The following is a 68,000-nucleotide window of genomic DNA, read 5'->3' as shown; positions in this document are numbered from 1 at the left end:
ATATCAATCTCTCTATAATATGTGCGTGTGTGTATGCATATTGTGTATTGAGGTCGGAACCCCCATTTATTACACTACTTAATATGATTTGGGAGCATATATTTAATGTATGATTCAGTATTCAATGTCTACTGTAACTTATGCTAAATAATGAATGTACTGTGTAACAAGATTTTTGTATAAAGTATCTTTATACCAATCCACAACAAAATGTACTACTGTCTACTTTGTTATTTGTATGGTATTAAATGAGATAACGGTTGAAGAAACGTTAATGGCTCTTCGGTAATTTTGTGTGTACTTGACTGATTAATATAAAGAACAATTAAGATGTATATGAGAGGGATGTGTTTAGGGATTTGACAACACCCATCACTTTTAGAAATAAACACATGCCCCTGTGTAAAACTAGGGACATGAGGTCCTGTTGTTAGTAAGCAGTTCACACGGACTATACATGTAGATTGGATAACAGAGATCCAGGATAAACTTACCTATAATCTTGTGTCACAGCATACATGTTGCACTGTCCTGACTAGGGACCAGGAGCGTTGAGTTATCTTCCATAGGCTAAATTTTACTGAGCCAGCAGGTCGATAAATATAACTTTTCTAACTGTTCAAACCCATGGCCAGTGCCATTCAAATCGAGAAAAACGGAACAGTTCTTTGAATTCCCACCAATCATGACTGGATGCTTGATGTATTCCAGTTCTAATAGTTCTAATTAGATGTGCGTTTTTCAAAAGTCAGAAAGCTCCGCCACTCAAGAGTATAATATTTCCCAGCGCAGGTTCTGAGATCTGGTTTCGCGTTTCAGTTTGGCCACAGCGCTGGCAATCAACTTATCAAGGGCCCGGAGTCATTATATTCAGTGCGAAATAAAATAACCTGTTTAGATATAAGATAAATTAACACCCCGTAGTCTCTAACTAAAACTAGTTTAGACGTAGGTTGACGGGGATTTAAATATAGCGATGTATATCAAAACAGGGGATCGGAGAGAAGCGCGCTCCGTAGAACACACGTAGCTGGCCGGCGCGCCAGGGATGCGCGTTCTATTTGGTGTAAATTTCTGCCTACTCCCGTGACATGGCCTCAACGAATTAGGGGGGAAACCCGTTTCGCCCTCGAAATCGAATATAAGTCAAATACTACCAGAAAGCTTACGATTTGCTCTTTCATACCCAACAAATTTCCTGTTGGTGCGAAGTCTGCATCAAGGCGAAACTACACGGGGAAATTGCACTAAAATTGCCTAATTTCAGGTCATGATATCGAAAGGGGAAAGGTACATTCTCGGCTCAAAAATTAATTGGGAGCAAATTAGCAAGTCTAAATATTATAAATAAGTTACAACAAGGAAGATATGTGGTTGCATAAGCCCGCGGTAAACTTTCTTGTGAGGCGTGTTGACGCCCGGAGCCGTGGAACGGACTACTTTCTCTCGCGGAAGGAAAAGAGAAACGCATAGAACTCTCGACGTGGCTTTCCGGCTGTCTTGCTGTTAGGGCTAGCCCTTTATAATAGTCTCTGGCTAGTTGGGCACTCCTGGCTGTATACACGTATCTTTATTTATACAGTCCGATAATTAAAATCAAGTTCAATCATCTTGGAACTAGAGTTCCACGATATCATTTCTCCATCTAAGGTTGCTAAACTTTATGACTGACTAGTCGTTTCTCATTGGTTATGCAAACAAGTCTCTTATTTGCATAAAGTAATTGGTAAGTCCTGATTTCCATATAAAGGCCTGGTTTGCACAAATTCATTTTCATTGGACCGGTGTAACGTTTACTATTTTGTAGCTGAAGAACACCCTCAGGTCGTAACATCTCTGGTAAGAACTCCGGAAAATCTCAAGTGAAAAGAATGCAGTTCCCTAGAGGATGACAGGTGGCGTGACTGAGCTGTAAACCATACTATGGTATGGTATGGTATGGTATGGTATGGTATGGTATGGTATGGTATGGTATGGTACTATGGTATACCTCGGGGAATGGTTTAGTACCATACTAGGGTCATTATATTACCAGCACGGATCTGCCCAATGGAAACCAACGTCGTTGCAACGTCGCCATGCGACAGTACATTATTCTCTCTATTTGCCGAAATTTCTGCTAAATATTTGCCTGTTACTCTTTTTTAGCGTCTGATAAATACTAGCTTCCTATGAATATGAAGACCGAACCATGTTGTTTTTAGCCAACTTGGATGCAAAAATAGGTATAAAGTAAATCAATGTTTTACATGTATTACCATCAGTGACGACCTATCAGGGACCAATATGTTGTCTCAATGGTAGCCTAGCAACGAGTATAACGTTACCCTGTGCCCATATATGGCATATACCAGATCATGACGTCAGGCCATATGTGATGTCCGCTGTCAGGGCCACAGCTCCATCTTTAAGACCTTCAGTTCACTAGGAGGATCCTCATGGGGGTTCCCGACAGCACTTATCGGTTAATTTAGAAGAACCGATAACGCTTAACGGTCAAACGCTGGCAATGCTTAACGGTAAATTAAGTTGTTTTAGTATAAGGCTTTGAAAATGACTTATTTTGGAATGTTTCTGTACTAATGGTGTGTCTAGCAAAACGAATGTGTGGACGGTATGATTTTGGGACAATCCAGTGTTAGATTACGGAATACCTGGCGTCGGATTGCGTAGAGGTAGAGCGTTCGACTATGAAACTGGGAGACCCGGGTTCGATCCCGAATTGTATCCGGGACATGACTGGACATGTGCCCTGACGTTGTGCCTTTGGAAAAGGCACTTTACACGACTTTCCCTACTCCACCCAGGTGTGAATGGTACCTAACTTTGGTTGGAGAAAGTCGTCACCTTGCGACAATTCCACAAAAAAGTGTGTAGAGAAAATATTTTACATGTATATGTATCATCTGTATTATGTTATTATGATTATTGACTGAATCTAATATGATTGTAAACCGATTGTAAACCCTGTATCAATTCAGAGCTATAAAAGGCTGCGATTGCACGGTTACTGTTCGACCAATGATATAAATATTTATTTCAATAATGCTAAACGATGAATTTTAGACATTAAATGACGTTTGACTTCGAACTTCAATTGCCCTTTGTGTGATAGCAATTTAATTAGTCTTTTCAGTTAGGTAAATTCTCCCGGTTTTGTAAATTTAAATGGTACAAGGAAATTATAATTTGTATAGCCTTTGACAATGAAACTCTAACTAATCATACAGCCTACTATATTCCATCATTACTAAGAAGCAAGAGAGAAAGTCAAATGTACTGGAGTATACTACAAGTTTATTGACTTCATTCGCAAAATCATGCCCGAAGGCTAGTTGCTTTTACAGTCAAAGATATTATTAGGTACAATACAATAATAATAAACTTCTCATTAAAATATTGGAAGTCAGACAACTATGTCTGAAAAAAACTTCCACTATACTACGCTTGCTATTATGAGGTTTGACTTCTTTAAAGGCAATGAATAATGAATAGTCCCACGTTTTGCATAATGAGTGGGTTTTGTGATCTTAGTAGAAACGTAGTCTTTTGGTGATATTCTAAATGATGAAAGGATGGAGAAATTGTTGTAACTGTCTGAAATAACCTGTTTCTGTCGGTCTCCTATAATGAGGTCACTGGATAACATAATGTGTTTCATTTTCCACTGCATTCATTGGGAAATATTTACATAATCTCTTGTAAACAGGTTGTTTTCTAAATAGTTTTCAGGTAGGTTTATATATAAACCCCGATAAATAAATTCTAAATTAAGACTAGTGCTAAAACAGAATGAACATGTTTGAAAGCGTCAATTTTTTTTTCTTATGACTTTCTTTCAGTTACTTATTCTTTCAGCAGTGACAAGTTTTTAAAAGGTAAGACACTAACCTCCAAATTTTCGATGAGGATAAGTCCATCTTGTTCACGGAGTGGCCTAGTCTCGCGAGAACGCGAGACTAGGCCCGAGACTTGCATCAGTCTGCTGGGCCCTAGACTAGGCCACTCCGTGAACAAGATGGACTGATAGTCATTAAAATTTGGATGTTAGTACTCCTAGAGAAGACGTCGTTTCGACTTGGTTCGCATTTGCCGCACAGTAATATTGAGTTGGGTTACTCTGATTTAGGTTTGTATTTTCAAGTTGCTGTCCATACAAACTATTTCTTGAAACAGAAGGGTTTGTTTCGACTTGGTTCGAATCTACCGCACAGTAAGGTGGAGTTGGGTTACTCTGACTTAGATTTGTATCTTCATACACTGGATTTTCTGTTGCCATTCCGTACGGCCTTTCTTCCTCATCGGACTCGATTTCATCGATTTGACTGTCAGTTTGTCCAGATTCGGATTGTAGCGGGTACGGAACTGTAGCTTCAGGACTTTTGTTGTCTTCAGAGGTGTAGAGGTGATCCTGACCTTCCTCAGAGTCCCAAGAATGTGCTGCTTGTAGCGGGCACGGACCTGTAGCCCCAGGACTTAGGTTGTCTTCATCGTCACACACAGGCAGAGGGGGCGGTGCCGCAGAGGCGTAGATGTGATCTTGTCCCTCCTCAGTGTCTCCAGAATGTCCGGGTGTATCATCGTTACTGTACTGATGGATGTCTGCTTGTGTAGTAAGGGTCGTGTTTGCAATATGGTCTGGAGTCATGCACTGGGAACAAGATGGTGCCTCCCTTGTAACTGACGGAGTTTGGACCAGTTGGGAACGTCGTTGGGAGAAAGTGTTCGATTCGAGTTTTTCCTCTATGTGATATACATTGGGTACGGCAGGAACACAGGCAACCATAGCTTGCAATCCCGCATGGAATGTTGCAGTAGACGGGTTATTGTTTTTTCGGTTACCACTCGAACGCTTTCTACAACACAACACCACAGTGGGAATGAGTACCGTAAGGAAACAGGGAACGGTGATGGCAACGATCAACAAAACGTTAGGTCCACGTACATTTGGGGTTTCTGAAGTTATGTTGCCAGGAGCACAGGGCTGATCAATTGACCCTAAACGAAACTCAGGTGAACAACAGGACTTGTTTGTTAAAGTGGGACAGTTGTCTAGTTTGTTTTTCACTGTTGTCGTCTGGTGTTGTATTTTCTCATTGTTTTTCTTAACCACACACAAAACAAGATCAAATTTGGCTTTTAAGTCATCTTTTTCCGCTACAAAGGTGTATACACCTGAGCTCTTTACTAGTAAGTTTTTCATCATGCTGACGTCAACAGAACTGGTAAGCTCGATGCGTCCACTCGGGGTGATCAAGTAGTATGAGGTAGCGGAAGGTAACATTATGTCAAACGATGATTCATCTTTTGTTATACCAGGTACAACTTCTTTTATTATTTCTGTTAAAATGGTGGTGTCTTTAAATACCTTGAAGATGAAGGGATGGATGCCGAAGGATTTAAATCGTTTTTTGACAAAGATTACTTTGTTAACGAAGGATCGATTATTTCGTGTTTTGATCATGTAAAAATAGGCCACAAACCTGCTTGCATATTCCGTATTGTTTGATTCTTCTGGACAACGCAAAGGGTTTCCTCGCAAATCGTCTCTTGACGTACTGTTTTTATGTCTCTCGGAATTTTACGGATGTTGTTTAATCGAAGCAAAACCAAATAGAGATATTTAGTAGGGACTAACTTGATGGCCTGCGTTGGAAATACAGAAATGCGGTTTCCTGAGAGTTCGAGGAACTCCAAACTTTCCAAACCGCAAAAAGCATATTCTGATATGTGAGAAATATAGTTATGAGAGAGTATGAGTTCTGACAACGTTGTGAGTGTAGAAAAAGCGAACTGACGAAGAGAAGATATCTCATTTCTGTCCACATCAAGGTAGACTAGCTCATGAAGTCCTTGGAACGTTTGTGGTAAAATGCGATTCACCTTGTTGTTGTCGATAAAAAAGTATCGTATTTCGAGAGTTTTATTAAAAAAGGTTAGGTTGGTTATTTGGTTATTTAACAACTTTAGTGTGTGGGTTTCAGGCGCGATGGAGTCTATCGGGACTTGTGTTAAGTTTTTCCCTGTATAATCAGCGGTATAATCAGCGATTTTTCCCAAACTAGTGGCAAACAAAGCAAAGATGATGACTGTAACGATGGACTCCATGTTGCGTTGCGAAACAGTAATGTGCTGTTAAAACAAAAGGAATGAACGACCAATTACAAGGGAAACACTCAATTTCACATATTTCTTTTTTTAAGAACAAGGAACAAAACAACCATGCTTCATGAACTTAAATAAAAAAAAAACATCGAGATCCAAGAGTTTCTTCATGGATTGTGCAAAATTAAGTATGTGGAAACTCACCTGATATCGACGTTGGAAGGTCCGTGCGTATGAAGGAGGCCCGGCAAGAAATTGTTTTTTATCGAGTGTCAAGTGGTGCATTGCGGCAAAATAACCCTCTGTCATTGGTCCGAACCTGTGTACTTTGCCTTTTACACGTAGCAGTGTGCAAACAGGTCTGCCATACAAATTCAATATTTTCCATTCTGACTACCATGGCCCTGGGTCCACCACCCTTAACACAAATAGTCCGTGAAGTTTGGTAACTAAACAGTTCATTGCTCCCACCCCCCTCGTTGGTTGACTCTCATGTCCAATTATTTCCTTTTTTGCCGTATCATACGATCCGTAACCCCACAGGAAGGCTTGGTAGAGGCTAGTTCTATCACATTATGCTCACAAGGCTAAGGTAATATGTTCATGGCAAAACAATGTGTTTGGTTCCATACGATATGTTCTTGAATCTGAAGGTCTTGAGGAGAAACAATGAATGGAATCTAGCCGCAGCACTCTCCCAGCTTTAATTTTACTTCACGGGTCTTTTTACTTTATGTTCAATTTTTTTTAATGAAATTATGTGTCTCACTCAAGAATTCGTTACTAAAAGTGACCATTTTGGACCATCTTTATTTACAGCACCTAGCATACTGCACTTGAGTCCTTCCTAAAATGCTATGGGGGTGGCTTGAGTGCACCTCCGTCGCTGTCCTGCATTTCCTTTAATGCGCTTCTTTTATAATAAAAAAAAAACATTAGAAAAAAAACACTCTCCCAGAGGCAAGCAATCTGCACCTTTTAGATAATTCATGATGTGTATATCCTTCTTGGTACCCCAAGGTGACAGTTCCATTTCCGACGTCATGACGACAGTGATGGGTTCGAGGAAGTACCAGAGGGTAAAGATTATTGTCTGGGAAACAACCGCACTATCCATAGCAGCCCCGGGCCACTCCATGCATTGTGTATGTTAATGATGAAACATAATAACAGTTACGTCGATGAAGGTTAGACATCCAGGTAATACGATACGCCAAAAAGCCGTTACTCAAGCAACTGGATGATTTTGGAAACGGTCAGACGTTTCAGCTAGTATTCACTAGCTTTCGTCAGTGACTCAGTCACGTCAGTGTCGCTGACGATAGCTAGTGGATACGTCTGACCGTTTCCAAAATCATATCCAGTTACTTGAGTAACTGCTTTTTGGCTTAAACTAACAGTTGTATTCACTGAACGTGGTATAGTTTATTGCCTGAACTCAACTCATTATTGCCGTATCCTACGATCTGTACTCAAATACTCACTATTTCAAAGCTATATCTTTCTGAAACTTAGTGATTTAATAACTCATTTATAGGTATGTATTGATTTATATCTTAATAGTTAAACTCTGTTTTCTTGTTACCTGGACGTTTCCCATGTTTTTTTTGTGATGTAATTTTTTTTTTATTTATGTCAGGTGATGACGTAAATATCTAAGTAAGCACATTGCTTGAGTCCGTCGCCACTATGTATTGTATTGCTTGCACGTTGAAATATAAAAAAAAAAAACAACTAAGAACTGGTAATACTATCGGCAGTTTCGTGTAAACCAATCGATGATTCTACTTGTACCAGCTAGAAGCTAAAAACACTTTAAAGGCAGGAAAAAATCTCTCAAGACAGCTCACAAGTTTGACACCGTTTGTTCTTTAATATCGTTGTATAGAAAACAGACAGTAACGTTTGTCAAAGTAGAAGTTTTCATCAAGGATCTTTAGGATACCAAGGAGGGCGAAGAACATGACGTTGCTCCTTCGAGTCCTAGCCTACAGTTACAAGGGAAGTGGCATGTGTACATCTTATGATTACGGATTTTTATTTTAAATCCAACAGTGTCAGAACGACTTATAAGTATGTTGATTAAGTTACATGCTATATATGCTTCACTATCATATAGTCTAGTTTTTAATAAAGGTTTAAGTGTGATATTTACAAGACTTATTTTCTGGTGAAGGTAATTATCTGTAATTTTATTGATATAATAGAAATTCTCTTAGTGGTCACTCGTCCGTTTCTAGACAACTTCCATCGAGGATGCCCAAGTCCCTTGCAGTATTGTTACGTGTCGCGGTAATGTTTTCGGGTTGCTGTCCATACAGGCTATTTCTTGAAATAAAAGGGATCGTTTCGACTTGGTTCACATTTACCGCTCAGTAATATTGAGTTGGGTTACCCTGATTTAGGTTTGTGTTTTCAGGTTGCCGTCCATACAAACTATTTCTTGAAACAGAAGAGTTCGTTTCGACTTGGTTCGAATCTACCGCACAGTAAGGTGGAGTTGGGTTAATCTGACTTAGGTTTGTGCCATCATACACTGGATTTTCTGTTGCCATTCCGTACGGCGTTTCTTCCTCATCGGACTCAATTTCATCGATTTGACTGTCAATTTGTCCAGATTTTGATTGTAGCGGGTACAGAACTGTAGCTTCAGGACTTAGGTTGTCTTCAGAGGCGTAGAGGTGATCCTGTCCTTCCTCAGTGTCCCCAGAATGTGCTGCTTGTAGCGGGTACGGACCTGTAGCCCCAGGACTTGAGTTGTCTTCATCGTCACACACAGGCAGAGGGGGCGGTGCCGCAGAGGCGTAGTGGTGATCTTGTCCCTCCTCAGTGTCTGCAGAATGTTCGGGTGCATCATAGTTACTGTACTGATGGATTTCTGCTTGTGTAGTAAGGGCCGTGTCCGCAGCAGCGGTTTGAGTCATGCACTGGGAACGACATCGTGCCTCTGTAACTGACGGCGTTTTGACCAGTTGGGAACGTCGTCGGGAGAAAGTGTTCAAATCGAGTTCTTCCTCTATGTGATATACATTGGGTACGGCAGGAACACAAGCAACCATAGCTTGCAATCCCGCATGAAATGTTGCAGTAGACGGGTTAGTGTTTTTTCGGTTACCACTCGAACACTTTCTACAATATAACACCATAGTAGGAATGGGTATCGTGAGTAAACCAGTAACGGTAATGACAACGATCAACAAAACGTTGGGTCCACCTGAATTTGGGGTTTCTGATGTAACGTTGCCAGAAATACAGAACTTCTGATCCATTGACCCCAAACGATACCCAGGTGAACAACAGGACTTGTTTCTAAAAGTGGGACAGTTGTCTAGTTTGTTTTTATTTGTTGTCGCCTGGTGTTGCCGTGTCTCATTGTTTTTCTTAACCACGCACAAAACAATATCAAATTTAGCTTTTAGGTCACCCTTGTCCGCTACAAAGGTGTATACACCTGAATCCTTTACTGGTAAGTTTTTCATCATGCTGACGTCGGCCAAACTGGTAAGCTTGAGGCGTCCATTTGGGGTGCTCCAGTAGTATGAGTTAGCGGAACGAAACATTATATCATAGAGTGAACCAGCCTTGGTTACACTACTAGTAGGTACAACTTCTTTCATTAATTCTGTTAGTATGTTGGTGTCTTCAAATACCTTGAAGATGCAGGGATGGATGCCAAAGTATTTAAATGTTTTTTTTAGAAATATTACTTTATTAGCAAAAGACCGATTATTTCTTGTTTTGATTATATATAGATAGGCCAAAAACACGCTTGCACACTCTGTGTTGTTTGTTTCATCTGGACAACGCAAAGGGTTTCCTCGCAAATCGTAAGAGGTCTCCGGACGCACTGTTTTGATGTCTCTCGGTATGTCACTGATGTTGTTTAATCGAATTGTAATCAAATGAAGGTGTTTACTGGGGATTAACTTGATGGCCGGCATCGGAAATACAGAAAGGCGGTTTCCTGACAGTTCGAGGAAATCCAAACTTTCCAAACCGCAAAAAGCATATTCTGATATGTAAGAAATGTAGTTATGTGAGAGGATGAGTTCTGACAACGTCGCGAGGGTAGAAAAAGCGAACTGACGAAGAAAAACGATCTCATTCCTGTCTACATCAAGGTAGACTAGCTCACAAAGTCCTTGGAACGTTGGTGGTAAAATGCGATTCACCTTGTTATTGTCGATAAAAAGGTATCGTATTTCGGGAGTTTTGTTAAAAAATGCTAGGCTGGTTATTTTGTTATTTGACAACCTTAATGTGTGGGTTTCAGGCGCGATGGAGTCTATCGGGACTTGTGTTAAGTTTTGTCCTGTATAATCAGCGGTATAATCAGTTAGTTTTCCCAAACTAGTGGCAAACAAAGCAAAGATGATGACTGTAGCCACGGACTCCATGTTGCGTCGCGAAACAATGATGCACTGTCAAAACAAAAGGAGTGAACTACTAATTACAATGAAAACACTCAATTTATATGATTCTTTTGTTGTAAAAACAAAAACAACCATGCTACATGAACTTCAGTAAAAAAAGCTTTCGAGAAGTAAGAGTTTCTTCACGGATCGTGCAAAATCAAGTATGTGGAAACTCACCTGATCGTAACGTTGGAAGGCCCGTATCTTTGCGTATGAGAGAGGCCGCGCAAGAAACTGTTTTTTAGCGAGTGTCAAGTGGTGCATTGCGGCAAAATAACCCTCTGTCATTGGTCCGATCCTATGAAAGTCGCCTTTACACGTAACTGTAAACAGTGTGCAGATTGGTCTGCTATACAAATTACACATGCCCCACTATCATGTAATTTCCGACTACCATGGCACCGAGGCCTTCACCCTCAACATAGATAGTCCTTGAAGTTTGGTAACTGTACAGTTCATTACCCCCGCCCCCCTCCTGGGTTGACTCTCTTGTTCAACTATTTCCTTTTTTTGCCACATCCTACGATCCGTACCTCTGCAGCAGGAAGGCTTGGTGGAGGCTAGTTCTGTCACATTATTTTCACAAGGGTAAGGTTATATGTTCATGGTAAAAAAATGTGTTTGGTTCTATACGATATGTCCTTGAATCTGAAGGTCTTGAGGAGAAAAACAATGAATAAAATCTAACCGCAGCACTCACCAGGTCTTTAATTTACCTTTTACTTCTCGGGTCTTCTTATCGTTCAAAATTAACTGTAAAAATTAACTGTAAAAATAATGTGTCTCACTATAGATTTCATTACTAAAAGTCAGCATTTCAGACCATCTTGATTTTCTTGATTTACAACCCCTAGCATAGTGCAGTTGAGTCCTTCCTAAAATGCCATGGGGGTGGGGCTAGCGCTTTTAGTGATATTTATTTTTCCGGGCTCTTATATAAGGATGAAGTTATCCATACATGCATTTAACTTTGTTAGACCTTTCGCTGTAGAATACTATACAAAAGTCCCTATACTTTTTGCTTTGTCAATAAAGAATCAGTAGTAGAGTATTAATAAATTGAGTGCGCCTCCGTCGCTGTCCTGCTTTTCCTTTCATGTGCTTCTTTAATAAAAAAAAAACATTAAAAAAACACTCTCCAAGAGGCAAGCAATCTGCCTCTTGTGGATAATTCATGATGTGTATATCCTTCTTGGTACCCCAAGGTGACAGTCCCATTTCCGAGGACATGACGACAGTGATGGATCCGAGGAAGTACCAGAGGGTAAGGATTATTGTCTGGGAAAACAACCGCACTATCCATAGCAGCCCCGGGCCACTCCATGCATTGTGTATGTTCATGATGAAACATACTAACAGTTACGTCGATGAAGGGTAGACATCCAGGTAATACGATACGCCAAAAAAGCCGTTACTCAAGCAACTGAATATGATTTTGGAAACGGTAAGACGTTTCAGCTAGTATCCACTAGCTGTCGTCAGTGACTCAGTAACTCAGTCACTGACGAAAGGTAGTGGATACTAGCTGAAACGTCTGACCGTTTCCAAAATCATATCCAGTTACTTGAGTAACTGCTTTTTGGCAAATACTAACAGTTGCATTCACTGGACGTGGTATAGTTTATTGCCTTAACTCAACTTATTATTGCCGTATCCTACGATCTATACTCAAATACTCATTATTTCACAGCTATATCTTTCTGAAACTAAGTGATTTAATAACTCATTTATAGGTATGCATTGATTTATATCTTAATAGTTAAACTCTGTTTTCTTGTTACCTAAACGTTTCCCATGTTTTGTTTTGTGATGTAATTTTTATCCACGTCTAGTGGTAACGTGAATATACTAAAGTCAGCATATTGCATATACTCCGATACTCACTGTTGTCTGATTCGTCTGGACAACGCAAAGGGTTTCCCCAAAAATCGTAAGAACTCTCTGAACGCCCCGTTTTAAACATTTTTCTTGGTATTTTACTGATATTGTTTAATCTAAGCATGACCAAATAGAGATGTTTACTGGGGATCAACTTGATTGCCTGCGTTGGTAATACAGAAATGCGGTTTCCTGAGAGTTCGAGGAACTCCAAACTTTCCAAACCGCGAAAAGCATATTCTGATATGTAAGAAATGTAGTTATGTGAGAGAAGGAGATTAGACAACATCGCGAGTGGAGAAAAAGCGAATTGACGAAGCGAAACTATGTCATTTCTGTCCACATCAAGGTAGACTAGCTCACGAAGTCCTTGGAACGTTGGTGGTAAAATGCGATTCACCTTGTTCTTGTCGATAAAAAGGTATCGTATTGTAGGTGTTGTATTGAAAGAGGGGAGGTGGATAATTTGTTATTGGACAACTTTAGTGTGTGGGTGTCAGGCGCGATGGAGTCTATCGGGACGTGTGTTAAGTTTTGTCCTGTATAATCAGCGGTATAATCAGTTAGTTTTCCCAATGTAGTGGCAAACAAAGCAAAGATGATGACGGTAGGCAGAGATTCCATTATACGTCACGGCACAATAAGGCGCTGTCATGACTTCCTGTGATACAAACAGAAGGAACGAACGACCGATTACAACAGAAGCCACTCAATTCACATAAATCAAAGTCCTGGTTTTCTTGTAAAAAGAACAAGGCAAAAAAAAAAAAAACAACCATGGTACATGAACCGAGGAGTTATATATAGACTGCATCGCGGATCTTGCAATGAATGAATAGCTTTATTTTAGGTTATACCCATAGTACAAGCACAAAACCACAGAAACACGGTCAAACATGCAACAATCTATACACATTTTTGAAATACGTATTTCTGAACTGACAATCAGACATCAATAGACAGTATATTATACTATTGTTGGTTGCGTTAAGTCTATTAATGAAGGAATAACACAATTTCCTGCGTCTAGCATCGAATGCATCGGTCGAGAGGTGTACAAACATTGAACTAGCATTAAAACCTCTTGACAACTTAAGGAGCATACGAAAGTAATAATTGTCTACAATATCACCAAATAATGTGGAAACTTACTTGATCGTGACGGTGGAAGTTATAAAATCAGGGAAACCGTATCTCCGAGTCTCTGCATATGAGAGAGTCAGCGCAAGAAGCTGTTGTTTTAATCGAGTGTCAAGTGGTGCATTGCGGCAAAATAACCTACTGTCATTGGTCCGATGCTTTGAACATCTGATTCGCTTTTTACACGTACCTTAGGAAACAGCCAACAAACTAGAAAGGCCGACATTTGCTTGAGAGCAAATGCAGCAGATGGCTTCACCACATCCCCCATACCGAAAATGGATTTTTCCTACGATGGCTGCCAATAGTCTACACCCCCATGCAGCAATGGAACCTTCCAATGCCGGAAATAGCCAAAAAGCCCTATTTTACATAACTTTGAAGTGGTGTATGTCAAAATCGTGAATGACATTCTTTGGACATGTGTCCAAGGTATCCCCATACCAAATTTCAGGTCATTCGGATTTAATATAAGGGCACAGGAGCCCAAAATGTACATTTTTGGTCCGAAAATAGCAAAAAAGCCCTATTTTACACAATTTTAAAGTGGTATATGTCAAATGCGTGAACGGCATTCTTTGGACATGTGTCCAAGGTATCCCCATACCGAATTTCAGGTCATTCAGATTTAATATTAGGGCACAGGAGCCAAAAAAGTACATTTTTGGTCCGAAAATAGCCAAAAAGCCTTATTTTTCCCAAATTTTAAAGTGGTGTATGTCAAAAGCTTGAATGACTTTTTGTAGACATATGTCCAAGGTATCCCCATACCAAATTTCAGGTCATTTGGTTTTAGTACCTGGGAACCAGATCTCAAAATGTATATTTTTTGCCTGAAAATGGCCAAAAAACCCAAATAAAACAATTTTTCAAAAAAATGAAAAAAATGCGTCGGGGTATTTGCCCACTCTACCTTCATGCCAAATTTCGTGTTATTTGGCCTAAAAATGGCAGAGATGAATCACTTTAAAGAAATGGCAGGAGAAGAAGAAGAAACATGAGGGAACACAATATGTCTTCACCACTTTGTGGTGAAGCCATAGTTAGTCTGCCATACAATTTACACATTTACCCATTCCGACTATTATGGCACTAAGACAATCACCGGATAGATGATAAATATAGCTATAGAAAGGGGCACGTTTTTTTAAACAAAAGCATCGCTGCCCTCTCCTGTTTAATCATAGCATCTGCTTGGAGATTTGTTCGTCCTATCGTCAAAATTTCCACCAGACGTAAACTGTACGTGGTTTAAGACCGGTAAAATTTAGCCAAATGGATGTACGGATAATTAGTCTGGGATAATAAGTGAGTCAGGTTTGGTCACTGTACAGTAGTTCATTTGCCCGCCCTCTCGCAAACTTACTACTAGTATCCTGCAATCCGTACCCTCTTAATAAGGCCTAGTGGAGGCTAGTTCTATCGTATTATGTTCACAAGGTTTCATGTTCATGTTATATAAAAAAAAGCATGTTGGTACCATATGCTATGTTCTTGAATGCGAAGGTTTTGAGGAGAAAAAAAAAGTTAGAAAACCTAGCCATGCATGCGGCAGCAAGTATTCTGTACCTGTGCATTAGTTATGATGTGATCCTTCTTGATACCCCAGGGATATCAGTTCCATTTCCGAGGACAAGTCAACAGTGATGAGTCCTAGGAAGTACCCGAGGATAAGGATTATAGTCTGGGAAAACACTGCACCATATCCTACACATAACAGCCCCGGGCCCTCCCCGAATTGTTCATGTTTTTCAATTGCGTGAAGCATGTTGACGGCCTTGGTCACTGGATGCGATATGGTTCATTGACCGAACTAAACCAAGAACTGGTAATATTTTCAGCAGTTTAGTGTAAACCCACCAAAAATTCTACCAGCTAGTAGTTTGAGCCAGCTAATAGTAATTCACACAGCTCAAAAGTTTGCCACCAGCTCTACTTTAATAACTCTACGTATAGAAAACAAGCAGTGCTACAAGTCTAGGTTTTAAAAGTGGAAATTTTACATCAAGGAGCTTTAGAATACGAAGGAGGGTATGGAACAAACGTATAACGTAGCTCCTTGCATACAGTTGTAACGGAAGTGTGATATACTTTATCAAAATATCATCTAGTTCGAATTTAGGTGAGGATTAAGACTTATTTTCCAGGGAAGGTAAATCTGTCAATACGATAGAAATACTGTCAGTAGTCACTCGTCCGTTGCTGGACAATGTCAATACAGGATGCCCAAGTCTTCCGCAGTACTGTTACGTGCCATGGTGCATGGTGATGTTTTCGGGTTGCTGTCCATACAGGCTAGATCTGGAAACAGAAGGAGTCGTTTCGGTTTGGTTCGCATTTACTGCAGAGTAATATGAAGTTGGGCTACCCTGATTTAGGTTTGTGTTTTCGGGTTGCTGGCTATACAAACTATTTCTTGGAAGAGAAGGCGTCGTTTCAACTTGGTTCGTATTTACCGCACAGTAATATTGAGTTGGGTTACTCTGATTTAGGTTTGTGTTTTCATTTTGCTGTCCATAAAAACTATTTCTTGAAACAGAAGGAGTCGTTTCGACTTCGTTCTCATTAAATGCTGGGTCATCACTGCCTGGAACACATTCATTCTGATTCAGGTTTGTGTCTTCATACGCTGAATTTGCTGCTGCTATTCCGTACGGCCTTATTTCCTCATCGGACTCTGTTTCATCGATTTGGGAAGCAGGTTGCTCGAGTACTTGTTGCGGGTCCGGACCTGTAGCCCCCCGGCTGGAGTTGCCTTCAGAGGCGTACTGGTGATCTTGTCCCTCCTCAGTGTCTCCGGAATGTCCGGGTGTATCATCGTTACTGTACTGATGATGGATTTCTGCTTGTGTAGTAAGGGTCGTGTCCGCAACAGCGGTTTGATTTTCGTCTAGTTTGAAACCTCGTTGGGAGAAAGTCTTTAGATCGAGGTCTTCATTTATTGTACCGGTATTGTTTTCTATATTGGGTACGGCAGGAACACAAACAGACATAGCTTGCGCTACCGTATGAGCCGTTGCATTAGACGTGTTAGTGTTATTTAGCTCGGCATTGGAACGTTTTCTACAATATATCAGCACAGCTGCAGTGGGAATGAGTACAGTAAGGAAACTAGAAACGGTGATGGCAGCAATCAACAAAAGATTAGGTTTACGTGCATTTTTGCTTTCTGAAGTTATGTTGCCAGGAGCACCGGACTTATTTGTAAAAGCGGGACAGTTGTCTAGTTTGTTTTTATCGGTTGTCTGGTGTTGCGTTTTCTCGCTGTTTTTCTTAACCACACACAAAACAATTTCGATTTTTACTTTTAGGTCACCTTTGTCCACTACAAAGGTGTATACACCTGATCCCTTTACTGTCACGTTTTCGATCGCGCTGACGTCAACAAAATTGTTACTGAGCCTGAGGCGTCCACTCGGGGTACTTAAGTAGTATGAGTTGGCGGAACGTAACATTTTACTCACGGTTGTACCTATCCTGGCTATATTTTGAACAACATATTTTATAAAGTGTGTTAGAATGTCAGTGTTTTCAAATACCCCGAATATGGGGGGATGGATGCCTAAGTATTGAAATCGTTCTTTGTTAAATATTACTTTGTTAACGAACGATCGATTATTTATGGTATTGATTATGTAAGGATAGAAAACAGTTCTACTCCGATACTCACTGTTGTCTGATTCGTCTGGACAACGCAAAGGGTTTCCCCAAAAATCGTAAGAACTCTCTGAACGCACCGTTTTAAATATGTTTCTTGGTATTTTACTGATATTGTTTAATCTAAGCATGACCAAATAGAGATGTTTACTGGGGATCAACTTGATTGCCTGCGTTGGAAATACAGAAATGCGGTTTCCTGAGAGTTCGAGGAACTCCAAACTTTCCAAACCGTAAAAAGCATATTCTGATATGTGAGAAATGTAGTTATGTGAGAGGACGAGATTGGACAACATCGCGAGTGGAGAAAAAGCGAACTGACGAAGCGAAACTATGTCATTTCTGTCCACATCTAGGTGCACTAGCTCATGAAGTCCTTGGAACGTTTGTGGTAAAATGAGATTCACCTTGTTCTTGTCGATAAAAAGGTATCGTATTGTAGGTGTTGTATTGAAAGAGGGGAGGTGGATAATTTTGTTATTGGACAACTTTAGTGTGTGGGTGTCAGGCGCGATGGAGTCTATCGGGACGTGTGTTAAGTTTTGTCCTGTATAATCAGCGGTATAATCAGTTAGTTTTCCCAAACTAGGGGCAAACAAAGCAAAGATGATGACGGTAGCCAGGGATTCCATTATACGTCACGGCACAATATAATGCGCTGTGAAAACGTCCTGTGGATACAAACAGAAAGAACGAACGACCAATTACAAAAAACACTCAAGTCACATAATTCAAAGTCTTGCTTTTCTTGTAAAAGGAACAAGTCAAAAACACAACCACGGTACATGAACCGATGAGTTAGACTGCATGGTGGATCGTGCAATATACAAATGTGGAAACTTACTTGATTGTGACCTGGAAGGTCCAAAATCAGGGGAAACCGTATCTCTGAGTCTCTGCATATGAGAGAGTCAGCGCAAGAAGCTGTTTTTTTTTTATCGAGTGTCAAGTGGTGCATTGCGGCAAAATAACCTACTGTCATTGGCCCGATGCTTTGAACATCTGATTCACCTTTTACGCACACCTTAGGACACAGTCAACAAATTAGTCTGCCATACAATTTAAACGTTTGCCCATTTTAACAGACACATTTCTCATTCCGACTATTATGGCACTGAGGCCAACACCCTCAACACCTGCAGATGATGCATATAGTAAGAGGCACCTTTAAAAAAAAAGAAAAGCATCTGTGCCCTCCCCTGTCCCATCATAGCATCTGCTTGGAGATTTGTTCGTCCTTTCGTCGAAGTCTCAACCAGAATTAAACTGTACGTGGTTCAAAACCGGCAGAATTAAGCCAAATGATGGGGGTGAGTGGGTGTATAATTAGTCTGGGATAATATGTGGCTGAAAATTGGTCACCGTGCAGTTTATTTGCCAGACCTCCCGCGGACTTACTACTAGTATCCTGCAATCCGTACCTCCGTACGAAGACCTAGTGGAGGCTAGTTCTATCGTATTATGTTCACAATGATATATGTTCATGTTATATAAAAAAAGCGTGTTTGTACCATATAAGGTCGTTGGGAGAAAATAAACATTAAAATCTAGCCATACTGCAGCAAGTATTCTTTACCTGTGCATTAGTTATGATGTGATCCTTCTTGATACCCCAAGGATCTCAGTTCCATTTCCGAAGACGTCGACAGTGAAGAGTCCAAGGAAGTACCCGAGGATAAGGATTATAGTCTGGGAAAACACTGCACCATATCCTACACATAACAGCCCTGGGCCCTCCCCGAATTGTGCATGTTTTTCAATTGCGTGAAGCATGCTGACGGCCTTGGTCACTGGATGCGATATGGTTCATTGACCGAACTAAACCAAGAACTGGTGATATTGTCAGCAGTTTAGTGTCAACAAACCAAAAATTCTACCAGCTAGTAGTTTGAGTCAGCTAATAGTAATTCACATAACTCACACGCTTGACACCGACTCTACTTTAATTAATTCTCATTTCGAAAACAGGCGGTGCTACATGCTAAGTTTTAAAAGTGGAAATTTTACATCACGGAGCTTTAGAATACGAAGGAGGGTATGGAACAAACGTATAACGTAGCTCCTTGCATACAGTTGTAACGGAAGTGTGATATACATATTGATGATTTCAGCTTTCTACGAGTACTGTATATTCATCATACCGCATTGCCTGAACGATTTAAATGACATTATTAAAATATCATCTAGTTCTAATTTAGGTGAGGATTAAGACTTATTTTCCAGTGAAGGTAAATCTGTCAATACAATAGAAATGCTGTCAGTGGTCACCCGTCCATTGCTGGACAATGTCCATAGAGGATGCCCAAGTCTTCCGCAGTACTGTTACGTGCCATGGTGATGTTTTCGGGTTGCTGGCCATACAATTCATTTCTTGAAAGAGAAGACGTCGTTTCAACTTGGTTCGTATTTACCGCACAGTAATATGGAGGTGGGCTCCCCTGATTTAGGTTTTGTGTTTTCGTGTTGCTGACCATACAAACTATTTCTTGAAAGAGAAGATGTCGTTTAAACTTGGTTCGTATTTACCGCACAGTAACATTGAGATGGGTTAATCTGATTTAGGTTTGTGTTTTCATTTTGCTGTCCATACAAATCATTTCTTGAAACAGAAGGAGTCGTTTCGACTTCGTTCTCATTAAATGCTGGGTCATCACTGCCTGGAACACATTCATTCTGATACAGGTTTGTGTCTTCATACGCTGAATTTGCTGCTGCTATTCCGTACGGCCTTATTTCCTCATCGGACTCAATTTCATCGATTTGAGAAGCAGGTTGCTCGGGTGCTGCTTGTAGCGGGTCCGGACCTGTAGCCCCAGGACTTGAGTTGTCTTCATCGTTACACACAGGCAGAGGAGGCGGTGCCGCAGAGGCGTACTGGTGATCCTGCCCCTCCTCAGTGTCTCCGAAATGTCCGGGTGTATCATCGTTACTGTACTGATGATGGATTTCTGCTTGGGTAGTAAGGGACGTGTCCGCAACAGCGGTTTGATTTTCGTCTAGTTTGAAACCTCGTTGGGAGAAAGTCTTCAGATCGAGGTCTTCATTTATGGTATTGTTTTCTATATTGGGTACGGCAGGAACACAAACAGACATAGCTTGCGCTACCGTATGAGCCGTTGCATTAGACGTGTTAGTGTTATTTTGGTCGGCATTGGACAGTTTTCTACAATACATCAGCACAGCTGCAGTGGGAATAAGTACCGTAAGGAAACTAGAAACGGCGATGGCAGCAATCAATAAAAGATTAGGTTTACGTGCACTTTTGCTTTCTGAAGTTATGTTGCCAGGAGCACCGGACTTATTTGTAAAAGCGGGACAGTTACCTAGTTTGTTTTTATCTGTTGTCTGGTGTTGCGTTTTCTCGCTGTTTTTCTTAACCACACACAAAACAATATCAATTTTTACCTTTAGGTCACCTTTGTCCACTACAAAGGTATATACACCTGATCCCTTTACTGTCACATTTTCGATTGCGCTGACGTCAGCAAAATTGTTACTGAGCCTGAGGCGTCCACTCGGGGTACTCAAGTAGTATGAGTTAGCGGAACGTAACATTTTACCCAAGGTTGTACCTATCCTGGCTACTATATTTTGAACAACATATTTGATAAAGTGTGTTAGGATGTCAGTGTTTTCAAATACCTCAAATATGGGGGGATGGATGCCTAAGTATTGAAATCGTTCTTTGGCAAATATTGCTTTGTTAACGAACGATCGATTATTTATGGTTTTGATTATGTAAGGATAGAAAACAGTTCTACTCCGATACTCACTGTTGTCTGATTCAACTGGACAACGCAAAGGGTTTCCCAAAAAATCGTAAGAACTCTCTGAACGCACCGTTTTAAATATGTTTCTTGGTATTTTGCTGATGTTGTTTAATCTAAGCATGACGAAATAGAGATGTTTACTGGGGATCAACTTGATTGCCTGCGTTGGAAATACAGAAATGCGGTTTCCTGAGAGTTCGAGGAACTCCAAACTTTCCAAACCGCAAAAAGCATATTCTGATATGTAAGAAATGTAGTTATGTGAGAGCAGGAGATTAGACAACATCGCGAGTGGAGAAAAAGCGAACTGACGAAGCGAAACTATGTCATTTCTGTCTACATCAAGGTAGACTAGCTCATGAAGTCCTTGAAACGTTTGTGGTAAATTGCGATTCACCTTGTTCTTGTCGAGAAAAAGGTATCGTATTGTAGGAGTTGTATTGAAAGAGGGGAGGTGGGTTATTTTGTTATTAGACAACTTTAGTGTGTGGGTGTCAGGCGCGATGGAGTCTATAGGGACATGTGTTAAGTTCTGTCCTGTATAATCAGCGTTATAATGAGTGACTTTTCCCAATGTAGTGGCAAACAAAGCAAAGATGATGACGGTAGCCAGGGATTCCATTATACGTCACCGCACAATAATGCGCTGTGAAAACTTCCTGTGATACAAACAGAAGGAACGGACGACCGATTACAACAGAAGCCACTCAATTCACATAAATCAAAGTCCTGCTTTTCTTGTAAAAAGAACAAGGCAAAAACACAACCACGGTGCATGAACCGAGGAGTTAGACTGCATGGTGGATCGTGCAATATCAAAAATGTGGAAACTTACTTGATCGAGAAGGTGGAAGGTCCAAAAGCAGGGGAAACCGTATCTCTGAGTCTCTGCATATGAGAGAGTCAGCGCAAGAAACTGTTTTTATTATCGATTGCCAAGTGGTGCATTGCGGCAAAATAACCTTCTGTCATTGGCCCGATGCTTTGAACATCTGATTCACCTTTTACGCGTACCTTAGGAAACAGCCAACAAATTAGTCTGCCATACAATTTACACATTTACCCATTTTAACTGACACATTTCCCATTCCGACTATTATGGCACTAAGACAATCACTCTCATCATCTGATAGATGATTAATGTAACTATATAGCTTTAGAAAGAGGCCCTTTTTAAACAAAAGTATCACTGCCCTTTTCTGTCCAACCATAGCATCTACTTGGAGATTTGTTCGTCCTATCTTCAAAATTTCCACCAGACGTAAACTGTACGTGGTTTAAGACCGGTGAAATTTAGCCAAATGGGTGTACTGATAATTAGTCTGCGATAATAAGTGAGTCAGGTTTGGTCACTGTGCAGTAGTTCATTTGCCCGCCCTCCCACGGACTTACTACTAGTATCCTGTAATCCGTATCCCCATGATTACGGAGGTATAGTGGACGCTAGTTCTATGGTATTATGTTCACAAGGTAATTATCTTCGCCAAGAAGATTATGTTTCCAGTAGCGTTTGTCTGTCTGTCTGTTTGTGAACAGCATAACTCAAGACGCTAAATATGCATTGCCATGAAACTTGGTAGGTGGGTAGGTCTTTATGAGAGCTAGAAATGATTAGATTTTGGGCCCCCTGGCGGCTTTCCTAGGTACTGCAGCAGAACTTCCGGTTTTGATATCTCGCCATCTGGACATGCTAGGGTCACGAATTTTAGTTGGTAGATAGCTCATGGAGTAGGGAAGAAATGACATGAGTTTGGAACTGCAGGAGCATTTGTTGAAAAATTTTCGAAGGAGGATAACTCAAGAACCGGTTGACGGATTGTCATGATTTTTGGTATGTAGTTAGCTGAAGTGATGGTTGACGTAATCAGATGACAATTATGCAAATCAGGAGCTAATTTGCATAATTAATGAGGAAGTTTTATAAATCTGCTTTGTTCGATAATAGGACTATGAAACACTTGTGACATGTAATTGAGAACGAAAAAACATTTGAGAATATAGATTATGTAAATGAAGACCTAATTTGCATAAATAGGGACACTTTTATAATTTAATAGTTGTAACTGCTGGGAATTTCATGCTTGACACATTTGGAAGTTAAGTAAAGGCAAACACCAATTAACATAATTTATTCAAATCATGACCTCATTTGCATTATTTATGATGAAGTGCTATAATAGCCATTTTGTTAAGATAAGGCTGTCATTGGGTGGAGAATATGATCAATTAATATAATTCATGCAAATGAAGCTCTTATTTGCAAAATCAATGATTAGAATTGTATAATTCGTCAACCGCAAGGGTTAACATCATTTGGCGAAGGTATAAGATCGTGGAACTCTTGTTTGTTCATGTTATCCAAAAAACAACATGTTGGTACCATATGATATGTTCTTAAATCCGAAGGTCTTGAGGAGAAAAAAAAAAGAGTTAAAAACCTAGCCATACTGCAGCAAGTAAATCTGCACTTGTGCATTTATTTAGTTATGATGTGATCCTTCTTGATACCCCAAGGATGTCAGTTCCATTTCCGAAGACGTCGACAGTGATGAGTCCTAGGAAATACCCGGGGGTAAGGATTACAGTCTAAAAAACACTGCACCATATCCTACACATAACAGCCCTGGGCCCTCCCCGAATTGTGCATGTTTTTCAATTGCGTGAAGCATGCTGACGGCCTTGGTCACTGGATACGCGATATGGTTCATTGACCGAACTAAACCAAGAACTGGTGATATTGTCAGCAGTTTAGTGTCAACAAACCAAAAATTCTACCAGCTAGTAGTTTGAGTCAGCTAATAGTAATTCACATAACTCACACGCTTGACACCGACTCTACTTTAATTAATTCTCATTTCGAAAACAGGCGGTGCTACATGCTTATTTTTAAAAGTGGAAATTTTACATCACGGAGCTTTAGAATACGAAGGAGGGTATGGAACAAACGTATAACGTAGCTCCTTGCATACAATTGTAACGGAAGTGTGATATACATATTGATGATTTCAGCTTTCTACGAGTACTGTATATTCATCATACCGCATTGCCTGAACGATTTAAATGACATTATTAAAATATCATCTAGTTCTAATTTAGGTGAGGATTAAGACTTATTTTCCAGTGAAGGTAAATCTGTCAATACGATAGAAATGCTGTCAGTAGTCACTCGTCCGTTGCTGGACAATATCAATACAGGATGCCCAAGTCTTCCGCAGTACTGTTAAGTGCCATGGTGCATGGTGATGTTTTCGGGTTGCTGTCCATACAGGCTAGATCTGGGAACAGAAGGAGTCGTTTCGGTTTGGTTCGCATTTACTGCACAGTAATATGGAGTTGGGCTGGGTTTTGTGTTTTCGTGTTGCTGGTCATACAAACTATTTCTTGAAAGAGAAGACGTAGTTTCAACTTGGTTCGTATTTACCGCACAGTAACATTGAGATAGGTCAATCTGATTTAGGTTTGTGTTTTCAGGTTGCTGTCCATATAAACTATTTCTTGAAAGAGAAGGCGTCGTTTCAACTTGGTTCGTATTTACCACACAGTAATATTGAGTTGGGTTACTCTGATTTAGGTTTGTGTTTTCATTTTGCTGCCCATACAAGCTATTTCTTGAAACAGAAGGGGTCGTTTCGACTTCGTTCTCATTTCTTGCGCAGTAACTTGGTCCTGCTAGGTCATCACTGCCTGGAACAATTTCATTATGATGCATGTTCATGTCTTCATATGCTGAATTTGCTGCTGCTATTCCGTACGGCCTTATATCCTCATCGCATTCAATTTCATCGATTTGAGAAGCAGGTTCCTCGGGTACTGCTTGTTGCGGGTCGGGATCTGTAGCCCCCCGGCTGGATGCGTAGTAGAGATCTTGTCCCTCATCGATGTCTTCATAATGTCCGGGTGTATCAACGTTAATGTTGTCAATGTCATTGTTACAGTACTGATGATGAATTTCTGCTTGTGTGATAAGGGCCGCGTATGCAGAAGCGATTTGACTTTGGTCCAATCGGCTAAAACATCGTAGGGAAAAAGTGTTCGGATCGAGTTCTTCCTTCATGGGATGGTTTTCTATATTGGGTACGACAGGGGCACAGAGAGCCATAGCTTGCACTCCCACATACAATGTTGCACGAGACGTGTTAGTGTTATTTCGGTTAATCATGTCAGCATTGAGCCGTTTTCTACGACACAGTACTACGACAGTAGAAATTATAATCACCATGAGGAAAGTATTAACGGTAATTGCAACGATCAACAAAGTGGTTGGTCCCCGAGCTTTTTTGGAATCTGAAGTACTGTTACCATGAGCACAGAAGTTTGGACATTTGTCTAGTTTGTTTTCATTTGTTGAGGCCGTTGTAGTTGTCGTCTGGTGTTGGGTTTTCTCGCTAATATTTTTAACCACACACAAAACAAGATCAAATTTGGTTTTAAGGTCACCGTTGTCCGCAACAAAGGTATATACACCTGAGTCCTTAACTGTCACGTTCTTGATCGCACTGAGGTCGACAAAATTGTTACTGAGCACGAGGCGTCCACTCGGCGTACTCAAGTAGTATGAGTCAGCGGCACGTAACTTTTTACCAAAGGCTGTACCTACATCGGCTATATAGCGAACAGCATGTTTGATAAGATTTGTTAGGGCGTTAGTGTTTTTGAATACCTTGGATATGGAGGGATGGATGCCGAAGTATCTAACTCTTTCTTTGGCAAATATTACTTTGTTAAGGACCGATCGATTATTTATAGTATTGATTATGTAAGAATAGGAATAAGGTGTTTTTGTAAACATACCGTTGTCTGATTCATCTGGACAACGCAAAGGGTTTCCTCTAAAATCGTAAGAACTCTCTGGACGCACCGTTTTAGATATGTTTCTCGGTATTTCACTGATGTTGTTTAATCGTAGCAAAACCAAATATAGATGTTTAGTGGGGATCAACTTGATGGCCCGCGTCGGAAATACGGAAATACGGTTTCCTGAGAGTTCTAGAAACTCCAAACTTTCCAAACCGTAAAAAGCATCTTCAGATATGTGAGAGATGTAGTTATGTGAGAGGATGAGTTCTGACAATGTCATGAGTGGAGAAAAAGCGAACTGACGAAGCGAAACTATGTCATTTCTGTCCACATCAAGGTAGACTAGCTCATGAAGTCCTTGGAACGTTTGTGGTAAAATGCGATTCACCTTGTTCCTGTCGATAAAAAGGTATCGTAATGTAGGTGTTGTATTAAAAGAGGGGAGGTGGATAATTTTGTTATTGGACAACTTTAGCGTGTGGGTGTCAGGCGCGATGGAGTCTATCGGGACGTGTGTTAAGTTTTTTCCTGTATAATCAGCGGTATAATCAGTTAGTTTTCCCAAACTAGTGGCAAACAAAGCAAAGATGATGACGGTAGCCAGGGATTCCATTATACGTCACAGCACAACAATGCACTGTTAAAACGTCCTGTGGATACAATCAAATAATTGAAAGAACAATTGACAAAAGGCACAGAAAAAAAGTATCGAATACAAAAATAAATGAGATTTCTTTCGACTGACAGCTTTATACCATGGTGTGTACTAAACAAAAATCAATTCCTGTATATAAAATTTTCAAAATTGTCAAATTTCCACACAATTCTGTCCTGCATGCAATGCTTTCTACTTTCTAATACACACGAAAGCTCTGCCCTCAATCTCCAAGATCTTTTCGTGGCTGCAAGGCAATTGTAAATTGCAAGGACAGTACACTTAACAATTGCCAAGGTAGTATCCACTTGCCCCCCGAAATTTGCCTGGTAAAAAAGGACAAAATAACATGCAGTACAAAAGAGAAAGCCCGTCACCGGCGATAAAAAAAAATCATAAAACATCTAAGGTATAAGTCGAACACTAAAGCTCTGCTTGGAGAATACTGTTTCCTAGAAAGGGTGGCTGGCCATAGTATCACGCTTGCTTCAGATATGGTTCTATAAAGGTCACAAAATAATTCTACTTCGCCAAAGAATCCCAATCACATAATCCCCGTAGGCAAACTGGATACCGGCGGCCAATTTGATAGTGTCTTGTCCCTGAACATCTGCTTGGCGATTACAATCAAAGGCCTCAGGCAAATTGAGTTATGTGGAAACTTACTTGATGTTGGAAGGTGGGAAAGCGTACCTCTGTTTTGCTGGGTCTCTGTGTATGAAGGAGCATCCTAAAAACCGAGGAGTATTTGACTTGATGAGTTGCTACGAAATGAACGTCTTTCATTGGTCAGAAAGACTCGTCAGTTGTCTCATGTCATGATTGCATCGTGATGATTGACACTTCTTGCACGTGGGTTCCTTTTTTATTCAACAGAGCCGAGGCATCGCGGCTCCTCGCGTAGGAATCTTACCACGACTACAACTCTCACTTAAAATCAGTTTTGCCTTCAAAGCCTCTACATAAAACAATACTCATAAAACGTCGATGAAGGTTAGACATCAAGGTAATACAATACGCCAAAAGGCAGTTACTCAAGCAACTGGATATGATTTTGGAAACGGTCAGACGTTTCAGCTAGTATCCACTAGCTTTCGTCAGTGACTGAGAGACCAGAGGAGAAGTGTCTTCACTTTATTTACATATCAATCAATAGTTCGTGCTTACAAACCTGCATTTCTCCTCTGGTCTCTCAGTCACTGACGAAAGCTAGTGGATACTAGCTGAAACGTCTGACCGTTTCCAAAATCATATCCAGTTGCTTGAGTAACTGCTTTTTGGAATACTCATAAAAGATTATGTTACTTTTTTATTTAATGTTTTATACAACATTCTTCATCCTCGTTCATTCAGGGTGTCTCTTTTCTTTATTTCTCTTTATTGCAATGCCAGAAAGGATAATATTCCAGGGCTTACATGTTACATACATAAATAAAAAAAAACACATATACAACATATTACCTGCTAAAGCACACATTTAAAGAAATTTACATCATGTACAAATGAAACGAACATATTCTACTTCTTGTTGCGGCGTAGTTTAAACGGTTGAGTTTACACGAAAAGAGTTGACCATTTGTAAGGTACATTTTTTTGTCCCGGTAACGTTGTGCCATACAGTTTCTTAGCATAACAAACTGCCTCCACGCTGCTTCATAATAGTACTAATCTATGGTAACATTCTTCAGTCCTAAAACATCTACGGTAAACTAATGGCGGGATGGAAGCTTCCTAGTCTAGTCTCCAAGAAGATGTAAAAATCTGGAGCAGGCAATGTTTTACGTCTGTCTTTTTTTAGCAAGATTTAGTAGTATTGATACTCAATTTGTTTTATTAGTACTGCACTTTTGAAACGACTCGCCTCCTCTTCCAAACTGTCAACTAGTAAAGTTCTAGAGCACTCAATTTTGGAAACAGAGACTTAAGCTTTACATGCGAGTGGGCCGCATTCTTACACCTTCTTTAAGATTATCTAGCGAGAAACGTGTCCACGTGCCTTGTGGATGATGTAAGGTGTGTCCTACAAAATAGAGTAAGGACGACAATTTCATCTCAGATGAAGGACAAATGTCTGTCTCTAAAAACATCACTGCCCGTTGAAAAAAAGCAAAAACTTGCCCCAAAGCAGATCATACGGTGGATAGGCAGTGTCCTTTAGCCAGAGGAGTGTCCATTAGCCTTCGGTATTCCTCGAAGGCTAATGCACACTCCTCAAGGCAATGGACACTGCCTTGCCACCTTATGATCTGCTTTTAGATTAAGGGAATGGGCCGCAACCTTACATCTTCTTGCAGACAATAGCCAGATTATCTTCCCCACTGTGTAATAAACGTGTCCACGTGCCTTGTGGATTATGTATGGCGTGTCCTACAAAATAGAGTAAGGACGACAGTTTCATCTGAGATGAAGGACAAATGTCTGTCTACAAAAACATCACTGCCCGTTGAAAAAAAGTACCCCAAAGTAGATCATACAGTGGAGAGGCGGTATCCTTTAGCCAGAGGAGTGCCCATAACCTTCGGTAGTCTTCGGTGGCTAATGGATACTCTGGGCAATGGACGCTGCCTTGCAACTGTATGATCTGCTTTTAGATTAAGCAAACGCGCCGCAACCTTACATCGTTTTGCATACTATCTTGCCCCCGTTGCGAGAAATATACCCACGTGCATTATGTTTATTTATGGCGTGTCCTACATAATAGAGTAAGGACAACATTTTCATCTGAGATGAAGGACAATTGTCTGTCTCCAAAAACATCAGTGCCCGTTGAAAAAAGTACCCCAAAGCAGATCATACAGTGAAAAGGCAGTATCCTTTAGCCAGAGGAGTATCCACTAGACTTCGGTGGCTAATAGATACTTCTCTGGGCAATGGACACTGCCTTGTCACCGTATGATCTTTTTGGAATGGGTCGCAACCTTACATCTTCTTGCAGATTATCTTGCCCCCGTTGCGAGAAATATACCCACGTGCATTATGTTTATTTATGGCGTGTCCTACATAGTAGAGTAAGGACAGCATTTTCATCTCAGATGAAGGACAAATGTCTGTCTCTAAAAACATCAGTGCCCGTTGTAAAACGTACCCCAAAGAATATTAGACCATGTTGATTTAATTATATGGATGACATCTTCCGGGAACCCCAAAACTGATGCGAGCGTGCGACTAAAAAAGGGTTAGCAAAAAAGGTTGCTTTCATTATAAAACTCAAGTGGTCATGAAGGTTGAACAAATGACACAGAGTATGGTATGGCAAGTAATCTACTCTTCAAATTCATTTCTTTACATTTCTGTCTTTTTTGTTTGATTTTGGCATTCTACGATATTGATATCATTTTCGTTCTCTTTTTTTTTGCAATTTACGGTATATATTTGCTCATTATGTTTACCGAAGGAAAACATATAGTTTTTACTCCGTTTCTTCCTCCTCCTCTTCTATTCCAAAGACCAACCTCTGACCTGGCCAATGACATGATTTGTTGACGTCTGTCACCATGGTGACTGGTGTTGGGTTACATAATGTTGCGATTTCATGGTCTGCCCTACTCCTGTCACCATATACTAGTACTACATGTATGGGAATGTGTATGAGTAAGAATTAACAGGGCAGACCATGTCCGAAGGTACACATTATGTATTTGCTTTGCAAATGTTACTTCTCTAGTTTTGCAACTGTTTTGTGCGATTTACGGTAGGGTTAAAACTTTTTTTGGGGGGGGGGGAACGGCCGGAAATTCATGCGCGCACAGATGTCATCCATATAATCAGATCAACATGGCCTTATCTTGCCCACATTGCGCATTTGCGAGAAACGTGCCTTGTGGTTTATGTATGGTCTGTCCTTCTCAGTAGAGAAAGGACAACAGTTTCATCAGAACATATCTCAACGGAGATGAGAAAAAGGACAATTGTCTGTCCACGGTAGCATCAGTGGTCGCGGAAAACACGTGAACCAAGGCCGTTTGGAATGCCAGATAGAGGTAGCGCTTTTACTTTTAGAGTAAACCGTCTCGGCGTTACATGGGCTCATTGGGCTCTGGTGTCTAAAATCTATCCTTTCTTTGTCAGCTAGTGGTTTTAAAATTCTTAACCCTATCTAGACCGAGGGGGAGGGGGAGGCTAAAAGTGCCCGCACCACCTTTGATGTCGAATAGCGTCTAATGTCGAATAGATGTCGGTGACTTTTCCTAAAATATTTTTCGCAACAATTTTGTATCATTGTAATAAGATAATGGTTTTTTTGTGTTGCCATGGCTACGGATTTCTGAACAGAACTGTAAATAAGTAAAATTCTTTGCCTGTCATGTTTCTACCCAAACAACAGATACCATTAGATAATCCATTGTACAAAAAAAGCGAGAAGTTGAACACTCTGTATTAGCTCAGTAACCAGAACACTTTGTATTAGACTAGTGTAGTATCCTTGTATGTTTCTTATGTATGTATGCCTAAGTCAAGTAGTGTGCTTTTGTCTCCACTTTTCTATATACGTTTGTTATGTGTCTGTTATATCTTGACATGTACCTAGCCCGTCGTGCCATGAATGTACAATAAAGGTATTTCATTTCATTTTATTAAAAATCGACCGCGTCTTGTCAAGGTATGTTGTCCACAAACAGACCCCCCCCAAAAAAAAAAAAACTCTTTACAGCAACGTAAAATCTATATATTACACACCTACCAAATATCATTAAGATCCATTCGCAGATTTTCGACTTAGGCTGCATACATACAATCGACAAGTCCATAAAAATCCCGCTGCATGAGTACGCGCATTGATTTTTGCCTGTTCTCAAACAAACAAAAAAAAGATCACGTCCTCCGAGGCTCTAGGCCAGGGTAGTCCATGGTAGTTAGCGACAATACGACGCCGGATGGTAATCAGACCACCGAAGCTACACGACTCAAGAACTCTGTACATACGTACAGTGCCGATTCATAAAGTTCGCAAAAAGGCAGCATGTGCCGTTTAAGTCGCTTTGTACTGCTGCAAATTCACATTTATATATACGTGTGGTTTTGTAGTATTTTTATTTTTTATTCACCCTCGCGCACTAGTTTGGGGGTCTTCAGATAATGACACAAAAGAACTCAGGATATGTCAGTTACACAGAAGTGGTCAGACTTCAAAGACAAAATGAAAGACACGATGAACAAGCACATCCCAAGTAAGATAACATCAAGCAGATACAACTTGCCTTGGTTCAACAGAAACCTAAGGAGGCACTGTCGTAAGAAGCAGCGGCTCTATAACAAAGCTAAGAAAACAGGCCAAGAGGAAGACTGGAACAAATATAAGAGAGTTAAGAAGGGAGTTCAGAAAAGCATAAGACAAGCACACTCTAAATACGTGGCAGACATACTGGGAGAAGCTATAGTTGACAAACCCAAAACATTCTGGTCGTACATAAAAGGACTGAGGAAAGACCTTGTCGGGGTAGCACCCCTAAAGGTGAGAAATACCATCATCAGTGACAGCGGGAAAAAAGCAGAAGTACTCAGTTCACAGTTCAAAAGTGTTTTCACAGAGGAAGACACCACAGATATGCCATCTCTAGGTCAGCCCTGTACTCCTCCAATGGAACATATAGTAGTTTCTACTGATGGTGTCGAAAAAATGCTTCAAGGTCTCAATCCCTCTAAAGCATCCGGACCAGACCAAATACCACCGTGGTTCCTCAAGTTGACAGCTAGTGAAACCGCGCCTGTTCTAACCAATATTTTCCAACACTCGCTAAACACTGCAGAAATCCCTAAAGATTGGAGGGATGCAAATATATGCGCCATCTTTAAAAAAGGAGATAGAGCGGTCCCCAGCAACTACAGACCTGTTTCACTGACCTGCATATCCTGCAAACTACTTGAACATATCATCCATAGCCAAATCATGAAGCACCTAGAAAGTTACAGTATATTAACGGATTACCAGCATGGATTCACAGCCAAACGATCCACAGAAACACAGCTTATACTAACAGTCCATGACATAGCTGGCGCACTAAACAGTAAACGGCAGGTAGATTTAGCAATACTTGATTTCACTAAAGCCTTTGATAAAGTCCCCCATGGCAGGCTCATCTCAAAACTGGAGTATTATGGAATCCAAGGCCCTACGCTGAATTGGTTAAAGGCTTTCCTGACCAACAGGGAGCAAACAGTAGTGGTTGAAGGGAAGGCGTCGGCTCCAGTTAAAGTAGCGTCTGGGGTCCCTCAAGGAACCGTCCTGGGGCCATTGCTCTTTCTCTTGTATATAAATGACCTACCAGATCAGCTTGACTCAAATGTGAGGTTATTTGCCGATGACTGTCTATTGTATGTAGAGCTTTCTACACAGACCGACTCACAACTTCTCCAAAAAGACCTGAACACCCTGGAAGAATGGCAAAGCAAATGGCTCATGCAGTTTAATCCCGAAAAATGCTACATTATGCACATAACAAACAAACGAACACCACATGCAACTAGCTACCAGTTTTGTGGTCAGGCTTTAGCAACCACAAAAATCCATCCGTATCTGGGCGTCACGCTGACAAGCGGACTGAAGTGGGGTGCACATGTTAACCCTCAACAGTACACCTTCCCGGACTGATTAATCTGTACACCTGGGGTCCGCGCGGACCCCAGAACAGTTTTTTGCTAATTTTTAGAAATTATCAACATGCTACCAGCTCAATTGTTTTGCAAACTGATGTGGGAACCTCTGTGTCAACATTACATACAAAAATCATACATTTTGAACTTTTTCTATTTTTTTGTGAAGAAAAGAAGACAAGAAGAAATACCCGATTTTTAAAGGCACTCTATGTAGTTTTTTGACAATACAAAAAGTATATTTTTCATTCTTTTCTTTACATAGTACATTGACTTAACCCTTTAGTATTCCAAAATCATACTCCTCAACAAAAAATACAACATCCTTGCTCCTTAGAAGCTTATTAGAAAACTGTGAATGATCTTCTATACAACCTCTGGCCAAACCGCACATATGGTACATTGTATTGTCCACTGCTAGTGGTTTGACCTACATCCCAGTGGGGTGTCAGTTGATAGCTTACCAGTTTCTGAAATACCTAACCGTTTACCAGATTTTTTATCTCTTTTGAAGGGATAATGACCACAGTTTTTTCATGCCCAACAAAATACTCCAAGTTGATAATTATATTCCACCAGACCTCATGTGAAAGATATGAGTGTTTTTCTAAGGAGGCTATATCTTGTCACATGTGCCCCTGTCAATCAAGCCTGGCAAGCCGGGTCAATTAGCCACCCTAGGGGGCAACCCCTGTATGTTGTTGTTGTTGTTGTTGTCGTGAGCAAACCGGTGGCACCGGGTACCCAAGAAGGACTGTTTGAACGGACAAAATATACGTAAGAAATGTGAAATAATGACACAAATGTGTTGAAAAGTGATAGTAACTGTTAATAACACTGAAATTTAGTATAATTAGAATATTCCAAATTTTTGCGCAAAAAACTACATAGAGTGCCTTTAAACCCATTTCAGACTGAAGGGGCTTTTGAGGCCCAACTTTGATCTCAGATAGCGGCTAAACGGCTTGCACTAGAAGTATCAAATTTGGAGACCTTTCCTAAAATGTCTCTGGAAAAAAGTTCATATTAGTTGAATACTAGTAAGTTGATGTTTTTTTGTGTTGCCATGGCAACGGGCTATTTTTTTGAAAATAGAAGTAATTTTGGTTTAAACATAAAAATTTTCTGAGTTTTATATTAAATTACACTTCTTTTCCAACATTAATAACATCTTACATAATCAAATATAAGTTAAATCATTTAATATGCATAGAATATGCTAATTTGATGACGTCATTGGTCAAAATCCAATATGGCGGACTATATTATTAGCTCTGACGTCATATAACGTCATAATTACACCAAAGTTACTAAAATTTAATTCTATTACTACACCATTCTCTGAAAACTTGGTAGACATATGATGAGTGCATAAAAACATATAAAAACGGAAATAAGGTAATGTATAAGAACGCCAGTGTATCCATTATGATCGAAAGCCGGCTGGGGTCCGCGCGGACCCCAAAAGAAAATCAGATATAATTTTTTTATAAATGGTAGAAACGGAGTTTTCTGCACTGTATTGAGAGACAACTTTGTGGGTAACAATTACCTAAAATTTCAGAAAAAAATCTTTAGAAACAAAAAGATATTACAGAATATATAGTGCTGGGGTCCGCGCGGACCCCAGGTGTACTGTTTAGGGTTAATAATATCACAACTAAGGCGAAACAGACATTGGGAGTGATTAAACGTAATCTGTGGGCATGTCCAACGAGAGTAAAATCACTTGCATGCACGTCACTTGTAAGACCGAACCTAGAATACGCTGCGACAGTATGGGATCCATATACAAAGAAAGACAAAGACAAATTGGAAAGGGTACAGAATCAAGCTGCAAGATTCTGTTTGAACAACTATGTAAGAGGTGCTAGTGTCACGGAAATGAAAAGAAACCTACAGTGGACCTCACTTGAAGACAGAAGAAAGATGTCTAGACTATGCATGATGTACAAAATGACTAATAAACTGGTGGATGTCCCAACTACTAAGTACCTAATACCAGCCCAGAAGAGAACAAGAAATAGCCACGCATTCAAGTACCAGAGTTATCAACCAAGGATTGAGGTGTTCAAGAATTCATTCTTTCCTAGAACTATCGCAGAGTGGAACTCACTGTCACCAAGTACAGTAGGGGCACTGTCAATAGATAGCTTTAAACAATGTCTAGAGCTAGAAGTTCAAGGGTTAGGTGTAACAAGTCGATCGGTGTAATATAGCCAGCTGCCGCCGCGCCGCGTGCCTGCGAAGCTGGTGTGTTACGCCGAAAGGCGGTTATACCGGCTATACAGATACAGATACAGATACAGACACACATAAAATTAAGTCGGTGTGGCTAATAAGCTTATGGATGACATCCTCTGAAGACCCCTAAACTAGTGTGCGCGGGCGAATAAAAAAATCCGGCCAAAAATAATTTAAAATGCTAGTAAACCACAAGAATACAAAGCTGTTATTGTGAATTTGCGGCAGTACTTAGCGACGTATACGACAAGCCGGCACATGCTGGCTTTTTGCGGAAGTTATGAATCGGCACTGCACGTATGTACTGAGTTCTTGAGTCCGTAGTGTCGCTAACTACCATGCCTAGAGCCAGGCCAGAACCTCGGTGGACGTGATCTTTTTTTTTTGAGAACAGGTGAAAATCAATGCACGCGCGGAAGTCATCCATAAAATTAAGTCGGTGTGGCCTAATGGGGAATAAAAATGGCTCGCTACGCCGCACAAAAAACCGCATACAGACCCTCTACTACGACAAACTCCTCAGCTCCTTGGTGACAAACAAAATGGCGGCGACGCCCTGGGTACTGCTTCTGTTCGCCCTCGCCTGGCGGTCTGAAGCGGTCTTCACCAGTCCGCACCAGATCAAACTACAAAACAACGAGTACTCGGACGTGCTGGTCGCCATTCACAGGGACATACCGGAGGACTTACGGATCGTGGATAGACTGAAGGTTAGCGAAAAAGTTTTTGAAGTAAACATTAAACTTTTAATTAGCTCCAACGCTAGAGAATAAATTGTTCCCAAATCATTCTAGTGTTTAGTTTGAACTTAAAATGGCTTGTGCCGATGGATTTTTATGCTGACAAAGTTTGTAGTTCATAAGCTTTCTTCTTTTGAGGATACACTTCAGGTACTTTAGAATACTGGCTATAATCCAAGTATAATTCAAGCTTAGGCTCAATATATGTCAAACAAATCCATTTGAATAGAGAAAAACCATTAAGGTCAGAATTGAGTTAAAGCCCTGGTTGCATACCAAATGCCTTGCATTTTTTGGGCGACGATAGTATCTTAGAAGAAATGGATTCAAAAGAAGTAGTTCATGAAGTTATGACTGTGACTAAAAGTTTATTATAATTTGAATGATTTTGTGTTGAGTGTTGAAAGTGTTAGTTGTGAACATGTTATAATATAATTGTCAATCAGATCTTTTGGTGGCGTCAAGGGAATATCAGGTTTGCAAGGCTGTATCAAATGCTTTCAAAGCATCAAAGAAAGCCGTATTACGTCTAAAGTATGTCAAAACCTAATCTTCTGTTTGTAAAGCGACGGTCACAACCCGCCGTACGTGCTTCTGCGTGCTGTCTACATGTACGTGCAAAAACGTGGGCAAACGTAGGGCATCCGTGCGTGGTGAGTACCGCCTCCGTACGGAATCTTACGGATTTGGGAGCACGCAGACACGCCGTAGGACTTTAAGTGCATGTAAAACTTTTTCTACGTGCGGTCTACGGATTCACCACCCGTGCGTGCGAATACGAGCGACGTGCGTGCCCCGTACGTGCTGTGCGGAAGAGGCACGTGTGAGTACGGCCTCCTTACGGATTCTTACGGTAAATTTGCAATCGCACAGAGATCGTACGTTGTAAGCACGTACAACTCACTTACCACTTGCGCAACGTACAATGCACGCAACCGCTCACGGCCAGACGTAACGTGCAGACCACACTCTTACACCTTGCGCAACCGTGCGATTGACGTGCGAGTGACGTGCGTCGACGCCACTCCTTCCCTACGTTTTCAGAAAAAAACGTAGCAGACGTAGCCTCCCAAAAAACGTACGGACAAAAAGCACGTACGGCGGGTTGTGACCGTCGCTTTAAAGTAGCCGTGTACTAACTACGGATAAAGGTTAGTTTGCTAGCAGTTCGTTAGTGGGGCATCTAACTGATAACTGCATCAGATCATTTTCCCATTTATTACACGCGATCGATACCAGCAATCTCTCACCTGTAATCTTTTTCTCATTTATAAATCAGACTTTGTGTTGTTTCGTGGTGACCAGGGATTTGGCTCTCTGTCAGCATGCACGCTACGCACACATACCTGATCCGTTAGCTTAGCTCTGTTTGCAAATTAATTTTATCAGCTTGGGCCAGAAGTGAATAAAACGGTATTTTACTTAAATATTTCTTGTGTCGTGGTTAAAAAGAAGTAAGCGACCTCTGATGCTGTACATAATGGACAATGAAGAAAGGGTACATGTGCCGTTTGCAAATTACATGTAATTTTATCAGCCTGGCATTTTACTTAAATCTTTCTGACGCCATGGTTGTTAAGCAAACGCTTTTAGTTATTTGATGTTGTATGTAAGGTATAATAAAAAAAGGGTACGTAATTTACAGTTTGGTGGCAGCTAATTTTATTCCACTTAACGACCTGTAACAAACAACCTAACCTTTGTACTTCTAGCTGCAAGGGTTGTTCAAAACTACCTAGTGATGATGCAACTAATACAATAGTTCTATATATCATTGGTGCCAGGGTCAGCGCACAGGCTAGCTCCTCGGTTTTAGAGTCAATATCTTACAATAGACACCCCTAACTTTTTATTACCTCCGGGGAAGAAGACATCGTTCCGCGGAAATTTTAGATTTAGATTTTCATGTTTGCAGCTCTTTCTCGAGTTTGAGTGGACGGATTCTTTTGAGACTCGGTATATGTTTTGCTATTGGGCTTCAGATAATGCACGTTCTTTTGTTTTTATTGTATATGTGTTTTCGGGTGTGAAGATGGTGCCCTTTGATGGCCCCAGAACACCCCTTTGAGCGTGAAAGTGGTCGCGACCGTTGACCTTTGGCGTGTATTAGGTATTGTCGGTCTCGTCCACGAAGGTGACCCCTCGCACAGAGGGGTGTCCGGTCTCGATAAATTCTTTGTTTCAAACCCTAGTCCTGCGGCGCGCAACAATTGTTGTTGTAAAAAAAAAACATATAAAAATATACAATAAAAAGCCCGGAGGTATAAAATCTCAGATTTTACTTGTTAGGTTTGGTCTGTGTACTCGTACTAGCTCAGCACTAGTGTTATTTTGGTGTGTGTATCTTGGTTTCCATGTGTGTCTGTGTTTCCGCATTTTAATGTATATTGTTGAGTTCAGTCTGTTTTAGAGGGAGCAGGTCATTAACCAAGTCTTTATCTGGTATACCGGTAGTGCTTGCTATTGTTACATTATGTTTTTACTGTTACATGACCTCCTTAGCAGCTATCTATATATTAAATGATGGTCTGAGATATCCAAATCCTTGTTTATTCATTCGTTTTGACTGAAAATACAGCCAAGACTGACCAACTATCACCAGACTATTTCTAAGAATCGCCTTTAATTTTCTTTCTTAGGAAATCCTGACCAAAGCGTCTGAAGACCTGTACATCGCCACCAACAGCCGCGCGTTCTTAAAGGAGGTGAAGATCCTCATCCCGAAGACGTGGTCCAAGAAACCAGAGTATCAGCCGGCAGGGACGGAAACGTTTGAACGGGCTAACGTCAGGTGAACGTAATTCGTTTTTAATATGTTCTAATATTTAATGACTAGTACATGGTGACGGCACACTCAAGTTATATCAACTTATTTCATGTCGCCACTAACGCAGAGGACAAATACAAGGCAGAATTCGAACAATAGTCATTTTTACTTGAGTTAAGTGAGGAAGACGTGTAAAGTGTGTTTCCCAAGGGCACAAGATCGGTGGCGTGTCAAGACTCGAACCCGGGACCTCTTGGTTCCGAGTCAATCACTCTGCAGTTACATAAACGCCACACGTCCCCACAGGTGAACTTAATTGTTTCTTTTATGGCAACTGATTTTATGACAGTATTTAATTATGTCAATAAATATGTCAATTTGTGGGTGCGACAAATTTCTAATGCCGGGACAATCCAATGCTTTACAGAGTGGATGTGCCGAATGCTTTATACGGGGACAATCCGTACGTGCAGCAGAAGGGAGGATGTGGCGAGGCGGGAGACTACATGCACCTGACTCCTAAATACGTGCTGGACAAGCAATATGGAGAGGCATACTGGGGACCTAATGGTCAGAAATATCTGAATCTGTTGAATTGTTTTTTTTTAATTAAACAGTAGGCAAACGGATGAAGGAATGAATGAATGAATAAATGAATGAATGAGTGAGTGAGTGAATGAATGAATGAATGAATGAATGAATGAATGAATGAAGCAATAATATTGTATGTTTACGCTCTACCAAGACAGGTATATTTGCTACTATTTGCGGAGAGAATGTAGGAATCGAGAGCTATAATAGGGATAAAACAGATTAAATTAGAATTACAGCGATATTTTACTATTAAACTATATACAAACTAATGTAAACTGCTATTTAGTTCGTTCTTTTTTTTTGCAATATAATACAAGTAATCGTGCAGGTAATAATGAATGATGAATAAAATATTAAAAAAGAATAAAATATCCACAACAAGACTACGATATGTACAGGTAGTTTTAAGTATCCGATACCTAAAATGAATGTAAAAAGTGCAAGTAAGGAATCACAAAAGATAAAGTAAAAAAGGAGACGTAACTAAACAAAGTTAATTTGCCTATAAAGAAGTTCTAAAGCACTCACAACAACCAAATACAGTAGTGCACTATTAGATTAGGGGAAAATGATGATTCTGACTTAGTCTGAAGTCACCCACTTTACCTTACTTAACCTGACTGTTATTCTTTTAGGTAAGACGTTTGTGCACGAGTGGGCCCACCTCCGCTGGGGACTGTTCGACGAGTACGGCCAGGACGATCCTGCAGGACAATCCTACCCGCACTTCTACAGCGGATCGCTAGGAGGCGTCCAACCCACCAGGTAAGGGGCAGTGTCTAGTGGTGACTCGAACATGTATTTAGAGGCACCACCAATGAATAGCTAAAGATATCAGCTTATACAGGATGTATAGTAGTACGTAGATGATTCAACTTGCTATATGTAAAGAATGACGGGAAATCTGACTTCGAAAATCCAATAATTTTGCCGTAGTCCCTATCTTTGAAAATCTTTTTTATCTTGGAAATTTGGTCCAGTTTGCTGAATTTTGGACTGGAAGTAACAGGTGGGGTCTAAACTTTCTTTCTTTGAACAATTGTTTTATTTTTTTATTTCACCATTCTTTAGGCATATTTGCCTGCCCATCACGAAAATCTAGGTCAAAAGGAGGGCTTGTTTACTAGTAGTCACCTATTTTCTCTCTATATTTGGGACGCAGACCCTTGTGGCTTTCTGGTGCAGAAGAAATGTTGAGAAATGCGGAAGAGCATTTTATAAGGACTTGTTTCAGTTTATTTAAACATAGGTTCCTATCGCCGAACGTAACAATATTGTCTGCCCTACCAGGTGCTCCGCCTGGGTGGCGGGGACGAACAAGCACATGGTGACCGGAGCGCCGTGTCAGCTGGACCCGGTAACCGGAGTGTACGGGCCGGAGTGCCGCTTTTACCCCGACGAGCAAACCAACCGAGCAACCGGATCGTACATGTTTATGCACTTCCTCAACCAAGTAAGTATTTAGCTTTTTCAGAAGGTTATGTTTTCCTTTGGGCTGGGGATGTAGATAGTAAGCCTCCTGGAGGAGCAACAGATGTTTAAAGGATTTCTGGTAGACAAGTTATTTTTGGGTAGACACAGGTCAAGTTCTAAAATTGGTTTTTAGGGAAAGGAGGGTCCTACGTTACTGTAGTGAACCTTTTTCGTTGTTTGACTTGTTTGTGAACAGAAATATTCGGGACCCTCGCTCAAGATGCCCGAGATTTCTTTCACTTATCTTGTGTTTTATACTTAGGTGACAGGTTTCTGTAAAAGCGATCCATTCAAAAACCCTGTGTGTCTTTGTCTGAGTGCGTACATGTCTATACTGCAGTTTGAGTATATTCTGCCAGATGGCATTTAAATCATGTGTCACAGCGACCCGACAGGAGACCCTTGGTCCTACCACAACCGTGAGGCGCCCAACAAACACAACTCCCTGTGCGTCTTTGAGTGCGTGTATTTCTATACTGCAGTTTGGGTATACTCTGCCAGATGGCATTTCAATCATTTGTTTTGATTGCAGGTGACAAGTTTCTGTCACAGTGACCCGACAGGAGATCCTCTATCCTACCACAGCCGTGAGGCGCCCAACAAGCACAACTCCCTGCGTGTCTTTGAGTGCGTGTTTTTCTATACTGCAGTTTGAGTATATTCTGCCAGATGGCACTTCAATCATGTGTTTTGCTTGTAGGTGACAAGTTTCTGTCACAGTGACCCGTCAGGAGACCCTCTATCCTACCACAACCGTGAGGCGCCCAACAAGCACAACTCCCTATGCGGCGGGCAGAGCGCCTGGGGCGTCATGGACCGGCATCCCGACTTCGCCAACGGCGCTAACCCCCCTCGTGAGGTCCAATCAACCGTACCGGACTTCGTCCTGCTGCAGGAAAACGACTATCGGATCGTCCTCGTGCTAGACGCGTCGAATAGTATGAGGGTAAGTAATGGCTCTTGGTTAGTCGAGCGAAAGATTTACGACAAAACAGTTAAGGTAGCAGAACACAGTTTTCGCCCCATGGGAATTTCTATAGTTAAGGACCCCAAGATGACTCACTTCGACGCGGTAAAAATTATATTAGGGTGCACTTCACAAATACACAAATCGAATATGTTTGAGAAGAAGGTACAAACTACAAAATATCTAGAAACCAAAAAATCCTGTCTGCGTATCTGCTCGTAACGTACACTTTGAAATCGCCCTCTACGGACGTGACCTGAACTGCAGCCGACTCACCCGGAAAGCCAGTTGCGTAATACGGATGATGTATACACGAACTGCAAATCCTTCACAATTCAAATCATACAGTCTCAAACCCGATACATTCCTACACCACACAGCACAATTTACATCTGGCTGACGCTCTTATCAGGCTTTCTACCCAGCCTTCAAGAATATTCGCTGTACTACTTTCTATGCTCGCGTCACAGACCCCCGGGGTCGCCCATTAATACTGTGTGCTGCTACCTTGATACGGGAGATTCTTGAACAGTCGTGAAAGCGTGGTACAGAAATAGGTTAGGCCATGTTTATCTTATTATTATGGATGACATCCGCGCGCGAAAGAATTTTCGGCCATTTCCAAAATAAAAAATAAAAAATTCAACCATGCTGCAAATTATACAAAACAGTTGCAAAATTAGCAAATATATACCGTAAGTTGCACACAGAAAATATTGGAAAATAATATGTAAAGAAATTAATTTGAAGAGTAGATTATTCGGCCTTATCATGTAACGGTAAAATCGATACGTACATTGCCCTGGCTCAACCTCATAGTCTATACGTGGTGACCATGTGTCGGGGTAGAGATATTTTACCGGCCCAATTACTATTAAACACAGGCCTATCATTCTGACAGGCTATCTTTCTATGTAATAAAGGGAGAAAAGTATTGTAAGTCTGTCCAACCCCGTAAAATTTCAGCGATGTGCACTGATGGGCCTAGGCGGGAGGGTAACAATCTCAGCACCGTGGAGACACCGGTGAGCCCCCGTTGGTCTGGTTATCACCTACCCTGGAAGCCAGAACTCGTTTTCCAGGCCGCAAGAGCACTTCGTCTGCTGGTGTAAATTACCGCTACGGGGGAGTCTAGCCCGGGGGGAGTTTGGCTGGCCTACAAGTACAAACCCCTCGGGCTCAACTCCCCCGTAGCGGTAATTTAGGCAGGCGGGCGAAGGGCTCTTGGCTGCCGAAGGAAAACGGCTAACGGCCCGATACTAGTTGGCATCGAGGGTAGTTATCACCAGCCTACTTTAAATACTGTACGGTGTTCTGCAGGGTGAACCGCTCCGCCGACTGGGGCAAGTGGCGACGAGGTTTATCCGTAGTACAGTGGGATTTGGCGCCTCGGTGGGCCTGGTCAAATTTGCCCGCCATGCTTCAATAGACCACCCGGTCATCAGGTAAGGGTCCTGCCTCCGCTTTTTATTAGATCATCTAATAATTACTCTCCAAACAGAGATGTAGGCTTTGCCTTTTTTGACCATTCCAGTTAGTATCTCCATGGATCCACTCTTTGCACATATTGCTGCTAGGTAGGTGTGTCTTCTTAGGCTTTTCTTATATTATGACTGTATTATAGTACTGTACATTGCATAACCAGTTATAATATGTTAGGCCATGTTGATTTGATTATATGGATGACATCCTACGGGAGCCCCAAAACTGATGCGCGCGTGCGAATAAAAAAAAGTTTTGCAAAAAAAAAGTTCTTTTCATTATGAAATCTACGTGGTCATGAGGGTTGAGCAAATGGCACAGAATATGGTTTGGCGAATAATCTAGTCTTCAAGTTCATTTCTTTACAATTTCGTCTTTTTTCGTTTGATTTTGACATTCTACGACATTGGTATAGTTTTTATTAATTTTTTTTTGTGACTTATGGTATATTTTTGCTCATTTTGCAACTGTTTTGTACGATTTACAGTATGGTTGAAAACTTTTTTTTGTAAACGGCCGAAAAATTCATGCGCGCGTGGATGTCATCCATATAATCAAATCAACATGGCCTTATCTTTATTCCAGGTCTTGTACTTATAGTAGAATTTCTTTATTTCATGTTTGTCTCAATGTCCTATTTGTGGGCTATCTAATACCAGTTACCACTGCCTTGATAACCTGTGTATTGATTTGTTATCATTGCCAATAAAGAAGAAAGAAAGAACAAAGGACTTATTTCCGATGCCTTTTTAGAGGTTTTAAGGGGCTTTTTTTCGGAAGACGAATTTGATACTGCCTTACCAATCTGGAAAATGGAGATTAAACAGTAACCCTGGTATCACGACCACACTGGTATCACGACCGTCGTACTATCGCAAACTGAAGGTACTTTAGGTATAATATGTCGTACAACATTTAGCTGTCTTCTTACGGATAAAAGTTTGTCGTATCCTTGTAGGCGGTTTGCCATGTTCCAACCTGCTTGGAATTTCTGCTGTACGTATGAATGGCTCGTACGAATGGCTTACTAGATCTTGAAAACATTCTTGAAACAGTCGTGGGTATGTCGTAGAAAAATTAGTTGTTTCACGGTAAAACGTTGAACTTTATTCCAATACACAATTGTACAGGGAACAAATTTTCAGCGACCACTGTCGCCTTCATCAGGTCACGTGTCTGTAACCGTAACTCTCGCGAGATCACGTTGTAGAAATAATTGGTCATTAATTATCCTGATGAAGGCGACAGTGGTCGCTGAAAATTTGATCCCTGTACAAAGTTCAGCATTTTACTATCATGATTACTACCAACACAAATGAACTTTCATTGAGTTCACGATGTAGATTGTCGTCGATCAATGTCGACGTCAGTTCGGCCATAGCCAAGCTGAGAGTCATGTGACCTGCGGCTGCAACTACGCACGGTAACATTTCAAGTTTTTTTGGCGACGCCTCGGGTACGGATGCAATTACATTGTATTTAAAACTGTGCCTTACAGTGTTGATTCCCAGGCCGACCGTGATGCTCTGATTGCCACAATCCCCACAACAACTGTTCTCTATACGTGTATCGGCTGTGGCCTCCTGAAAGGAGTGGAGGTACGTGTATAAAAAAATGATCCGTCGGCCGCTTTTCAATCAAGCTTAAGCATTATTCTAAAATAGAAATGTATGAAGTCGTCTATTCACGACGATATTATAACGCATGCACTATAATCGTTCGTAGCGAAGGGAAGATGACAGACTCGAGACGGGATTCGACCGGTTTCGACTTTAATTCAGTCTTTATCAAGAATGTCTATTCACGACGATATTATAACGCATGCACTACAATCGATTTTAATGTGTTGTTTGTTCTAAATGTATGGTAGATTGTTTTTGTTGTTTAACTGTTCATCCTTCATCTACCATTTATTCCTTCGCTTATCACTCAGGCTCTCAAAGCTATTGATCCTCCAGAGGGACGTCGTTTTACTTCTGTCGTTCATTTATTCATTTATTCACTCCCTCCCTCACTCAGTCAATAAATTTATTCATTCTCCTCTTATTAGTAATTTATATCTCAGGCTCTTGAGGCTGCTGGTCTTGCAGAAGGTTTTCTTCTACTATCATTCATTCGTTCATTCATTCATCCATTTATTCACGTACTCAATAACCCGTTCATTTATTAATTTGCTTACCAATTACGCTCTCATAGCCGTTGGTCCTCTAGCTATCTAGAAGCAGGTGTTCTACCACTATCATTTACTCATTCATTCATTCATTCATTCATTCTCTATCTCTTAGGCTCTAGAAGCTGTCGGTCCTCCAGAAGGCGGGGTTTTACTCCTGGTGACTGACGGGAGGGAAACCACGGCCCCCAGAATCCGTGACGTCATCCCAGAACTTCTTAGAAAGAGAGTCATCGTAGCCACGGTACTGTATGACATGGATCTCTAGCTACAATTCCTGATTATAATTTTTGGTCCTTATTTAATACTTTAATTATACCAAATACTCCAAAACAGTTACTCAAGCAACTGGATATGATTTTGAAGTTGCTTGAGTAACTGCTTTTTGGCGTATCGTATTACCTGGATGTCTAACCTTCATCGACGCATACCAAATACTATGTACCTTTTACTCCAAATAAAAAGCACACTGCATTCCCACATATATTTATAATAGTTATCATGGAAGTTCATATCAATCATCGTATCGATTGTAAACTTTATTGCAACACAAAGAGTACACAAGGAGAATTTTCAACGAAAACTGTCGCTTTTATTACAATAATCACATCCAAATCTTTGTAGTATTTCCATTAAGTAGTGTAACAACTTAAGACCAACTATAATTTCAGACATATTTACCTATTACAGCGCAGATTGTTAGAAATGACAAATGTAAGTTAATGTAAAACATTGCATTTGCCACCTACTGTTGTAGTATCTGGGCTTTCTAACCTGTATGGCCAATTAAAAGGACTGTCGACACTAAAGCGACGGTCACAACCCGCCGTACGTGCTTCTGCGTGCTGTCTACGTGCAAAAACGTGGGCAAACGTAGGGCATCCGTGCGTGGTGAGTACCACCTCCGTACGGAATCCTACGGATTTGGGAGCACGCAGACACGCCGTAGAACTTTAAGTGTATGTAAAACTTTTTCTACGTGCGGTCTGCGGATTCACCACCCGTGCGTGCGAGTACGAGCGACGTGCGTGCCCCGTACGTGTCTTACGGAAGAAGCACGTGTGAGTACGGCTTCCTTACGGTAAAGTTGCAATCGCACGGAGATCGTACGTTGTAAGCACGTACAACTCACTTACCACTTGCGCAACGTACGATGCACGCAACCGCTCATGGCCAGACTTGGCGTGCAGACCACACTCTTACACTTTGTGCAACCGTGCGAGTGACGTGCGAGTGACGTGCGTAGACGCCACTCCTTCCCCACGTTTTGAGAAAAAACGTAGCAGACGTGGCCTCCCCAAAAACGTACGGAGAAAAAGCACGTACGGCGGGTTGTGACCGTCGCTTAAGACGGGCACAGCCTTCAACGCCATACGGTGTTTGTGTTAAGGGTTCTACCTTGTCGTTTGCAAGTTTAAGATCATTCCAACCAAATTCATGTTAATAACTGCCCTGATGAAGATGACAAACAGTTATCGAAAGTCACCGAAACTTAAGCAATTGGTAAACAAGTGGATGTGAATAAAGAACTTCGCTGTTCAATTATTCGCCTACGACGAAATCAATCACAGATCAACCGTTTTTAATTTCAGGTTGCCTACAGTCAAAACGCGGACGCCACCCTGGAGAGCCTGGCCCAGCAGACAGGCGGCCCGTCGTTCTACGCTGCACGGCGAGACTCCGCGGCTCTGGATAACGCCTTCACCGCCACGTTTGAAGCCACAGCCGGCGGAAAGGGGGTCAAGGTAAATCATTAATGAAGACAGTAATAAAATCTAAGATGGTGTACTTAGTAGAATATTCTTCAATCGGTGACTGTTTTTGTAAGGTACAATCACGTACCTTCAAATTTTCGGTGTCGACTGTACATCTTCATCACGAAGTGACGTAGTCTCGCGAGATCACGAGACTAGGCCGAGACTTCTGTGGACCTTCTTGCCTCCCCAACGCCAAAACCTGGACATTAGATGCTGCCCTTTCAGAGACCCTCAAACATTTCCTTTATCGTGTACCTTCAAGCACTAGCGGTGCAATGGTTTTCCAACACAAAGATTTCCCAATAGTCTTCTAAGCGATATCAGTAGACATTATTGCTCAGTTTATGTCACTTTTCAGAAGTGGTAAAAAAGTTTAATCAATTTCCCACAATGTTGTATAACAACGTGAACACACGTTACGAGATTTAATAACATTTAAACCCGTTTTGACTTGATTGATTAGCTTCGTTTTACATATATAGTATTTGATGAAAGCAAAACATTACTTTAACATAATCCCACAGCTGTTAAATGAAGAGAGGACTATCGCAGGTGGTCAGACCTACACCAACCACGTGCATGTGGACAGCAGCGTGGGACAGAACACCACGTTCTCATTCTATTGGCTGGGCGGCAGTCGTCCCACGGTTACCATGGAAACACCTGTCGGACACGTGATCACTGAAGGAAGCCCGATGTATGACGTCACGAGCGACACGATTACAGTTGAGATTCCTGGCATGGCACCGGTATTTGTTTATCACTTGCCTATGCCTATATATTATCATGAAAGTTCATCTGTGTTGGTAGATTACATGTTTAAAATTAAAACTTTTGTTCCAACACAAAATATTCTCTCACCTAGAGCTTTCGACCAGTGACTCTGGTCTTCCTCAGTAGACTGACCCAGTGAAGCTTGTCACGTGACTTCTTTCAAGTGTGACATCAACACGGGATCAAAGGTGTCTCGTAGACGATGTCGGCCCCCGTCGCGGTTCAATGTAGGGTGATGGGCCCTGAAGTATATGGCTTCCTTCACCCCTCTCTTGTTTAGTGTCTAAAATCCTTACAGTGCCTATATATGGTGTTTGCAGTCATGTGACTGTGTTTTCGACGCCATGTTGGATAATTAAAGTTTGTAGAGTCATGCGCATGTATTCTAATGTGTATAATATACGGTTCCCACTACTTCTTGCTGCAATGTAGTAGTTATAATGTTGAAAAGAATAAGAAAGTTTATTGCAACTACTTGCCCGAGGGCTAATTGCAGTTACAAACAAGATAAGAAAGAAAATACAATGGTATGTGAGACTATATTTACGTCTAGCATTATACTATATTCTACAACATACATGGTACTAGTTTTAATGGGTTTGACTTCTTCTTTATAAATAAGTATGTTTATGTTAGGAGGGGGTGGCATCTAGACTTAGTCGTAGATGTCAATTCACATTTTTCAACGTTACATGCAGTGTAAATAATGGTGTTAATATCTGTACGTTTCTGCAAATTGCGCAAGCCACGGCATTATCTGTATCCTTTTTATGTGTTATAAAGTCGACAAAGATAACAAATTTATTCATGATTCATCGAATGAATACATGCTGCCTTTTGCATCAACCTTCAGCCGGGAAAATGGGCGTACAACATCAGCAACCCAGGTCCTGATGACCATGATGTCATCACCATCATCACCTCCTACCCTCCCACCGATGGCGAACCCATCCGAGTAAAAGCACAGGTAATTTTTTTTTTATTCCAACATGTAATCACCAGACGTGGTGACGGCACACTCAAGTTTTTTCAACTTATATTAATGCCGCCACCAACACAGGGGACAATACAATACTCATTTTCGCCTGAGCGAAGTGAGGAAAGTCGTGTAAAGTGCCTTTCCCAAGGGCACAAGATTGTAAGGTAAGATTCAGGGTTTTACAGCCAATGTCCTATTGTGCCTATTACTAATTGTAATGACTAATTGTAATTTGTGGAGTCGTGTGGTGTAGCGGCAGAGTGCGCGACTCGGAACTAAGAGTCCCCGGGTTCGAGTCCTGACATGCCACCGATCTTGTGCCCTTGGGTAAGGCACTTTACACGACTTTCCTCACTTAGCTCCGGTGTAAATGGGTATTGTCCTGTCATGTATTTGTCCCCTGTGTTGGTGGCGGCATTTATATAAGTTGAAGAAACTTGAGTGTATCGTCACCACGTCTGGTGATTACATGTTGGAATAAATTTAATTGAAATGACCGCGTTAAAAAAGTGGCGAGCAGGCTGATTTGGGCATTCAATGAATAAGCAAGGGTTAAAACCAGTCTTTTTTTTCAGTACTGGTACTTATTATTCTTATTAATATGTTATATATTATCTATAACTTTTCGATCATTATTTTATTGCTGAATTATTAATTTTGTATTCATATATAATTATGTATATGAAAAACAATTTTTAGATATATTCAAACATCTAATCACAAGACGTGGTGACGGCACAGAGTTTTTTCAACTTATATTTATGCCGCCACCAACACAGGGGACAAATACATGACAGGACAATACTCATTTTCACCTGAGCGAAGTAAGGAAAGTCGTGTAAATTTCCTTTCCCAAGGGCACAAGATCGGTGGCATGTCAGGACTCGAACCAGGGACCTCTTGGTTCCGAGTCGAGCACTCTGACGCTGCGCCACGACTACAAACAGGGGGAATCGAACAAGACTCGTTGCTTCTAATCCACCCCCGACACATTTTTTTTAATTTTTAATTTTTACTCGCTTTATTTTTCTTTTAACATATTGAGGAAAAAAACAAAATAAAGAATATGTTTTCATATATATTTTAATTCTTTATTCTTTATTTATTTACAATATTATTATTGTACAGGTGAGTGCCGTCTCCCTGAACTACTCGTCCTCCCAGCCCACCGCCCTGCGGATCTTCGCCTCCGTCCGGCGGGGTTACCTGCCTGTCACCGGGGCTGTCGTCAAGGTCCACATCGCGAAGCCACCCGATGGTCGGGTAGAGGAGCTCTTACTCCTAGATAACGGTGCAGGTAACAATACAAATTTCTGTCTTAAAGGCATCCAATGCAGTTTTTAGGGTCTGGAAACCCGATTTTTCAAAGTCTGCCGGGTGTCCTAGAATGTTGCAATCTTTCATTCATTCCATCCATCTACTTGGAGACATGTTGATTGTTAGGCCATGTTGATTTGATTATATGGATGACATCCTCTGGGAACCCCAAAACTGATGCGAGCGTGAGAATAAAAAAAGTTTGGCCAAATTAAAAACAAGTTGCTTTCATTATGAAATCTACGTGGTTTTGAAGGTTGAACAAATGACACAGAGTATGGTTTGGCGAATAACCTAGTCTTTCAATCTATTTCTCTACATTTTTATGTTTCTCGTTTCATTTTGGCATTTTATCGTTTTCCGATATTTTTTGTTTAACTTACGGTAAATATTTGCTCATTTTGCAACTGTTTTGTACGATTTACAGTATGGTTCAAAACTTCTTTTTTTTTTCGAAACGGTCGAAAATTCATGCGCGCGTGGATGTCATCCATATAATCAAATCAACATGGCCTTACCTCCACGACAAGGTGCCGACGTGACGAAGAATGACGGGATCTACTCCCGGTACTTCCTGGGTTTCTCTGCGGACGGCCGGTACGGTGTCTCCGTCACGGTGGATAACAGTCAGGGGGACGCCGCCGGGTACACCGTCATCCAGCGGCGGGCCGGGAGTGGCGCTATGCCGATGGACCCAGGTGAGTGGCGCGGTCAAATTTGTCGTAGGACGTCGCGCGCGATTTTGATGCCGTGCAATTCCTTAGCAAGCAGGGACAGAACCAACCTTTCGCAAGCATCTAGAATGATCCTTGTAGCACTAGGAAAGTTAAATCTAGCAGAAAGATGCTTGACTGTTAAAAAAACGCCTCAAGTTTAGGATCGTACCATGCAGGTAGTGATGACTTTTTCTTACAAGTCCTAACTGCGAAACCACAGTGACTTGCAAGAACTTATTTTTTTGTTATCTGTGAAGCAAAATGTATTGTACCGAATGACAATCTTATAACAAAACACTGTACTAAAATAATGTGCTGTATTGAGCATTTTTTGTTTCACTTTTGTGGGATAACTTAAATAGATGCTGGCGGAAGCAGCGTTCAGCAAGAGCCACTGCAGCAGTTCCAACGAATGACGACAGGTGGCGTTTTTGAGGTACAGGGGGTGCCCAGTGGTGGTGTCCCCACAGTAGACGTCCTGCCGCCGTCCAGAGTTACCGACCTCGCGGTGGTGGATGTTTCACACGCTGACGCAACCGTCACGCTTAGATGGACAGCTTCAGGTGACGACTTCGATCAGGGAGGTCCAGGTATGCATGTGTTTAAAACTCAAAATTTTTGCTGTTTAACTCAACGTTTAAAGGCATTCAGTGCAGTTTTTTTATGGCCTGGAAACCAGATTTTTTAAAAAGTCAATATTCTAGTCACTTATCGACATAATAAGTTGAAACAACACAGTCCCAAGGTATATCGACATTCATGGAGAAAAAATGCCGAAAATTATGACAAAAAAGAACGGTTACTGGGGTACCACCAAGAAAATAAAGGACTTATGTCAGAGCTTGTTTCTGCGTTTTAAATGCCTTAAATATGAAATACTGATTCAAATGTGCTAATGTGGTATAGTATGTCTTAATATTATACAGATTGCCATTTTCAGAATATTTCCAGTTTTGCCACCCTGATATTACACTGGGTGCCTTTAAAATAGCAAGACAGCGTCAATGCTTTACTCTTACACTATTGTGTTCTGCATCTGTATTCGTGGAACCATCCTAAAGCTGCATTTAGTTTTTCATCTTCTTCTATTGTGTCTCGTAGCTCAGGAGCTCTCTTAGCTCTCACATCAGAGTTTCGTTTCTGTCATCGTCGTTTCTTTTCTGCTATTGCTTTCGACTTCTTTAGTACAAAAACAGACTAATTCAAGATTTATTAGTTTTGTTTTCCTATATGATCCACAAGGACATCCTCTTAATGCAGTTTTGATGTTGTAAGATTTTAGTAGCTATAGGTAATGGCAGAACCGAATATGGACAAGGACGTAATACGACAACATTTCCCTGCGACCCATTTACGACTTCTCAAGAATGCCCTAAATTGTGATCACATAATGATTGTAGCAAAGAATAAATAAAGGATCATAGTTGAATCAATTGAAAGTATTATATAAGATATCTTTTATATTCTGATGTTTTCCAGCAAACTTTGTTGAACTTCGTTACGGCCGCCATTTTGACCAGCTCGCAGACGACTTTCTCGGATCACCTCTAGTCGACCAATCACAAGTGCTGCAGGGTAATCTGACGTCACCACCGCCCCCTGGTCACGTGCAGACCGTCAACATCCGGGTTCCAGAGCGGGGCCACAACGTCACCTTCGCCTTCTCACTGCGCATGTGCGACGATCAGGACAACTGCAGCCCGCCATCCAACATCGTGACGTCAAACCTCGAGCACATCGCCCAACCAATCAAAGCCAACAACACGGTCACGTGGGTTATCATTGGCTGCGTGGTCGGCGTGGCTGTTTTGGCCGCCATCTTGATTCTGTTGTACTTCACAGTCTGTCGGGCGAAGAAACAGATCAAACCTGCGGACTCTATCCACCCGGCTCCGACCAATGGCAACACTTCATATGCCCGTACTGTATAGTTCAGATGCTGGTTGTTGCGTTTTACTGATTGCTAGAATTTCTGATTCTTTAAAATGTATATGCCCCTTTAGAAAAAGTGCTACACAGCATTTTTGTTTAATATCGAACAAAGCTTGATCGTAAGGAGTTCACATTCAGACTTTTGCCTTACATATACACAGAGAGAGAGAGAGATAAAGAAATAGAGAAAGAGAGAGATGGAGAAACACCCCCCCCACACACACACACACAAATCCAATTACAAAAGCACACACAGGCACATACGCACAGCTGCAGGCGCACAAACACACACATAAGCACACACAATGACATAAACAGACACAAGCACGCAAAGACACATACACACAACTACATACTTAAACACACACACAAGCACACAAGCACACACACACCGGCAAACACACACACACACACACTAACACACACACAAGCACATATAATCACACTTGGGCACACACGTACACGGGCACGCACAGGCAAACACACACACACACACATAGGCACACACACACGCACCGATGCAAAATGACTTACAAGGCATTCCAGTCAAAACAAAGGGTTTTGATTGATTGATCGATCGATCGATTGATTGATCGATTGATTGATCGATTGATCGATTGATTGGTCGATTGATTGATTGATTGATCGATTGATTGATTGATTTAAACAAGACATTAAAGACTTCGTATCTCTAATCAGATTTAGAGTTTTTACTCTATCCATTATTACTCACTGGTTACGTCTAATAAAATAGATGCACTTTTTACGATGGCTCACAAAAGGCATCATCATTGGCCTCCTTCTACATTCTTTAAGGCAACAGGCATACATATACATGTAGCAGTAAATCCAGGAATGTAGCAGTAAATACAGTAATAACTGTACTAGTACGTCGTTAGTATTAAGTACTGGTAAGTCGTATTTATACCTAGCGCCATGCTGACTATATTTTAGACATCAAAAGTCCCATGATCAGAACTGTCTGCCAATGTCCACTCGAACGCACACTCATGTCCGACGGTAAGAAGATTGACCCTTCGCACATTAATGCGATGCCGGAAGGGCTAGACGGTGTTAAGCTTCCTCACGAAGTTTCGCATCTTCATCCCACTGGAGTATATTTTGACCCCCAACCTGTTGATACAATCTTGATTGTCTTCTTAACGCTTAGTTGACAGTTGTCGTTTGGTTAAGGTACTGGCTGTTATAGGTTTCATCTCTCCATGACAAAGGTCGTTGCTTTTATAGCAAAGGTCGTTGCTTTTAAAGCATCCAATGTAATTTCAGGGAAGGAAAACAATATTTTTTTAAAATCAGTTTACTGAACTTTCTGTAGTAATTTGAATCGATCCGATACCTTATCTCTTGGTAAACTGTCTAGCACTGGGGATCTCCCAAGGCCAGTAGGTGTTAATTTGTGAAGGCGCTCCACTTCGCGATGTTTCATGGCAGGCACTAGGAGACGCCCTATTTGGTGGGGCTAGGGGACTTCCAATCTCCCAAGGCCAGTAGGTGTTAATTTGTGAAGGCGCTTCACTCGACTGTGTCTCACGGCAGGCACTAGTAGACGCCCTCTTTGGTGGTGCTAGGGGTCTACCAAATGTGATCTCCCAAGGCCAGTACGTGTTAATTTGTGAAGGCGCTTCACTCGACTGTGTCTCACGGCAGGCACTAGTAGACGCCCTCTTTGGTGGGGCTAGGGGACTACCAATCTCCCACGGCCAGTAGGTGTTAATTTGTGAAGGCGCTTTACTGGACTGTGTCTCACGGCATGCACTAAGAGACGCCCTCTTTTGTGGGGCTAGGGGACTACCAATCTCCCACGGCCAGTAGGTGTTTGGTACGGTGGAGATTTCAGGCTCTGAACACAATGTGTTCAATTGTGTATTATGAGGAATTGCCGACGGCTTATATGTGTTTGTTAGAATCTCTTCATTTTGTGATGTCCCATTGATACGGCGTAAGGAAGGAAGAGACAATCGCATGCTTTGGCCCCGTAACGGCCAGGAGTTTCGCAGTTCCCCAGATCGGACGTAGGTGGTTTGAGATGTAGTGAAGGGAGTTTGCCTTGGTGTGTTCTCGCAATGAGGTCCCATTTTCGAGTTAGGTACTTCGGTAAGGGAGGCTGGTCGCATCGTGTTAACCTTGTGGCCCTCGGCGATTTGCAATGGCCAGGAGGTTGGTCGCGCAATCGGGGTCTTCTGTACTGGAATGTTCGGATGGACTTTTCCATGCATGCGTCGACTTAGAATTACAACGTAATGGTTTCGCGTTAGTGTCCCGGTTGTGTGGGACATCAAGTGCCTTTCCGTGTAACGTTACGCCGCGGGACTTGGATCTTCCATACACAGCTGTATGTCGCCTAGATGTCTGCTGGAGACGGCGTGAACTTCTGCCCAGGCTGCCGTGTTCACGGGACTTCTCTACCGCCTTTCCGTAGAACGTCACACGATGGGATTCCGATCTACCATACCGTGTTTTACGTAGGCTGAGATGGCGAGAACGTTTGGAATGTTTGCCTTGATAGATACTGCGGTTCTCTTCCTGTCCCATAACTGTAGGAAGCGTCAAATCAACTGCAATGCCATAAAATGGTAACGGGGCATCGTCGTTATCACTATCTGGAATGTTGTAATACGTCGGTTCGGTGGAGATTAGGGCAGCAGGCAGTGACTGACAGGAGACTGTGTCTTCTCGTTCTTCCCTCCGTGTGAGTGTTATAGCGTGGAGCTCCGTGAGGGAGGCTGAACTGGTCACACCAGACATGCCGCCATCTTGGATTTCCCAGTAGGTGTGATGGGCATGGACAGTGTCGTCTGGAATCTCAGAGTAGTTTGGTTCGATTGAGCTTAGGGTTGTAGGGAGCGATCTGCAAGATACTAGCTGGCGGTGGGGAACGACGCTGTGTGGTTGAGAAATGGTCGGGAGGGAAGCAGACCTCGCCCGCCCAGATTTCGCCTGCGTTACGATGCGAACTCGGTCATTCTTCTTGCCCAAAGTTAACAATCTCTTCAGCATTACCACGATGGATACTATCACTAGACCTGATACAGGCACTGTCAGAATGACAGCATAGATGGTAATGTCATCTGGGGCAGGTCTGTTTAAGATGGTACTGACTTGCGTAGCAGATGCTGCTGACGTAGTAGTTTGATGTTGTGACTTCAAAACTATCTGAGTCTGATTCTTCAGTACAGATGTTTCGTGGAGTGACGGGCAATGATCAGAACCTGAACATGTTTTGTTGTACATGTACCTCATTTCTACTCGAGAGACGTTGAGCATCAGTCGACTAGTATTTCCATTGGCGAGTACAAAGCAAGTTATATTTGTAACGTTTGTTTTGATGAACGTCTTCAGATTTCCTTCAGTGTCTGAGCTATTCGTACTTGTATTCTGTGTCGTCCGATCCAGCGTTAAGGCAAACGCTCTGATAGTCGCGTTTCGTTCTGATGATGTGGTGAGGCGTAGGCGTAAACCAGCCTGTAAAGCCACAGTCAAGCCACCATTATGTTCCCATCCCTGTCTACACTGGGCAGAGTCATCAGGATGGGTGTGTTGGTCGGCAGGTCCAGTCTTCAACAAGACAACAGAATCTGCTTGGTTCTTGATCTTTGTTAAGAGGAAGTCTGGCAAACCGCACGAAGTGTTTTCTATTGTAACACTCCTGGGGTCATGATATGTAGATAGATTATACGCCCACCCAAATGTCTGTTTGTTGTTGGAAGGGTCGTGTGTAATACAGAGGAAGTAGTCGGAGATCGTGAGTGACACATCTTGTCGTCTGATGTGATGAGGGTCGCGTTCGTCCATGTGATTGTGGAGAGAAAGGCTCCACGCCACATCACGCACGACCGTGTCACGAACCCTTCCCAACCTTTTGCCAACAACACGAAGCAGGGAAGGGGCATACCTTAGCCCCCAGAACGTCTCCCCATCCAGAAATGTAATGTTCCCGCCTAGAGTCAAGTCACGGAGCTCATGCAGGTACTGGAATGCACCCTGAGGAATGTTGTTTAATTCCAAGCGGAGCTCCGCCAGATTCTGGAGCCCAGAGAACGAGACAGGGTCTACAGTCTGTATCTGGTTATTCTGTAGATTTAAGACTCTAAGCAAACCTAAGTCCATAAAAGACCCTGCATCCACTCTCACTATCTTGTTATTAGACAGACTCAGTGCGTTGAGACCTTCCAAACCAGAGAACCAATTCTGCCTGATATGAGTGAGTTTGTTAAAGTCTAGGGCCAGCGTATGAAGGTTAGACAATCTGGCGAGGACGTTGTCTTCAATATCGGTGATGTCACATTTCACCAGGGCCAGAATCCCATTGCAAATGCCGTCGGTTGTTTTTGCCGATAGAATTCCTAGTGGATACCCCGTTACTGCAACCGCGGCAGCATACTTTTTGATACAAGGTATTAGCTTGGGTGCAGCTACTACTGTCTCATTATTATCACCCTTGCACACAGTCCATGCGCGGAAGGTTATCAGCTTTGTCAAAGGCCAGTAAAGATTGAATCTGATTTGCTCAACTAAAGGCAAAGGCTGACTTGCTTTTTTACACTGTGGGGGACAGTAGTAGTCAATAGTCGACGTCATACAACGTGACACCCCTCTCCGTGCCGTGCACACAGACATTAAAACCAGCACAAGTAACAGGACACTGCTTCGTTTTCGAGACACACTTTCTGGACAGGACGCCATTTGATGCAATTGTTACTTTCTATCACATTCAAAAGGCAAAGTTTTTAAACTGCATGCGCCTGATGTTCTGCCGAAAGATCACACTGAAAGTAAAAGATTAAAAAGTGATGAGCTCGATCCAGTTTTAGCTCAATGAAGAGCTAATCTCCCACTGGTCTTGACAGGGAAGAGAGACGCGATGTATAGTATTTACAGGTTCACTGTACAAGGGAAATTCCCCTAGCTCTTTTTGACAAGAACAACGAACAATGGACCATAGCTTAACATCCCATCCTTGGGACTGCCACCCTTTCCAGTAGTGTGCATGTCAGGTGAGCTACAACAACCGGGATTCGAACCTCCAACCTCTTAGTCCAGAGGCAGGTTTGCTAACCACTGGAATACGCATGCAACTGGAGTGTAGAGATACGGTAGTTTCTTTACCACTATCATCGTTATCTTATTTGCGGACAAAAAAGTTTTCAATTTTTTTTATTGTCCAAGAATTTTCTAGCACAATAAAAATGAAAATTTACTACACCTACCTTTTTATGTTACATGTTGCTTCTCTCATTTACGGCTGAATGTCGCCGCTAGTTTGCTGATCTTCTTGCTCTAATAGGTCACACTGATCTCTCTGAAGAAAATCGTTGCCTTTCATAACCACTTCTCATCCCGCTGGCTGGTTCCTCTACCTCTTTTATACATCTCGGTGTTAACATTCTAATCGGGAGACCGACTCCTCTGATTGGTTAGAGCCATTTGCCAAACGGGCACAAAACTGCTTCATTTTTTTCTAGGATTTTGCAGACACATTAATTACTCGTAAATGAAAAGTGTAGACTGATAAGACATAATGTTTCTAAGATTCAATTGGAACAAAAGTGTTTTGACGAAAAGAAAAATGAAATCAGATATGGAACTAGGCTACCCGACAGACTACAAACGATGCTTTGAAATCAGTCTACTCGAGCTTGGGGTCTTTTTTTCCATTATTCATGGATTTTGCAGACGCATTGAAACTATTTAAGGCTTTGAGGTGATTTAATGAAAAAAGCTGTGTAGACAAATCAAATCAGATATGTAACTAGGCGACCATATCAACTTCAAACGATGCTTTTAGATTGAATCTTTTTTTTTAATTTTCTACTATTTGAGCAAACAGATTGTCTAGGGCCTCGAGAAGACAAATCAATTGCAAAACATCGTCTATAGTTGGTTTGGTGAATTGGTTCAATTTCTAATCTTATTTGTCTACACAACTTTTTCTTCAAAACACGTTTGTTCTGTATTAAATATGTCATGACATGGAACAAAGTGGGTATAAGACATAGGGATATCAAATATACATGTAGCAGGTTGAAATTGATTTTAATCATGTTGACTTAGGAACTAAGTCTGTACGGCCTTCAAAAAGTTCATTTTTGAGACGCTACGGCAAACTTCCCAATCATCTGCCTTTGCATTTTTTTTAAATCTCTAGATTCTAATTCTGCATTTCTGTGCTTTTTCCGGAGATGACCTCACCCCAAAAAACCAGCCCAGGATCCTACCAGTGACCATTTTCCGTCTCAAAATTTTTTGTTGTTGCATTTTTGCACTTCTAGTTCTTGGAAAAAATGTGTCGACATACACGGTGTTGTTTCAACATAGTGCATGTATGTAGATAAGTGACTAAAATACATGTATTGACTTCGAAAAATCTGGTCTTTAAAACAGAATGTGACAAAATTATAACAACAAAATTTACAAAGGCATTTCATAGTTTATGAAGATATCATACCTCCGACTTCGTCTTATTTCTAGTTCTGGTACCCATTCTTGTGATGTTGAATACGTCGGTTATCTCAAACAACAGGGATATCTGAACTGGACCTGCATCGTATCGCATTCAAAATCTGGGGGTACGGAGAATATTGAAACTGTAATTACATGTCTAGACAAATTATCATAAATTTATTGTGCCTTGAGTCGACAATTTAATTCAAAAGCTCCATGTAAAGTTAGTTTGATGCCCTAGTAACAAATCGTGTGTACAAAAAATCAACGTTTTATCAACACTGTTGTTGCCATACATTTTACAAACAAGTTGTGTTAGGCCACAACAAGTAAATTTTATGGATGACGTCCGCGCGCGCATTGATTTTGGCTTGTTCCTAGAAAAAAAACAAGAAATTCCGCTTCCTGTAACTATGACCAAAGAGTGACGACAGAACTAGTGCCGCAATTTTATGCTTTGTTTTTGCAGGTCTGCAAAAATTTTATGAAAGAAACAAGACAGGTCGACAACTGCTGTTCCACCTGATTTATTGCTGTTTTGATGATGAATAAAAGACTTCTTGCTTGTTACACTGTGTCACCTCATTCAATTTGTGTCCTGACATTTGTCGTCTCTTAGTATATTTCTAATCTAGGCATCTTGTTTTTTAGGGCCCTTCTTGTTTTTTTTGTTTTTTTTTTCGTCTTCTCGCATTAGATTTAGGGTCTCCAAAGGACGTCATCCATAAAATTTACTTGGTGTGACCTTATAAGACTAATTGTGTAATCTTGCTCCAAACTTACCATCAAACTAGAGTTCCACGATATCATACCTTCGCCAATACGACACCAAAAAAATGGAGTGAATAGAATTAAGAGATTCAGGTCGTCAAATAATGGGCCAAAATTTTCCTCCTTACAACAAAACAGTCTGTCACTAATCAAATAGACAAAAAAACTCACTACCAATATGACCACCAATGGGGACAAAAATTACACAACAGTGAATTTAAAAACAGATTGAGATTCTACTCATTTGATAATGTTAGAATTGGAAATAAAGAAGTTGCAAGGAATGGTGCCATTGTTAATAATTTATTTCCTCAATTTCACAGAAGCATAAATACATCATGATATCACATGTAATATTTACATAGGCATAACGATGTGGAATGTATAGTAGATACGAAAACATTTCGTCGCGTATACAACAGCATAGCACCGTATGGATATGGGTTAATGCACACACAACACGTCATATATAGTGTAAATACTTAACTTTAAGTATAGACTTAAAGATTTTATCTTGCACTGTCCGCTGCAGGCACACATACTTAGTAAGTACCTTTTGTACACAATAAATACCATAAATAAATGTATAGAGAACCTAAAAAAAACTACAATTGGTGGTTATTTTTGACGACTAGATCACATTTGGTCTAGGCCGTAGTATAATTTTGATGCCTTAGAATTTTTAAGCAGGCCTTGATAGAAAAAAAATGACGACAAGGATTCAATACAGCCTCTGTAATTACTATAAATTTGCAGGGCACTGGCACTTAATTCCTAAGAATGCAAATATTTTGCTTTCGTACATCGACCGTACGATGCTTGTGACTAGGCTACATTCGTTACATGCACATATTTGTATAAAAACTAAACCTACGGCAAGTCGATATTGTTTGAGATACCCAGACACTTTATAACGTTTCCAAAGGTATATTATATACAATTGGCGTTACTTTCTTAATGTTGTCTTCTTTTGTCGTAATTTTATCAGTGGAATCATAGTGCAAAAATCATGCAAATTATCAAGATACAATATATATTATACAAATGGCTAAGGTTATAGTTCTTTGTTCCAAATTTGCTGGAAAGATAATATTCATTACCATATCTTCTTTCTCGGTGGACTCGAGAATTTACATATTTGATTATATTCATAGTTATCTCCCGAATTTTTCAACATAATATTTCTCTTGATAACAAGTCATTTATTGCATGTTCATTTATTTCATACAGGCGACCTATATTTGATAAAAGTTTAATCACTTTGTATTAGACATGATTCCTGTCCTTTTCTCCCTATATTTAGAAGATTTTCTATCATGATCATGACTTTTATCAGAAATCGAATAAAGACATTTGTTCAATAAACATCAATTTCAATTTTCAGGAGTTTGGACGTAATGTCACAGGCGCCATTTTGGTTGGTTACACTTTCAGCACCTAAACGAATAGTCACGCACATTTGCATATTCATCATGTCACGTGACCAAATCTACATATGCAAATTCAAACATACCTTCGCATGTTGGTTCAACCATCCAAAATGGCGGACAATGTGTCACGTGATAGTCACGTGAGTGCAAACTCCCTAAAAGCCTCGCTATGGACGCCTGAAATCGTCGCCATGGAAACTTAGTCTACTCCGCATGCGTGTTTTTCGCCGCCGCTGCGTCCTTGAGTTGGCGCTGGCGGCCATGACGGTGTCCGGCGGGCTGGTTGTTGTTGGAACTCTGCTGCACGAATGACAACAGGCCCTCTTGTAGTACCAATGGCCGCACAGGTTCACTCGCAACACCAGTTCGCAATTGGCTGCTGAGTTATCAGTGCAGTTGTCGTTGACTGTGAAGGTAAATACGTGTGAAAAGCACGGTTGATGTGTACAAATGCATTAAGGACATAACACAAATAATCAAAATGCATCTGGATACCAGGTAAGGCCGAATTCTACTACTCATTCAGCCTGCAAAAGAGTTTGGTGGAGACTAAATGTATGCGTCGATCTTTTTGTTTGCTTTTCTGTTTGTTTGTTTGTTTGTTTGTTTGCTTGTTTGTTTGTTTGTTTGTCGTACCTTCATCTTCACTCCTGGGACAGGGCGTGTTCATACAGGACATTTTGATGACGGGCATGGTGTCGGGGTCACATGACGTGGAGGTCTGGTCTCCATGGTAACACACCACCTCCCGTCCCCGTACTCCTGCTCCACACGTGGTGCTGCACTGAAGGGGGGAGCAAAAAATTTATAACTAGAAAGGTAACATTTGCAAAGGAAATACGTAATGTTTACCTTCACATATGCTCTGATCTGTTACTAATTCTTCCTTAACCCTAAACAGTACACCTGGGGTCCGCGCGGACCCCAGCACTATAAATTCTGTAATATCTTTTTGTTTCTAAAGATTTTTTTCTGAAATTTTAGGTAATTGTCACACACAAAGTTGTCTCTCAATACAGTGCAGAAAACCCCGTTTCTACCATTTATAAAAAAAATTATCTGATTTTCTTTTGGGATCCGCGTGGACCCCAGCCGGCTTTCGATCATAATGGATACACTGGCGTTCTTACACATTATCTTATTTCCGTTTTTATATGTTTTTATGCCCTCATCGCATGTCTACCAAGTTTTCAGAGAATGGTGTAGTAATAGAATTAAATTTTAATAACTTTGGTGTAATTATGACGTCAGAGCTAATGATATAGTCCGCCATATTGGATTTTGACCAATGGCGTCATCAAATTAGCATATTCTATGCATATTAAATGATTTAACATATTTAATTATGTAAGATGTTATTAATGTTGGAAAAGAAGTGTAATTTAATATAAAACTCAGAAAATTTTTATGTTTAAACCAAATTACTTCTATTTTCAAAAAACATCAACTTACTAGTATTAAACTAATATGAACTTTTTTCCAGAGACATTTTAGGGAAGGTCTCCAAATTTGATACTTCTAGCGCAAGCCGTTTAGCCGCTATCTGAGATCAAAGTTGGACCTCAAAAGTCCCTTCAGTCTGAAATGGGTTTAAAAATCGGGTATTTCTTCTTGTCTTCTTTTCTTCACCAAAAAATAGAAAAAGTTTAAAATGTATGATTTTTGTATGTAATGTGGACAGAGAGGTTCCCACATCAGTTTGCAAAACAATTGAGCTGGTAGTATGTTGATAATTTCTAAAAAATTAGCAAAAAACTGTTCTGGGGTCCGCGCGGACCCCAGGTGTACAGATTAATCAGTCCGGGAAGGTGTTCTGTTGAGGGTTAAACACATCCATATAATTATATGTTGACAGCAGTCTTAATCCCTCCTGCTATAAAACTGCAACATGATGTAACCTTACGCTACTTACCATTTTTAGATTCGCCCACTAAGTATCTAATACCAGCCCAGAAAAGAAACAGTCATGCCTTTAAATATCAAAGTTATCAACCAAAGATTTAGGTGTTTAAAACTCGTATTTTCCAAGAACTATCGTAGAGTGGAATTCGTTGCCACCAAGTACGGTTGGGGCATCATCACTAGAAAGCTTGAAACAACCCCTGCAATTAAATGTTGAAAAATTGAATGTATCAACTCGTTCTGTGTGATATAGCTAGATGCTGCCGCGCCGCGTGCCTGTAAAGCTGGTGTGTTAAGTAAAAGGCTGGTTATAATGGCTATACCGATACATATACACTAGAACTGTTGGATGATTTTGACCTGTGGCATTAAGGCCATGTTGTTTTGATTATATGGATGACATCCGCGCGCATGAATTTTGGCCGTTTCTAAAAAAAGGTTTTCAACAATACTGTAAATCGCGTAAAACAGTTGCAAAATGAACAAATATATGCCGTAAGTTGCAAAAAAAATATTTAAAAACGATACCTATGTCGTAGAATGCCAAAATCAAAGCAAAAAAGACGAAAATGTAAAGAGATGAATTGGAAGACAACATTATTCGCGAAACCATACTCTGTGTCATTTGTTCAACCTTTATGACCGCGTAGATTTCATAATAAATGCATATTTTTTGCAAAACCTTTTTTATTCGCAAGCACGAATTAGTGTTGGGGCTCCCAAAGGATGTCATCCATATAATGAAATCAACATGGCCTAATTTAACCCTAAACAGTACACCTGGGGTCCGCGCGGACCCCAGCATTATATATTCTGTAATATCTTTTTTGTTTCTAAAGATTTTTTTCTGAAATTTTAGGTGATTGTCACCCACAAAGTTGTCTCTCAATACAGTGCAGAAAACTCCGTTTCTACCATTTATAAAAAAATCATATCTGATTTTCTTTTGGGGTCCGCGCGGACCCCAGCCGGCTTTCAATCATAATAGATACACTGGCGTTCTTATACATTACCTTATTTCCGTTTTTATATGTTTTTATGCACTTATCGTATGTCTACCATGTTTTCAGAGAATGGTGTAATAATTGAATCAATTTTTTATAACTTTGGTGTAGTTATGACGTCATATGACGTCAGAGCTAATAATATAGTCCGCCATATTGGATTTTGACCAATGACGTCATCAAATTAGCATATTCAATTGAGCTGGTAGCATGTTGATAATTTCTGAAAAATTAGCAAAAAAACTGTTCTGGGGTCCGCGCGGACCCCAGGTATACAGATTAATCAGTCCGGGAAGGTGTTCTGTTGAGGGTTAATGTATAAAACATGTCTTACCGGGCCCCAGGGAGAAGCGAACCATGTTGCCGGACAGTCCATCTCGTTACAGATTTGAGTCTCAACTGGTTTGTAGTCCAGGTTACAGATCTCACCACGGAACTCCCGGAAATGACGGTTAATCACGCCTCCACAGATAACCTTCCGCCGCTGCTGCCCAGGTCCACACGTTGTCGAGCACTGAAATGCAAAATATGCAAAAAAAAATTAGACACAATTAAGATCATTAATAAAAAAAATACAAAACAAAACAGTGTGCGGTAGGAGGAAAGAAGTCTGTAAGGCTTGTACAGTGTCCTCTTCCTTAAAACTTACTAAATATTAATCATGAGGCTAACAAATAATAACTAATGATAAATAGACTAAGGAAAACTTGGATGTAAATAATAACAAAACAAACACCAAATATTAATCATGAAGCCAACAAAATAACAGCTAATGATAAATAAACTCACGAAAATCTATACATAACCAAACAATTATCAGATTTGTTTATAAGCTACGGCAAAGCCATGGAAATAATGTATATTAGAACAAATACAACTGAAACTTTACACAACGGGAATGAAAGAAATAACGAGCAAATAAAGTGCAAATTATATGTCACATTTGTTGGTTGTTTAGTAGGAAATGTTTATCATGTTCTTAAATGTATATATTATAATATTAAGTACACTATTAGAAGACAGACACTATGTAGAAGTTGTACTTTTCATTGACCTATGAGACCTTGGAATACCTACTACCACACAGACACGTACGTAACTAGAATAAATATCACAACCAGTCAGAGCAAAATATACGTACCGGCGTTTGGTAATCATAAGTGAACTCTAAAATAGATCAGGAAAGACTTACCGGTTGCCAGGCTTGTGGCAGCCATCTTGGACCACAGTGTGTTTGGTCTCCACAGTTGATGACATCTAGCGGCCGGGCGGTGGCATTGCAGGCCCTATCCTCCTGAGTCTCTCCATCACGTGACTGACACGTGACTTCCCGTGTACTGACGCCAGTTCCACATCTACCTGTGCACTAGAATTATACCGTCTGGTCATTAAACTGTCCTAGATTTTGTAACTTTCAAACACTATACGAGTACACATAATGCAAACGGTTACAAGTCAGACAAAAAAAGGCGTTAACAAATCACAGGCCTTTGGTGAAAAATATCTTTCTACGTAATGCTGAGGTCACATTTCCAAACCGGGGCCCGGCCGGGCAGTCTTATGGAACGAAAAGTACGATATAAAGGACAACAAAGCACAATAAAGTTGAAAAAAATTTATAATTGGAACTATATTTGCGTAATATTGATATAGATTTTAATTTTTCATTAATCAAAACAAGCCCGGCCGGGCCCCGGTTTGAAAATGTGACCTCAGCATAACATATACTAATTTCTCGGTCACATTTCCAAACCGGGGCCCGGCCGGGCTGTTTGTATGAACGAAACTAACATTCATATCAAGAAAATACATAAATATTCCCATGATTATCATCAAAAACTTTTCTGTGTTTTGTTGTCTTTTATATGGTCCTATAAGACTGCCCGACCGTGCCCCGGTTTGGAAATGTGACCTCAGCATAAGGTATTGGTCATTTTGAAGCCCAGGCTCAGTATGCAGGGCTCTAATTTATTTTTGGGAATAGGTGCACTGATGTACCCAACCTAAGAAAACTGGGTGCACAGAAAAGTTTTTGAGTGCACCATATAAAATAAAATAACTATGTCAGCAATAACTAATTATGTTTCATTTGTAAGAAAACTATTTTTTTATTATTTCTCTGACACATGGATGTTAAGAATATGCTCTATACTACAATACATTTAACATCTTTAGTATGTAAAACTATGAAAATATTTGGGTGCGCTGGTGCACCCACAGAAAAAAAATTGGGTGCACAGCTCAAAATTTTGGTGCACTAAGGTGCACATGCACCCAGTATTTCGAGCCTTGGTATGACAACATTAACAACAGCATGTTCCGAACCTGTCCCCAGGAGGTCTCCCGCCAGGACGTCTCCAGACACGGGCCGTTGTCGCACACCCTCTCGGTCAGCGGCTTACGGACAGGATCACACGGGTCCGTCTCCGTGTAGCACCGGGCTTCTCTTGTCATCGTCCCGGGGCCGCACTGCGCAGAGCACTGGCAGGTCAACAGAAAAAAAAATATTATGACGGGTAGCGTATCATTTAAAAGCAAAATTTGAATACAGGAGAAAAGAGAGATAAAAGAGATACAACACAACAATACAATAAATGCACAACAATAAAAAAGGGGGAAAAGAGAAGAAAGAACTAGAAAGGCCAATATTTGCTTTGGAGCAAATATAGCGATGGGTTCACCACATTTTACCACATGGCAGGGAAAGAATGAGAAACACAAGGGAAAACAATGCTTTACATTGATATAACTATAGTATGAAGTAACATACAACTAAGACTACAACAGTTGGATAGCTATTCCCTACATTATTGGTTAGGATTGCATAATGCAAACTGTTGATTTTCAAGATAAAAAGAAGCGTTCATAGCCCGCATTCCAATGCTGGAGCAGGAAAGCTTAAAATACCTACCAAAACACTTGAATACAGACATACTGTCAGTATGGCATGGCTCTGTGCAGGTGTAAATGAAGTTAAGCCAGTTAAATCCCAACAGCCAATCAGCAAGGAGAATAGAGGAAAGCTGCATGCCTATTGGTTGATGCCTTGCATGCCATTGTGATGACTCATGTCCAAATGTGGTAAACACTGCACACTTACACAGTAATACATTAGCTATTACACAGCCAAAAAACTCAAATAAAACCATTCTAAAAGCCTGTATCACAATAATTTAAAAAACGCCTAGGGGTATTTGCCCACTGTACCTCCATACCAAATTTCAGGACCTTAGGCCCTAAAATGAAGAAGCTGAATCCATTTAAAGATATGGCAGGAGGAGGAGAAGGAGGAGGAGAAGGAGAAGAAACATCAGAAAAAGCAATATGGTTTCACCACACCACTTCGTGGTGTGGTGAACCCATAATAAAGTAGAACATAAGAAAGAAATAAGAAAGAAATGAAGATAGAAACTAAAGGAAACTAAACAAGAAAAAAAGGAACTATAAAGAAAGAAACAGAAAGAAAGAAAGTAAAAAGAAAAAGAGAAAGAAAAAGAAAGAAAGAAAGAAA

General features: G+C 40.9%; 3 protein-coding genes across 3 annotated transcripts in view; 1 reads left to right on the top strand and 2 right to left on the bottom strand.

Annotated features, from left to right (window-relative positions):
* Positions 1-4,033: 4,033 nt before the first annotated feature.
* On the bottom strand, positions 4,034-5,206 carry LOC109474678. Its single transcript, XM_019775029.1, has 2 exons — positions 5,149-5,206; positions 4,034-4,632 (listed from the first exon to the last, which is right to left on the bottom strand). Exons 1-2 carry the CDS (start codon positions 5,204-5,206, stop codon positions 4,034-4,036), a joined length of 657 nt encoding a protein of 218 aa, XP_019630588.1.
* A 30,588-nt stretch (positions 5,207-35,794) lies between these two features.
* On the top strand, positions 35,795-53,061 carry LOC109474667 (calcium-activated chloride channel regulator 4A-like). Its single transcript, XM_019775018.1, has 16 exons — positions 35,795-35,962; positions 38,632-38,783; positions 39,187-39,329; positions 39,989-40,118; positions 40,644-40,806; positions 41,527-41,772; positions 43,114-43,238; positions 44,774-44,873; positions 45,561-45,689; positions 47,038-47,190; positions 47,727-47,951; positions 48,830-48,943; positions 50,084-50,252; positions 50,803-50,970; positions 51,351-51,578; positions 52,468-53,061. Exons 1-16 carry the CDS (start codon positions 35,795-35,797, stop codon positions 52,917-52,919), a joined length of 2,865 nt encoding a protein of 954 aa, XP_019630577.1. The 3' UTR covers positions 52,920-53,061.
* An 8,640-nt stretch (positions 53,062-61,701) lies between these two features.
* The window catches only part of LOC109474657 (ADAMTS-like protein 2), a 44,706-nt gene continuing 38,407 nt past the window's right edge, over positions 61,702-68,000 (bottom strand). Inside the window, exons 15-18 of the mRNA XM_019775006.1 lie at positions 66,815-66,970; positions 64,824-65,003; positions 62,220-62,367; positions 61,702-61,989 (exon numbers count right to left, since the gene is read on the bottom strand). Coding sequence (XP_019630565.1) covers positions 61,751-61,989; positions 62,220-62,367; positions 64,824-65,003; positions 66,815-66,970 — 723 coding nt within the window. The 3' untranslated portion in view covers positions 61,702-61,750. The remainder of the gene's footprint in view (positions 61,990-62,219; positions 62,368-64,823; positions 65,004-66,814; positions 66,971-68,000) is intronic.

Source organism: Branchiostoma belcheri, unplaced genomic scaffold (assembly GCF_001625305.1).
Source record: "Branchiostoma belcheri isolate BF01 breed outbred unplaced genomic scaffold, Haploidv18h27 scaffold102, whole genome shotgun sequence".
NCBI classification, from domain to species: Eukaryota; Metazoa; Chordata; class Leptocardii; order Amphioxiformes; family Branchiostomatidae; genus Branchiostoma; species Branchiostoma belcheri.
This window is presented reverse-complemented; position numbering and strand designations above follow the sequence as displayed.

Bases quoted from the DNA above. Each gene is read 5' to 3' on its own strand.
- LOC109474667 (XM_019775018.1), top strand. From the start codon at position 35,795: ATGGCGGCGACGCCCTGGGTACTGCTTCTGTTCGCCCTCGCCTGGCGG. The intron at 40,807-41,526 runs GTAAGTATTTAG...TTTTGCTTGTAG, and splicing joins TTATGCACTTCCTCAACCAA to GTGACAAGTTTCTGTCACAG. The intron at 43,239-44,773 runs GTAAGGGTCCTG...TGTGCCTTACAG, and splicing joins ATAGACCACCCGGTCATCAG to TGTTGATTCCCAGGCCGACC.
- LOC109474678 (XM_019775029.1), bottom strand. From the start codon at position 5,206: ATGATGAAAAACTTACTAGTAAAGAGCTCAGGTGTATACACCTTTGTA. The intron at 4,633-5,148 runs ATGACTTAAAAG...CTCCAGACCATA, and splicing joins CACCTTTGTAGCGGAAAAAG to TTGCAAACACGACCCTTACT.